Genomic DNA, 72,089 nt, shown 5'->3' on the forward strand with positions numbered 1-72,089 from the left:
TTGGCTGCATCTGTTGTGAGAAAGCAGAATCAACGAAGAGTACAGAGGATGGATAAATCCCCAGGACCTGATCAGGTGTACCCCATAACTCTGTGGGAAGCTAGAGAAGTGATTGCTGGGGCCTCTTGCTGAGATATCTGTGTCATCGATAGTGACAGGTGAGGTGCCGGAATGCTGGAGGTTGGCAAACGTTGTGCTAGTGTTTAAGAAGGGCGGTAAAGACAAGCCAGGGAACGAGAGACCAGTGAGTCTGACCTCGGTGGTGGGCAAGTTGTTGGACGGAATCCTGAGGGCCAGGATGTACATGTATTTGGCAAGGCAAGAACTGATTAGGGATTGTCCACATGGCTTCGTGCGTGGGAAATCATGTCCCTCAAAATTGTTTGAGATTTTTGAAGAAGTACCAAAGAAGATGCATGTGGGAAGACCAGTAGATGTGACTTATGGACTTCAGTGAGGCGTTCAACAACGTTCCCCATGGGAGACCCATTAGCAAGGTTAGGTCTCATAGAATACAAGGAGAAGTAGCCATTTGCATACAGAACTGGCTTATAGGTAGAAGACAGAGGGTGGTGGTGGAGGTATGTTTTTCCGACAGGAGGCCTGTGACAAGTCGAGTGCCACCAGGGTCAGTGTTGGGCCATCTACGTTTTGTAATTTACATAAATGATTTGGATGCGAGCATAAGAGGTACAATTAGTAAGTTTGCAGATGACAGCAAAATTTGAGGTGTAGTGGACAGCGGATAGGTTTGATTCAGATTACAGCAGCATCTGTACCAGATGGGCCAATGGGCTGAGAAGTGACACATGGAGTTTAATTCAGATAAATGTGAGGTGCTGCAAGTTTTTAGATTAGATTACTTCCAGTGTGGAAACAGGCCCTTCGGCCCAATAAGTCCACACCGACCTGCTGTAGCGCAACCCCCCTCGACCCATTCCCATTCATTTACCATGTCACTGAATACTACGGGCAATTTAGCATGGCCAATTCACCGAACCTGCACATTTTTGGACTGCGGGAGGAAACTCACGCAAACACGAAGAGAATGTGTAAAATCCACACAGTCAGTCGCCTGAGTTGGGAATTGAGCCTGGGTCTCTGGCGCTGTGAGGCAGCAGTGCTCGCCACCGTGCCCCTCACATGCAAAAGCAAATCTTAGCAGGACTTATACACTTAATGGTAAGGTCCGAGGAAGTGTTGCTGAACAATGAGACCTTGGAGTGCAGGTTCATAGCTCCCTTGAAACTGGAGTCGCAGGTAGATAGGATAGTGAAGAAGGCGTTTCATATGCTTTCTTTTATTGGTCAGAGTATTGATACAGGTGTTGGGAGGTCGTGTTGTGGCTGTACAGGACATTTTTTAGGACAAAGTTGGAATATTGTGTGCAATTCTGTTCTCCTTTCTATTGAAAAAAGATGTTGTCAAACTTGAAAGTATTCAGAAAAGATTTAAAAGTATGTTGCCAGGGTTGGAGGATCTGAGCTGCAGGGAGAGGTTGAACAGGCTGAGTTAGTTTTCCCTCGAGTGTCGGAGGCTGAGGGGTTACCTTATAGAGGTTTACTAAACTATGAGGGGCACGGATAGGATAAATAGGCAATGTCTTTTCCCTAGGGTCAGACAGCCCAGAACTAGAGTGCATAGTTTTAGGGTGAGAGGGGAATGATACAAAAGAGACCTACGTGACAACTTTTTTAAGCAGAGGGTGATACATGGATAGAATGAGCTGCCAGAGGATGTGGTGATGGCTGGTACAATTGCAACATTGAAGAGGCATTTGGATGTTTATGTGAATAGGAAGGGTTTGGAGAGAGATGTGCCGAGTATTGCCAGGTGGGACTAAATTGGGTTGGGATATCTCTTCGGCATGGATGGGTTGTACTGAAGGGTCTGTTTCCCTGCGGTGAATCTCTCTGTCTCTATGACTCTAATTGGGTCTGCGTGGGTTTCTTTAGACCTGGAGTATTCAGCAATGTGCCAGCTACTTGCATTTGGCAGGAGTAAATGCAGAGTAATAGGGTAAGGGAATGCCTCTGTATTGTTTACTCTTTGCTTATAATGTTTCGGGCATGTGTACGTTTGTTGCATGAGACAGTGGAAATGCAATGTAATGGCGTAGTATAAGGAGTTAATTTTTGGAGGATCACTATGGACCGAATGTGGAAAAGGCCTGTTTCCACACTGTAAGTATTCTATGATTGCTTCATAAGAAGGGTGATAGTTCCCTCTGAGCAGGGTCAGGCCATACTAAAGGGGAAGAGTGAACAGCCAGCGGCCGTAGTACAACTTGGTGACAACGACATAGGTAGGAAGAGTGACAGGACAACAAGGAAAATTCAGGGAGCTGCGTCTGAGTTTAAAAGTAGGTTCTCTGGTACTGTTGTATTGGGATTGCTCCACGTGCCACGTGGAAGTGCGACAAGGAAGAGGATGATTTTACTGTTGAATATGTGGCTTAACAGCTAGTTTGTCAGGAGCATTTCTGATTTTTGGATGATTCGAATCGCTTCCAGGGTGGTTGGGACCTGTAAAAAAAGTGAAAGTTTTCATGCTAAATGGAGGCCACATCATCTAGGAAGGGAAGATTGATTGTGCAACTCGGGTAGCATTAAACTGATGAGACAGGAATCTGGGAATGAAAACAGCTAGACAGAAAGTGAACAGAAATTAGATGTTAATGTGTTAAGCAGTCAAAGCCCATATAATGGTCAAGTTGAAAAATGGGACCTGAAATTTGGAGCAAATGAGAAACTCAATATTATCGGGTAATAATCTATAAGTATGGAGAGTGTGAACAGAGGAGTGCAAGTCAATATATCCTCTCTGAATAGTTTGTGCCAAAATATACGTCGTATTGGAATTTAATGAATGAGCTAACGGCAAAAAAAGAGACAAATAAACGTGGTCCAGTGAGGACTATTGAAACGTGATTACAGGAAGGTCATGACTTGGCAGGTAAATGTCCAAAGGGACTCAGTATTCAGACAAGAAGGAACAGTAGGTGGAGTTACTGTTTTGGTTAAGGATAATATCAAGGCTGCGTAAACAAATGAAATTCACACAAGCGATCAAAACCATGAATCAGTTTGGTTCGGGATAAGCACATGGAAAGAAACCTATTAGTGAAATAAATTTCGAAGCCCCGAGCACCCACCCCCGCAAATTACTTTCAAAGTGGGGAATAGCATAAAGGACGGAACAACGATGACAAGAGAGAAGGGCATAAGTTGAATTATGGGAAACTTCAACATGCATTTTTACAGGCTTAATCAAATTGGCAATGGTACCCTCATAGAACGATTCATAGAACTACAAGGATTTTATGTTTAGAGTAACATGTCTTGCTACCAACCAGAGGAGTTGCTTTAGTATTTTGAAGTGAGGAAGAAATAATAAATCATATTGTAGCACAGGATCGCCTTCGAAAAAGTGACCAGAGCATGCTTGAGTTTCGATTTCAGATTGAAAGAGTGAAGACAGAGTCACATGTGACAGGTTTCGTGTTGGGCAATAAAAATAGACAGAGTTGAGGGAGGACTTGGCGGAAGTGGACTTGGCAGAAACATTCAGGGTAGGATAGTTGAAGAACAGTGGCAAATGCTCAGGGTGATGTTAAACACCCGTCAATTGATGCATAATCTGGAGTGGAAGAGGAATATTGAAAAAGGTGAGAGGTCATTCATGTCTTAATAAGGAGGAAAATAATAACAGGAAGGCAGTGGCCTGGGATTATTACTGCTGGCCGTTAATCTAGAAATCCTGCTAATGTTCAGGGGAATCGGGTTAAAATGCTGCCACGGCAGTTAGTTGAATTCAAGTTCAATATAATTCTGGTATTAAGCGTTTAATGATGAAATTTATTCCACTGCTCACGTTGGCAAAACTCATCTGCTTCACTAACGAGCTTCAGGACGGAAGCCTCCATTTTGACATGGTCCTGTGACATGCGACTCCAAAGCAGAGCAATTTGTATGACTGATACTGTACTCTGGGCAATTGGGGATGGGCAATAAGTGCAGTCTAACCCAGCGACGCACCCATCCTATGAATGAAAAACAAAACATTTTAAATGTCAGTAAACAGTTACTAAAACAAAATCAAAATGTTTACTTAGAAAAACGGGCAGAAAACATAAGCTGATTTTAGTGAACACTTCTCCGAGTAGACAGAAACCAAAAGAACGGTGAAAGCAAATGTTGGCCTTCCAGAGGACAAAATGGCGAATTAATAATGTGAAAGTCAGAAATGGCAGAGGCATAATCAATACTTGCTGTTGTCACAGTGGAAGATAATTTCTTTCCAATATTTACAAAAAAAAACTGTGTCATGGAAAATTAACAAAATTGACATTGACTGCGAAATTTGACGGGAATTCACTTTGCTGAATTCTGCAGTGGAGACAACTTGGCTTTGCAGAACTTTGCAAACATTCAACCTGTCCTCGTGAGCACTTGAACTCAGAAAAGAAGCTAAGGGAAACCTAAAGACATAAGCAAATATATCCACGGCAAAGGAATGAGAAAACAAGGGGCTCGAATGTTTCCCTGCTCTTGTTCTTGAGCGTCTGATAGGAATAATATTAAAAGAGTATGTGAAATTTGTTCAGGGCCCTTACACAAGGCGTTTTTGCCAATTGCATTTTTCCCCTGCATGCAGAGATGAAAAATAAAGCTTTTTTTCTTTGAAATTGCTAGCGGTTGAGTCGATCAATTGAATTTCCACGACAGTAAGGTTTGGGGCTCGTCCGTGATCCCGCGATTGGGTGTGATTCTGCAGATTCCCAGGAGGCGCAGGTGCCAACGCCTTGAAGGTCTTTCATTTCAACCCGAGCGCTGCATTGGCCCCTTTGCGTGAGATGAGGGTCAATTCTAGTTCACTTTTACATTCAAAGGGAAATCTTATGCATTCACTTTGTCAAGGCTACTGTGCCCCCTCCACCATATCTAATGAGTCTCTACACAGGAGTCTGGAGACTTGTTCCAACCCCGGCGTCAACGCTTCTTCAATATGTAGACGATTGCATCATAGCAGCACTGACAGAAGAACAATGTGAGAAGGATACCATTGCGTTGCTCTGTCATCGAGAAAGGGAAGGACACAAAGCCAGTCTCACAAAGCTACATATTTTTGCAAAAACAGGTGAAGTTCCTATGTCAATTAGTATCTGAACAAGGGAAGGCCATTGGTCAAGATACAGTTCAAACAATCCAGCAAATTCCAAAGCCTCAGACGAAGAAACAATTGCTATCCTTTTTAGGCACGTGCTCCTATTGTAGAATGTTTCTCCCACAGTACGCAACCCTTGAGGCACCGCTAAGTGACATAGCCCATGGTAATGGGCTGCAGAACCAGAGCCCGTTGCAATGGGCCCCAGAGGCCGAGAGTGCCTTTGTTGAATTGAAAAAAGGTACTCCAATCTACACCTACACTGGGGATTCCGAATCCAAACAAGCCTTTTTTTTACAGACAGTAGATGAGAAGCGTGGCTGCATGACATCTGTGCTGTTGCAGGATCATGGGGGAAAGTTGAGGCCCGTCGCCTATGTTTTGGCGAAAGTAGACTCCGTAGTGGCAGAATTGTCTAAATGCCTGTGAGACGCGATGGCGCCTGAGAAGGCTGATGTACTTTCCAGGGATATAATCGGCTATTTTAAATTAACCCTAGTGGTCGCACATTCTGTACCCTTACTGATTTCCGATAAAAGTTCCGCACACATGTCGGCTGCACGTTGGCTCAGATACAATAATGCGTTATTGGAGATGCCTAACATTGCAATAAAGCGATGTAACATCCTTAATCCTGAGAGCGTTCTCCTGACCGAAGGAGACAGAGACCCATGGGATTGCATCTCTGTAAGAAATGAAACCTGCAGCCTCAGATCAGACTTGCAGTATTCGCCGATTCACAATCCAGATATGGAACTTTTGTGACTGGGGCAGCATTCCAGAGCAATGAAACGGGCCAGAATTGTATCGGGTATACTGACGTGACTGGCCACGAGGTAGTCAAAGGGTGGTCACTCCATTGTCATCTATCAGCGCAAGTGGCGGAGCTGATTTCCTTGACTAATGCATGCAAATTGGCCAAGGGAAAGACAGTGAATATTTACACAGACAGCAGATACGCATTCGGGTTTGCACCTGATTTTGGAACCCTGTGTAAACATAGGAGATTCTTGACCTCATCCAGAAAGCCCATCACACACCGTGGCATGATTTCTGAACTCCTGGAAGTGGTCCTACTGCGTAAATCAATCGTTGGGTGTAAATGTGAAGCCCACAAGAAAAATAACGATTATATTTCTCAAGGCAATGTGGGAGCAGACTCAGCGACAAGAATGGCAGCCCAGCAGCCACTAAGTGAACAGATTGACATGTGTATGACAAAGATTTGCACCTGAACAGCAGACGTAACGAGTTACAGCGAGGCCACGTGGGTGGACGAAAGCAAAATGCAGTGTGAGGGAAGTGGTATGGTGTGGCCTAATTTGTAAACACTTTTTAGCGCGATCGTTATTTCCATTCTATGTCAAACTGACAAACGGCTGTGTCCATGTGTTAAAACTGAGGATTATACCACATTATTTTGGCACACTGGTTACCGTAGGGATTTACACATCAGTCCCAGAAATATTGTGATCGAAGTGTTATCTGTACACGAATAACGTTGGGAGGGAAATACAGATTAGGAAGGCAGCACACCGCCAACACCAAAGACACTTTGATAATTCAAGATGGATCTTATCAAACTAAAACCCAGCGAAGAGAAAAGGTATTGTTGGTAATAGTTGAATCATTTTCCAAATCGGTGGAAGCGGTCCACACGTCTATGCAGGATGTCAAAGCAGTCGCCAAGTCTTTGGTAACTGAAATAAATCGGAGATGGGCAAACCTGAAAGGCTTTTTAGTGACTATGGGATACAATTTGTCAATAATGCCTTACAACAGGTCAGGAATTATTTAAGAATAAACCTGAGACAACACCGTGCCTATCATCAAACGAGCGGTGGTGCAGTGGAAAGAAAAAGTGCTCCAGTAAAAAGAAATGCCAAAGATGCTGAGGAACTAGGGGTGACATGGACAAAGGCAGTTCCGAATGTGCTCGCGTATATGAGACCTCGGTGGGGAGGAAGAACTAATCTTAGGCGTTTGTGCTTTTGTCTGGTAGGCCGCCCAACATAGGAATTGGCCCAAGATCTAACGTAAGAAAGACAACATACAACTGGGAGGATGAGAAATTGTGTTACTGTATAAAACACTCTACACTTTTGTCTCAAATACAGAAGCAAATTAAAGCAACACTACCCCAACCAGCAGAAGGAAAGCTGCATGACCTAGAAACTGGAGACTGAATAGTGCTGAAAGACTTCAGGAGGAAAAACTGAAAGGCGAAGGGGTGGCTGGGATCATTTCAAAATTTCTATGCAACACAGACAATTGTTAAGATCGTTGAGTTTTAGCTATCCGGCTCTGCATATATTTTATTTAATCTGGCACTTTATTTGTGTGTGTTTTCCTTGTTATCATAAAATGACCAAAAGGGGGAAAATGTAATAGAATATCAACAAAGTTGACATTTACGGTGACATCTGAAGGGGATTACGTTGCTGGATTTTATACTTTCCTGAACTTTGCAGAGAATTTGCTGAATTCTGCAGTAGAGACAGCTTGGCTTGCTGAACTTCGCAAACATTCAACATGTCCTTGCGAGCCGAAAAAAATCCGAAAAAAAGCTGAGGGAAACCAAAAAACAGTAAGACATTATTTCCACGGCAAGGAAATGAGAAAACAAGAAGCTCGAACGTTTCCCTGCTCTTGTCCTTGTGTGTGTGATAAGACTAATATAAGCAGGATATGTGAAATTTGTTCGGGGCCCTGACACAAGGGGTTCATGCCAAGTGTATTAGTTCCCTGAATGTTGAGGTTAAAAATAAAGCTTTTGGTTTGATGTTTCTAGCACTTCATTCAATTGGATTTAATTTTCACGACAATCTGCAAAGGATCTCGATGGAAGTACGATGACCAGGAAGAAATTACTAAATAAATGAAGGCCCTTGGGCCTGATAGTCTGTATTCAATGGTATGAAAGGAGGGAACAGCGGATATAGTGAATGAGTTATCGTTGATATATTCAAAAAAATCTCCTTGCATTCTTGAACGTGCCAAAATATTGGAAAATTATTAATATGACACTCTTAGGCCATACAGGAGATAAGAAGGATGTCTGAAAATATAGACCAGCGCAAGTTTCAATTCTGTAGTGGGGAAGTTGGTGCAGCCAATCGTATATGAGGAAATACCTCAACACTTTGAAATACAAAGATCAATTCACCAGTGCCAGTACGGTTCGTGATGGACATGTTGTTCTTGGACAAACCTGCTAGGGTTCTTTGAGAATGTAACCAGATCAGTAGATAACGGGGATCCAACAAATGCGGCACATCCAAACTTCAGATGCCATTTGAAAAGGTGCCATATAAAGGACTCATATCTGCCAGGGGGTTAAGGCGAGAGTATGGAATTGGACAATAGTTTGGCTGACTAAAAGAAAGCGCATATACAGAAACATAGTCATTCTCAGGAGAACCGAAACGAGTGAGGTGTTGCGAATTTCACCTGTCATACTTCAACTGTTTACAATCTATTCAAATGAACAGGAAGGAGAGACAGAGTCTGGCGACTAATCCACCGATGCTACTAAAATAGATGGCAAAATAGCTGTGATGTGGAGGTAAGGAGTCTACAGATGAATATTGTTGGACTTGGAGAATGGGACTACACCTGATAGCTCGTGTTTAATGAAGATAACCGAGAGTTTGATTTTCCTACTGCCACTCCAACTTGATTTGTTCATACACCCACTCCTAATTATTATGTTCTTTTCCCAACCAGATGAACTATCCCTGTTCATAACTCCTTATTTTAATTGCGCGGAGTAAATCAATCCAAAATATTACATTGAAACAGACAGTGCATAATTGACATATCCATTTCATAATAAAGCTCTGCATCATGAGCAAACGTTTGGGATGCAGTGTACATGTTAGAATATTTTTAAACCAGGTACATTTATAAATAAGCAAGATTTTCTATAGTTTACAGATTAATGGTGAGACCACTTTCACATGAAATGTCTGCCTCCTTCTTACTGTGCCTTTTCACCATGTCCATACGCCACATGCTGTTAAGCATCACCATCAGGTGCACCTCTAAAGCTTCTTTGCATAAAGTGAAAATCGGGGAAATCTCGCTTCTCTGTAAGTACTCTCCCATACTGGTACTTCTGAAAAGCAGCACCTCACATGTATCGGTACTAAATTTCATCGACTATCGATCTGGCGGCCTGAAAAATCCATTTATGTCCTCTTGTAACCTAACACTTATCTCATCATCGTGAACGACCCAGCTAATCTTTGGGTCATCCACATTACTTATCATTGTCCCCAAATTCCATCCCTCCCTTTCTCAACATCAATTATGAGGATCGCAAATAAGTCTTGATTTTCCTCCTGTTGTTTCAAATGTTATTCACAGTGGAAGAATGCCGAATTCCAGTCTCTTCTTTTTCCTTCCCAGGTTTAATTTAAAACGTGGTACAGTTGAGATCTTTTTTATGAGCGAGCTATAAGTTTTATTTTGGATTTGCAGCAGCTGAATTCTGCTTTAAAGCTGTGCCTCTCTGTATGTTTTATTCATAAAGTTTGTACATAATTAATATTGAACTAGGTTTTGGTGACTTTCCCTCCAACGCATGTGTATTACATGGACTGACATAATGTTCTTTGTAACATTCCCTGAAATAGTCAGAGCTGGAGGAATTTTTGGTCTGTTGAATGGACACAGACACAGAAATGTATTTGAAAAAGCTGGAGCGATTAGGATAAAGTTTCAATTCAATCTACGTTTCGGCCCACGACAGGAGGTCAAATCACATCATCAAGTCTACCTTGAACTGGGTAAAAAAAGAGCATGCGCCCACTGGTCTTCATATTGTAAGAAAACCGTTTCAAAACATATAGTTGGAACAATATGCATTTTACAGCTTCTCCTGGGATTGCAGACAAAGTTAAAGATTAATTTTTTTTGCAGTTATTGTCGTCATGGGTGTTTATTAATAAAACTTGTTTTCCCATTTGATTGCATCAACATTCGAAAACAAACAAAAAGAAAACAAAAAAATCGCGATTGTTTCTTTCAACAAACTCTTTTTTGAAAAAAACACATAAATTTTAAAGGAAGTCTGCGAGGAAACTAGAAACGTGTGCACTTGTTCGAAAATGTTTATTTTTTAAGACTGTAATGTCTTTTCTTCGAAAGACTAGGCAGTTGTTTAAAAAAAAAGAGTTGCGCCTTAATTTTGGAGAGTCCCATACAAGTTCAGCTCTGTTGAAGACATTGTTCTTCGAGGAATTTTTTATTGAGTTAATTAGCAAAATGCTTGATTTCATATATTTTTCATAAATTTGGTCTGTGTATATATAAAATGTGTGTCTGTGTGTGCGTGTGTGGTGTGTGTTTGTAAAGTATTCACTTTTACATTATTATCCGTAAATAATGACAAGTAACAAGTATACAAGGCATTATGAATAAGTTGCTTTTCTGCATAATGTTATGAATGTCATAAACGGTACAGAGAGCGATAGCTAGAATATTTAGAAAAGTTATTATTGAGCAAAATCAGTGAGACAGATGGGTGACGATCAGGAAAAGTAAATATATTATTCACAAGTCTCCAGCAGCTATGAATCGATCAAACAGATTGTTTTTGAACTGTTAATGGGGATAGTCTCTCCGAGGAATATGGAAGAACCGTCTCTTAGTAGGCACTTCGAAATGTTCTTCTGTTAAGCAGCGTTTGCCAAGATTTAGTAGAATTATTGCTATTGGGGATTCTGCTGTCATGGGCTTAAACAGGAGAGTCTGTGGCAGTGAGTATCAATTTTTGATGGTTTGTTGCTTTCCCGGTGCTAGGATTAAGAATGCCTTTAACCGTTCGAAGCATATTGCTAATGGTGAGATTGAGAAGTCAAACATTATTGTACTTATTGGAAAGAATGAGTTTTTGAGCGAAACGATTACAGCAGTACAAAGTGAATTTAAGACCTGAGGTAGAAGATTAAAACAGATAACCTTAAAAGTCGCAATTTCTGGTTTACTCGCAATTCTAAACTCAACTGATGAAGGAACAAAGGTTAAAGGAGGAAAATCAATGCTTGAAGTGATAATGTGTTATGTGACTGGAACAATAACTTCAAGACAGAGAGAGTAGAATATCATAGAATCCCTACTGAGTGAAAAGAGGCCTTTCGACCTAACAGGTTCACACAGACACTTTGGAGAGTCACCCATTTACCTCGTGTCCTACATTTACTCTTGAGTAATGCACCAACCAACACATTCCTGAACAAAATAAACAATTTAGCGTGGCAAAGTCAGCTAAAGTGTACATCTTTGGAGTGTGGCTGTATGGAGTCAGATATTACGAGGGAGTATATCTTTAAATTAAGGGGTAGTAGGTATAGGACTGAAGTTAGGGGTAGATTCTTTGCTCAGCGAGTCGTGAGTTCATGGAATGCCCTGCCAGTAACAGTGGTGGACTCTCCCTCTTTATGGGCATTTAAACGGGCATTGGATAGGCATATGGAGGAAAGTGGGCTAGTGTAGGTTAGATGGGCTTGGACTGGCGCAACATCGAGGGCTTAAGGGCCTGTACTGCGCTGTATTCTCCTATGTGCTATTTTCTATGAAACCGCGGTTCCCCGAAGAATCCCATGCAGACGTTTGGAGATTCTGCAAGCTCCACACAGACAGTCACCAGAGGCTAAAAGCGAAACCAGTTCCCGTTGCCGTTCGGCAGGAGTACTAACCACTCAGCCACGTTGCTCCCGCACTCAGATATGAAGAATGCATATTGATATTCATAATGGAAGTATTCTTAGCAGCAGTGAAATTGGAGGATGAATGAAAAAGTTTCTGAATGCGATGAGAGCATATCAATTCAAAAAAAAGACGAGAGAGTCAGAGTATATAATTATTCTCTAGAATCAACTTGTACTTTTTTTTAGAACATAAAACATAGAACAATACAGCACAGAACAGGCCCTTCGGCCCACGATGTTGTGCCGAACATCTATCCTAGATTAAGCACCCATCCATGTACCTATCCAATTGCCGCTTAAAGGTCACCAATGATTCTGACTCTACCACTCCCACGGGCAGCGCATTCCATGCCCCCACCACTCTCTGGGTAAAGAGCCCCCCCCGACATCTCCCCTATACCTTCCACCCTTCACCTTAAATTTATGTCCCCTTGTAACACTCTGTTCTACCCGGGGAAAATGTTTCTGACTGTCTACTCGATCTATTCCTCTGATCATCTTATAAACCTTTATCAAGTCACCCCTCATCCTTCGCCGTTCCAACGAGAAAAGGCCGAGAACTCTCAACCTATCCTCGTACGACCTATTCTCCATTCCAGGCAACATCCTGGTAAATCTTCTCTGCACCCTCTCCAAAGCTTCCACATCTTTCCCAAAGTGAGGCGATCAGAACTGCACACAGTACTCCAAATGTGGCCTAACCAAAGTCCTGTACAGCTGCAACATCACTTCATGACTCTTGGATTCAATCCCTCTGCTAATGAACGCTAATACACCATAGGCCTTCTTACAAGCTCTATCGACCTGAGTGGCAACTTTCAAAGATCTAGTACCCTATATCCGTCTGTCCCTCCACCTGACTAAGAACCGTACCGTTAACCCTGTATTCCGCATTCTTATTTGTTCTTCCAAAATGGACAACCTCACACTTGGCAGGGTTGAACTCCATCTGCTACTCCTCAGCCCAGCTCTGCATCATATCTAAGTCCCTTTGCAGCCGACAACAGCCCTCCTCACTGTCCACAACTACACCAATTTTCGTATCATCTGCAAATTTACTGACCCACCGTTCGACTCCCTCATCCAAGTCATTAATAAAAATTACAAGCAGCAGAGGACCCAGAACTGATCCCTGCGGAACTCCACTTGTAACTGGGCTCCAGGCTGAATATTTACCATCTACCACCACTCTCTGACTTCGACCGGTTAGCCAGTTTTCTATCCAATTGGCCAAATTTCCCTCTATCCCATGCCTCCTGACTTTCCGCATAAGCCTACCATGGGGAACCTTATCAAATGCTTTACTAAAATCCATGTACACTACATCCACTGCTCTACCCTCATCCACATGCTTGGTCACCTCCTCAAAGAATTCAATAAGACTTGTAAGGCAAGACCTCCCCATCACAAATCCGTGCTGGCTGTCCCTAATCAAGCAGTGTCCTTCCAGATACTCATAAATCCTATCCCTCAGTACCCTTTCCATTACTTTGCCTACCACAGAAGTAAAACTAACTGGCCTGTAATTCTCGGGGTTATCCCTATTCCCTTTTTTGAACAGGGGCACAACATTTGCTACTCTCCAGTCCCCCGGTACCACCCCCGTTGACAGTGAAGACGAAAAGATCATTGCCAACGGTACTGTAATTTCCTCTCTTGCTTCCCACATAATCCTAGGATATATCCCGTCAGGCCCGGGGGACTTGGCTGTCCTCAAGTTGTTCAAAATGTCCAACACATCTTCCTTCCTAACAAGTATCTCTTCTAGCTTACCAGTCCGTTTCACACTCTCCTCTTCAACAATACGGTCCCTCTCATTCGTAAATACTGAAGAAAAATACTCATTCAAGACCTCTCCTACCTCTTCCGACTCAATACACAATCTCCCACTACTGTCCTTGATCGGACCTACCCTCGTTCTCGTCATTCTCATGTTTCTCACATACGCATAAAATGCCTTGGGGTATCCTTGATCCTATCCGCCAAGGATTTTTCATGCCCTCTCTTAGCTCTCCTAATCCCTTTCTTCAGGTCCCTTCTGGCTATCCTGCATCCCTCCACTGCCCTGTCTGAACCATGTTTCCTCAACCTTATGTAAGCCTCCTTCTTCCTCTTTACTAGACATTCAACCTCCCTCGTCAACCAAGGCTCCATCACACGACCATTTCTTTCCTGCTTGATAGGTACATACATATCAAGGACACGTCGTATCTGCTCCTTGAAAAAGTTCCACATTTCCACCACATCCTTCCCTGACAGTCTATGCTCCCAACCTATGCTCCTCAAATCCTGTCTTACAGCATCGCAATTTCCCTTCCCCCAATTGTAGAATCTACCCTGCTGTGCGCACCTATCTCTCTCCATAACCAAGGTGATAGTCACAGAATTGTGGTTACCATCACCAAAATGTTCACCCACTAACAAGCCCATCACTTGTCCCGGTTCATTACCAAGTACCAAATCCAATATGGCCTCCACTCTGGTTGGACAATCTACATACTGAGTTAGAAAAGCTTCCTGGACACACTGCACAAACACCGCCCCATCCAATCGACTTGATCTAAAGAGCTTCCAATCAAATTTGGGAAGTTGAAGTCGCCCATGACTACGACCCTGTGGCTTCTGCACATTTCCAAAATCTGTTTCCCAATCTGTTTCTCCACATCTCTGCTGCTATTGGGGGGCCTATAGTAAACACCCAACAAGGTGACTGCACCTTTCCTATTTCTGACTTCAGCCCATACTACCTCCAAGGGCCGATCCCCCTCAAACTTCCTTTCTGCAGACGTTATACCATTTCTAATTAGCAATGCCACCCCCCTCCTATTTTACCACCCTCCCTAATCTTATTGAAACATCTGTAACCAGGAGCCTCCAACAACCATTCCTGTCCCTCATCTATCCACGTTTCCGTGATGCCCACAACATCGTAGTCCCAGGTACCGATCCACGCCTTAAGTTCACCCACCTTATTTCTGACACATTGATAGGGGTCTTAGAGGGAATCCTGATGCACTGGGGACATCTTTAAAAACATGAGATTTGGACACGATGGCTGTAGCAAAAATTTTGCAGAGATGTTTAAGAGTGGTAAGTCAAAGTTCCATGTATTAAGTGCACACAAAGGATAGAACAGAAGATGTGGATTGTTGGCCCATCGTTTTTGATGACGAAATAAATTATTGCTGTAATCAAGGGAGCCATTTCTGCAAAAGCATCCAGTGAAAATACATGGGGAAAAGTTACAAATAAGAAAGGAAAGAAAGGGATTGTACTACATGCACTCCAACAGAAGGAAAGGAATAGCGAAACAAATATGCAGGGAGATCTCAGTTAAATGGAAGATAATACGATTGGAATAATGGGGTTTGATGTGTGTGTTAATTTTCCAAACATTGACAGGGATTACCAAAACGTTAAAAGTTTTGGATGGTGAAGAATTTGTTCCGTGTCCATCAAAATTTTCTTTAGCAAATGCGAATGGTCTTACGAAAGAAGGATCAATTCTAGACATTCTTCTGAAAATAAGGCAGGGCGGGTCCCTGAAGTAGAATTGGGTGAACACTTTGGTTCTGGCGATATGAATTCCATTCGTTTCAAAATGGTATTGGACAAGAATTGGCTTTACATAGGTATGATGCTTTTATTTGAAATACCACATGTTTTGGCATGAAATAAGTTTGGTGTTGATTGTTAGCAGCCTGACAAGTGGATAGGATTCAACAGAGTGACAAGAGAGTTTAGAGGCATTATGTTCCTCTCAGAATGAAGCGTAAAGTTGGTTAGATTAAGGTACAATGGATGAAGACGTTAGTGAGTTTCAACTCAGCAACAAGACATGTATCGCAATTTCAGTATAAACAACTTGGTCTAATAGAATTTTTTAATCAAAATAAATAATGTGGGACTTTAGTGAGAAATTACGAAGCCAAAAACGGATATGAGATACCATTGGCAGAAAAGATTAAGGATAATCTAAAGGGACTTTACAACGACATTAAGAACAAGAGAGTAACTAAGAATAGGAAAAAACATCTTAAAAGTCAAGGAGGACATATTTGTGTTGAACACCAGAAGATGGAGAATTGTCTGCACTGGGATTTAATCTCGGTTCAACTCGATCTGGTATATGCCACCATATTAGTCACTTTGATCAAGGTCTTTTTTAAACATCAGAAAAGCTTCTTTACTGTCCACTCTACCAAAACTTTTGTTGTCATCCACAAACTGACTAACTATGCCTTTTATATTCTCATCCAATTCACTTATAGGAAATCAAAAGCAATGACAATTCCGAATCAATCTCAGTGGAACAATGCTGGTAATAGGCTTCCATTTCAAAAAGCAAATCTCCACCATGACTGTATGTCTCGTGCCATTGCGCCAAATAACAATGCTGGAGAGAAACTCAGCAATATTAGAGCATAGAAGAAAATAATTAAAATTTTGAGTCTGATCTGATTTTCACAAAATCTTCAGATGAGACTCGATATGTTAACTCTGTTTCTCTCTTCATATACTGCCTCATCTGTTGCATTCCTCCATGATTTTGGGCTTGCATTTCAGATTTGCATTATCTTTAATATTTTGCTTTTCTTGATGGGTCCAGGCTTTGAACCGAGCTTTATTTGGACGATATGCTCCATTCCTGGTGCCACTACTTGTGCTGGTGACTCTTGCATCACGCCAGACTCTGTTTCTTCTTTATGTTGCAAAAAAAAGACTTTTGCCAATATCCCTTAAATACACAAAGCTCAGGAAACTGATTTTGATTTAAACCATGTTTCCGATCCAGTGCCATTTTATAAAACAAAAATGAATAGATTATTAATTATGAGGTTTCTGTTCCCTTTATGAATAACTTGTCTCCTGAGGATCTCGTAGCGTTCAATACGTTTCTCAGAATAATTAAAAGAAAATGGTGGTTCCGCTGCCCATTGTCTCTGCAGCAGCTCGGAATGATCTCTGGCCCCACTGTTACTCACAGTCTCATCACATAGTGTGTTATATGTTTCTGTTTTAATTCTGGATATCCCGTGGAGTTGTAAACGAACTTATCAACCTGCATTACATATGATCAAACATTCTGTTCACTTTATCGTTCAGCATTCTGCCTCCCAAATGGTGTCTGCTGACTTGCTCTGCTATACATTTCATTCCATTGTCAGAAAGATGGATGGTTGAATATTCGTCACAGGGAGCTTTCACTGTCATCCCCTCGGGTCTATTCAGCCATGAAACACAGTGCTCTCTGTCTCCTATTCAACATCACATTCATTCCATCCCAGACTCGTTAATCCATGGGTTTTAATCAACATGGTTATTGTACTTTGTTATGGACAAGGGTGATCCCTCAAAACATTTTTCAACAAGTCGCCCAGACCTCATAATGTCACTGGGGTGGCATAGTGGTTCAGTGGTGAGTAGTGCTGCCTACAAGTACCAGATTAACAATTACCGCCACCCCAACCTCCCAGAAAGCTGTCTGTGTGGAGTTTGTATATTCTCCCCTTGCCACCATCGTTTGTTTTGGTTTCCTCCTGCAAGCCAAAAAAACCGGAGATAAGGTGAGTTGGCCATGCGAAATTGCCCATAGTCGTGACGGCTGCGTAGATGCGAGATTAGGTGCATTAGTCTGGATTAAATGTGGAGAAGAAAGGACATGTGTCTGCATGTGGTACTCCTCGGAGGTTCATAGTGGACTTGTTCGGCCGAATGGCCTGTGACTACACTGTGGGCGTTCTATTTCTTGAAGCTAAGTGTGTAGTGGTTATTCCCGGAGGGGATAAGCTGGTCAGACTGCTTAATTATCAACAAATATAACTATTTTCAAAATTACAGAATGAAACAGAACGATCCAAAAATAGAATACCCAAATAATGTATCCTATCCGAGGTCGACAGGCAATCCCGACTTAATGATGTTGTTCCAAAACATGTATGACAATCCCAAAAAGTAAATCACTTAGCACAAAGAGTGAAAATGACACAAGCATTATAGGTTACAAAGTCAGGAATGCAGAAAGTAGGGGATACCTTTCACTTTCAACTTTCACCCAGACTCAACTAACCCTAGCACTTAACTGATTTCTGCAGCTCGCGACCTGGCCACACCCCCTTGATTACATCATGTTATTTTAAAGACTGGAAAGCCCTTTACCTGAGTCATTTTCTGATAGGTAAATACACAACGGGACCCAATAAACCATTCAAACTTCAGACATTTTGGACCCTTGGATGATTTGGAATCCCTCTTAAAAAAATCGAGAACACCTCACCAGCTATCTGACACCTCCCCTTCAAAAAAAATTATTTCCATTGATGGTTTGTTTTTCAAAACCTGAAACAAGTTGATTAGTAGTCCAGTACTAACGTATATCGATTGACAATAGACATGCAAACATAAAAGTGTATAAGGATTTAGTCTGCTGCTCTTCCACTACCAAACCACCCAATTAGATTCCCTGTGGTATGAAACAAGCCCTTTGTCCTAACAAGTCCACACCGCCCCTCTGAAGAGTAAACCAATTAGACCCAATCGCCTACCCCATATTTACCCAGTTTATTTCCACATATCTCCCCAGCATCTCTCCACATATCTCCCCACATATCTCTCCTAAAGTAGTAATAACTACTTTAGGTAATTTCCATTTCACTTCAGACGGTAACTCAATAATTTACCCCTCACTAATGCACTTAACATTTTAGGCAATTTAGCATGGCTATTTCACCTGAGCAGCACATATTTGAATTGTGGGAGGAAACTACAGCACCCGGAGAAAACCCACGCAGACACGGGGAGAAAGTGCAAACTCCACACGGACATTCACCTGAGACGGGAATTGAACCAACTACCTGGTGCTGTGAGACAGCAGTGCTAGCCACTGAGCCACCATGTCTCATTGAAGTCTTAACAATGCATCAGCAAGCACGTTTTCAAGAACTTCCAAATCCACAACTTCCAAACTGAATGAATGCAGCAACAGGCTTCACCTGAACAGTCTGACATTTTTTAACTTAAGTTGCGCTACAAACTTCAATGGGTGATGACTAGTGCATAGAATGGTCAATTGAGTCATACCAACACCAAGATCGAAGACTCTTTCTCAAATGTGGAATATTTCTGCTGATGAACGTTCAAATTTTTGCGGAAATACCTATTAGGTTTTTCTATCTTTTCGTCCTTTTCCCACAGGAGGACAGCACCAGTACCACATCACTGGAATTGATAGCCACATTGAAAGACTTTGCGCAATCAGATGAAGCTGAGATCGAGACACTGGTTAACATAGTTTTCAGGATGTCAAATGCCTTCTAACAATCCACTGTCGAATGAAACTCCATACCGTTCTTGTGAAAATCATCAGTCGAGCAGACAAACTGCTAAAATTCGCAACAAACTTTCGATAAAATCCGTTCAATCCGAGGAAAATGAGTACGACTTTGTCGATGGCATGGGGAATTCCCCAATTACCTTTGTGTTCGGATCCAGAATAGCACCTGTCCGTCTCCAATACCATGGCCCAGGAACGTAACTTGGGTTTTGGCAAATTCATTTTCAGTTATGTTTATCATCAAGCGGTATTTTCAAAGCTGATCGAACACATCCAATAAACGTGGTAAATGTTCCGAAAATGAGCGTCTAAAAATTAGCAGGTCATCAATGTGTGCAACACAATTGGTTTAACTGGAAATGATATTACTGGTTAGTTTCTGAAATGTTACTTTAGCATTTTTCGTACCAACCGGTTAGTCTTTGAACTGATACGGTGCATTCTGCTTTGCAAAAGCCGAAATTGAGTTTGTTTTTCTTACGAAGACATGTACCAGGAGCTTCTGAGCAAGTCCAAATTCAACGTGTATGTTGTTTCACCTAGGTTTTCAACACAGTCTTCAAGAGCGGAATTGGATATGCATCGGTCTCTTCAGCTGCATTCACTTTGCGATAGAACACACATGATCGTTGGTAACATCTGATTTTGGCAACATCACTATTACCGAGCTCCAGTCACCCTAATTCATTTCGATTGCAGCGTCTTGGAGCATGTGCTCAATTTCCTTCTGAACCTGTACAAAGTTTACTGTGTCATGCCGATAAGAACATTGCTTAATCGGAGCAGCATCTCCTATATCTGCAACACGAATAATTCATTTATGCATTCGCCGTTTATTTCCACATCTCTCCCAATTTGATTGCAATATCTCTTTCAGGCCATTTCGATTTTACTGAAAAGGTAACTCAATGATTTATAACCATTTTTGGCAACTTCCCCATTGTCCAATTAAATTTGAGCAATGCCCAATTCGGTATCCCTTGAACTTGGTTCTTCCTTTTGTGTTGTATTTATTAACACCTTCCTTTCCTTTCCTGTCAAAATATCAATTGAGCATATTCCCATGACACACTCTGTGAGATTTCTTCACTTCGGGAGTTCATGTCAAGTAGTTGACCGCACTGAATTTCCTGTAAATTTGATAAGGTTCACTAAACATTACTTTGAAGGAGTCACCAATTACTGGAAGTAACACTGATACCTTATCCCCGATTGCAAAATTATATTTTCATTATTTCTTTCGCACTACCACCTTCATTGCATGCTGAGATTCTTTTGTATGTTTTCTCATCAACTCTCCAGATCGATTAGTCGCTCCCTAAAATTTGACTTAGTCCAAATGTGTCGTCACTGAATTCTGACTTACTGATTTCTCCTTAATGAATTTCAATTGCCTCATCACTTCATGGCGACAAATTAATTCGAAAAGAATGAATTTGGTCGATTGATTTGGTATATCTTTAATTGCAAAAAGCACAAATGGAATTGGCATATCGCAAGCATATGGTTATTATTGACATTAAGCCCTCAAAATGGTCTTTAATGTTTCATGCCTCCTTTCTCGCGGTTGCTGCGAGTCTGGATGTACGCAGTTGATTTTAATTGTTTCATTCTTGATCTGTTGATAAATTGCCTGGATAGTTTGGATGTGAAGTTTGAAACTTGTTCGTTCGTATCTACTGAAACAAAAGTGAATACTTCATCTACAATCAAATTAGCTGTGATATTGTGTCATGAGATGACCTCTGGAAAACTCGTCGATACATCCATTATTGTTAACGAATAGTGATTCCTATATTTTGTTTGAGATGGGGCTTATGCAATCAAGTTAGACTATTGTGAAAGGTTCCTCAAAATCAGGGATATTTATTAAAGGTGCAGTTTCATTACCGCCTGTGGTTTTCCAATTACCTGACGTGGATGACATGTCTGGCAAAATTCAACAATATCCTTGTCCTCTCCAGGCTAGTAGTAATGTCTTTGTATATTATTCTGTACTTTCCTCTCTCCCAAATGACCTCCAAGTGGTAGCGCAAGCGCCATCCACAACACCTCTCCTCTGAATCCACTGATAAAACTTTGTAATGAATTTCTATACATTTGTCATCTGTCTGGATATGTGATCGTCTCTATTTCCTAATTAAGGTATCTTTTTTTGAAAGGTAATGGCACTCACTGATACATTCAGATGCCTTTTCTTTTCAAGCCTTTTGGTACAACTGCGGTAAATTTTAAGTTTTCGTACTTCTGGGTGAACTCAATTAGTTTAGGTGAGCATAAAAATATTTGTTCCTGTTTTGTCTCAGTTGTCTGACTGGACAATGTCTTTGCTAATGCTGCTTCACCTTTTTCATCTGTACCCTGTCAACTCTCCTGTTTCAACTGGTGACGATGTGCTCGTGTCAACCCACAACCAGGAAAGATTGAAGGACAAGAACCCTGCATTCCTTCAATAGCCTACGTCTCCACCGGCCTTTTAAACACAGTAGGTAACTCACTTTACATATTTGATTGCTTTTTGTCTCAACGTTAACGGTAGATTTCTGACATAGTCAGTCAAGCGTATATATGTCTTCATCTTTCAGTATGACAGACTGCTAGGATCATGTGACCATTACAAGTGATACCGTTTCATCTGCTGTTCCTGGATTATGTGAATAAACCGTTCCTTTGCAGGTATGTTCACTGAGCAGATTCGGTACTTCCTTAAGTCAAACTCCGATTAGCTTGTGCACTCTGACGTGGCTCTTTAGCTACCACTGTGTTTTCTATTGTAATTACAACAAAAATCACAGATTTATCCTGTTTTCCTATATCTGGTGTTTTTCCCAGCCCACCAAAACTGTAATTCTATATGACATACTTTATTGCAATGAAAACAACACACCTTTGAACTTTATCATCCCCTTCAATGATTTTACCATTGTGGTAAGATTTCCTTATGATCATCACCGAGATCTGTCTTTCCCCTCCCACGTGAGGATTTCACCTTGCCCAAATTTCTATCCCTCACGGACTGAAATTTGTTCAGAAAAACAAAGGTGCTTTAGATATCATCCCATTATCTTCAATAACTTCATCTGTTAACATTACCGGCTTCACACTCGGTTCTTCCACATGAGTTCGCATTACTTCAGGCAGTGAATTTTTGAACTGTTCCAAAATATTCTTTTCAAAGAATATTGAACGTTTCCAGTATTTTTAAATCTCTTATCCATCAATGAAAATTACTTTGTTTTATATTTTCAACTTCGACATTGGTTTGAAAAAGATCCATCCTTGAATTCCTGAAACGTGACTGAAGGCTCCTGGTCAAATCTCATGTGCTTTTAAAATAGTTTTCTTCTCCTCTTCATATTCACTACCTCTGATATTGTTACGAATAACGCACCACTCTACCGACAAATTTTATTTGGATCAACAAAACCCACTTGGTCCCAGGACACTGCGTCGGTTTGTCGACTTTTTCAAATGAAAAAGGCTTCCAAACCATTTTCATCCAATTTTGCACCAGGCTATTAGATACCATGCGTTCTCTTTTTTACCCTGTTCCTCACTAGGCCTACATTTAGGCATCGTTTCCATCCTTTTAAGCTGACTTTCTTTTCCAAGTGTCCATTTCTGAAGCCCAAAGGTTGTCCCTTTTTCTTTTCTTCAGCGAAAGCAATTTGTTCTTTTCCTCTTTCCTCTGCTAAACTAATCGTTCCCTTTCTTTCTCTTCTGATATTAATCGTAATTCAAACTGTTACATTTCTGCTTCGACCTCTCGCTGCAGAATCTGCAAATGATGTTCAGCCAACTCTTCACATCCTTATGGGGTTTCCAGAAAATTTAAAATCTGCGCTACTGTTGCAATCATCTCATTTTTCCTCACGTTAGGAAGTATACTCAATTCCAGCTTTTCTACTAATTCCTGCAGCTTGATCTTATGTACATTTTTTGAAACCTCCAAGGTCACTTCTTCCACCTTGGAAAACACTCCTGTTGACTGAAAGAGCCATTGCTTACTGAAGTTCTGTTGACCCAAACAAATCAACACGCGAAATAATTTATCCTAACATTTGCCTCTCGCTGTGTAAACCTCACAAAGAACCTTTCATCTGGACCAGGTCCGACCACACAAAATACTGTTTAGCCCAGACAGTAACTTGCTGTTTGTTGAATGGATATGCACAATGAATATTCCCACAATGAATACGCGGGTCAGACTGCATACCTTTAAAGAAACAGATTTTTTTTTAAATTACGAAACGAAACACAACGAACTGAAAACTTTAACCCGAATAGCTTATGCTGTCCAAATCTGAAAAGCGACCCCAACTTAATGATGCTGTTCCAAAATATTTGCAACAATCCCAGTTGAATAAGCCCCTCATTGCAAAGAGTAAACATTTACACAAAGATCGTACAGATTATGAGTACAGAAGGAGAGAAAAGAGACCTGCACAAGGTAACAGCTGGCCACGGACCCTGCATTGTACCTAATTTAAAAATCATGCAACACCAGGTAATATTCCAAAATGTTTATTGGAAGCACGAGGTTTTGGAGTGCCGCTCCTTGATCAAGTGCCGTCAAGTCCAACTCCGGCACTGCCAAGTCATGTTGATTACAGAGGAACATCGATTATGCAATGGAGATGGGCGGGCAGTATTTCGTTTAGATAATTGATTATTTGTTGAATTGATTTCCTCTGGGTATCAGAGTTTTCAGTGAAGACTCCTCAACCTTCAGGGGACTATGCAAAGGCACGTTACGCTCGAAACCCCGCCACCGTCAGCTCCACACTAATTCTCCACCGACGCCCCAGCAATATACGATCCCACCTCGCCTGCCTGCCCGCCCAAAACCCCGTTCAACATCGAACCCTATCGGTCCCCAACCGCCCTCAACCCCACAGCCCCAATACCACTCCCCACCCCAGCAAAACGGCCATGCCCATCCAACGTCCGTACCTCGCCCTCGTCCAACTCTAGCCCTATCTGTCTCCTCCTTCCGGGTACCCTGACTGCACAGCAAAAGTAAGACTACTGCTGCCTTTAAGGATAAGTCTCCAAATAGCGTGCATGCGCGTCCACACACACACACACACACACAGACACACACACGCACAACTTTTTGAGAGGTTCCACCTATGCCCTTTCCAGGATTATATCAGAGAGATGACCTGGGGAAGGGGTGGGGTGGGGTTTCGGACTTACCCCTGTGCAGAACTCTAGGGAAATTATGGGGAGAGAGAGGGCGTGTGGTCAGTCATTGAGAGGCGGTAACTGGATTGTCCAGGATTGTTCTTGGTTCATTTCAGTGAGGTGAGTTCGTATTTAATAATTGTAACTGTAACAAAAGATTCGATCAGTGTGGAAATAGCTCTTTGACATAATGTTTCTACCGGGACATTGAGATTCCCTTCGGATAATTCGATATTCGTATAACTGATATTATGATAAATTGAGTTCCTCGTTCCTTTCCTGAAACAATTGAACGTCCTCTGCCCGAGGCATTATCTGTTATTTATAAACAAAATAGCCCCAATCGACCATTTACTCCTCAGGCAAGTGAGAACATTGGATTGTTTAGAAACACTCTGAAAAACATCAAGGACAACATGGCCTTGTAAAGGGACCAGTTTTGTGACAGAATGCCACGTTTGGCTTTGGATTGAAGTAAAAAAATGAACGTTTTACTTATTTGAAGCATATTGAGGTATTTGCGAGTTGATATAATACTGCTGAAGTGCATTGTGTGATAAAGGTGCAACATTGCTTTATTAGATCAATGAGAGGAATGTTCAAACAAATCTACACATTCTTTGTATGGTCAGGGCAAATACGCCCACTGGTTATTTATTGGATGACACATGTTGTGGACGAAGAGAGAGCAGAACAGCAACAACAACTTGGGGGGAGTTGCGGTGTGGAGAGCTTCAAGGGGTAACAGCATTGCAAACAGACAACACAGCAGTATCATCTCGCCTGGTAAAACAAAACATCCGTAACTTTGCCTCACTTCTGCCTTCGTTAGAGCAATGGATGTTTGGCGATCAGATTCATAGCCAGCGATGTCAGCAACCAATCCAGTCCACATATCATTGTGAACTGAAATAACCATACCGAAAAGAGTTAAGTGGAAGTCTTTGTTCAGTGGCTGTGATTGATGTCAGTCTCCATGGATCCTAACCTTGTCACTGGAGATTTTCCATTTTCTATTATTTAAGGACTTCTTGCCATGATTTATCCCATTATAGGAGAAGATGCAACACCTTCGACAATAACAGCGATCACCAGCTCCAGAAACATGGAAAGGAGAGATCAAAACATGAAAATAGATTGGAATGTTGCAACAACCGATCAGAACCTGAGAAAATTAGATTGGGATTTTACAACAATGGATCAGAATCTAAGAACACTAGCTCTGGATGTTACAACAATGCATTACAATCTGCCAACAATAGACTGGAATGAAACAACAATAGATCAGAAGCAGAGAACAGCAGACTGGAATGTTGCAACAATGGACAGGAGCTTATCCTCGGGTCTTTCATATTTTTCCTCGTCTCGGTCGGCATTAAATGATCGGATATTAGTTGCAGTGATGATTATACAGGCGGGCTACTATCCTTTCCTTGCTATTGTTGGTGTTCCAAGTAAGTATCTCAATCTCAATTCATTTATTAATATCATAAACCACGATTTACTTCATTGCTATTTCTGTTATGTACATGGGGCAAGACAGAAACTATTGTATTCAGTTTCAACTGCGATCGCCATTCATTACTGAAAGAACCGCCCACATCCCAGCCCCCACAAACATCTGAAAACAAGACTATTCACAATCCTGAAGTCCTAATCTTCAGTGAAGTGATTGTCTCCAGCACCCAACCTATCTACTAGCATGCGATAATATCCCCAGTCTTTAACTTGACGTCAGTGCTGATGCATAACAAACCATTAATTATCCCTTGGAAAAAAATAAGATTTGATGGTACCAGCTTGTTCTTGTCAATTTTGTTCTTGTCTCTAAAGTAAAATCACTATAGCGGCATTGTGTCAGTTTAGTAGGGTTGTTCGAAATGTGATTGAGAGGCAAATGTTACTTCACGGACAACACTGTTTCAAACCTATCACACACGATGTCCGAACATGAACTTACATGACCACATAGTCAGTGTTTCGCACCAGCCAGTTTCATTTCTATGCGATTTTGCAGTGATTGATATAACCAAGCGGCTGGGTTGGCGATTCCAAAGGGCAATTGAGACTCAATCACATTGTTGCTGTTCTTGAGTCACACATGACCGTGACCAGGTGAAGATTGTAGATTTCGTTCCATGATTTTTCCCCCTGGCAATGAACAATGGTTTCGTGCTTTCACTTTTTTTTAAATTCCTGATAATTGTATGAGTTGAATTTCAACTATCTGCTTTGGTGGGGTTCAAATTCAGGTTATGTGATTTTACCTGGGTCGCTGGATTAATATTCTGGAAATAATACCACTAGACCATTGTGTCCCCAGAATCTCCCACTATTCACAAAATCCAATAGCAATAGTAATGTTACTGTTGGCGTGTCTATACTTGAAGCATAGCGTTTCACAAGGCAAAGAAATAATTTCTCAAAACATACAACCTTTCTCATTTTGCATTTATTAGCTGGTGAGAAAATGGGAAGTGTTCTTCGTGAAAAAGAGCTGGGTGACATTGGTCGTAAGTCAAGAGCAAAAATCATATCGAGCAGCTATTAATCAGCACAATAACTTGCCTGCTGACTTTCATAGCAAAATACTTAAAGTACAGGAGTGCAAACGACGTCCTGCAATTGTTAAGTATTATTGAGACAGTGTAAAAACATTTCACCAGACTAAACCCTGCAGTGATCGTACCATGAGGAGAGTATGAAGGAAATTAGTATTTTATTTGGAACGCTACAAATACATAAAAGGTGATTGTATGAAAACTTGAGTGTTACAGACCAACATTCATTATTTACAAAACAAAACATAGATAGCGTCAATTATCACGTGATTTCCCACGACACATGATTTCCCATTTTCAAAAAAATATATCGTAAGGAAAGTCTTGGAAGGATAAGGGAAAGTTCGACGGAAATGGGGTTAGCATAGCTGGTCATTTTAGTCGGCATAGAACAGTTTCGGCTGAAGGGCCTGTCTTCGTGCTGTAAGACTCCATGTGACTCTATGATAGTTTATATACCACTTTGGAGTCCCCATGTTGTTTGACACGGAGTTGTTAATTCTGAATGATCTCCCACCGCGTCAATGAACTCTTGGTCTGTCACCCTGTACTGAAATTCATGTTGTTCACAAATCTGTCAGCAGCCAAACTGAAAGAGTTCGCCAAGCCCACGACGTTCTGTACTCCACAAAGAACACAAGTATCGGTTCTCGGAGTTGGATGATGCCTTCTTGAGTCTTGACAGAAGCCATACACTGTCGCCCCTCACCATCAGCAAACCACAATATTGTTAATGTAACACATGTACCTTCAGCAATGGAGCCAGGAGTAACATCATGGAACCATGTCTGTACAGTCTCTGCTTCATTGCTTTGAAATGTTACCGGATCAATTACATCATCCAATTTCTGTGTTAAAGACTGGAGGGGCTGAATGGCCACTTCTCTTCAGAGATTCGTGCCTTGAGGGTCTGATTGTCTTTCAGCTGTTCCCAGGCAAGAGGCCGAATGACGTTATTGGACTATCCAAGTCTCATGTTTACCAGTGTCATATGCTGACAGGGCTCTGTGCCTTCTTTGATCATCGTAGTCAACATTTAAGCTATGACCGTTCTTCAGTCCTGGGAATTTGGATAGGGGGACCTCCAACTAAAGAGGGAATGGGGTTAGTTGGGGTGAGAAGAGCAGCAGAATGATGAAGACGTGATACATTGACAAAGGTGTTGGTGCAACGAAGCTGGTCGATGGGAGGGATGAATCCACTTGGTACCTGGAAGATAGGGTTGTTAGGTGGAATGTAAGGAAAGAGGTGGAGCAGGAAAGAGAGTATGAACATGGCTAGGATGGCTGTTTCAAACTGGAAAAATGATTGTTGAGTAATCCGGGTTGTAGTTTACCGAGTTGGAAGATAAGGTGTGTTCCTCCTTTTTTGCGGGTTGACTCACGGTAACAAGAGAGGACGTCGAGGATGGCCATTTCGGAAATCGACTGTAAGGACATTGAAATTAGTGAGACTGGCAAGTAGGGTCAGCCCTGCCGGCCCAGTTGTGATGCTCAGCGAAATGTGCCCTTGTTTTAAGTTTTGTCACCCTGATCTGAAAAAGACCACATTGAGGGCATCTGAATTAGGTTCGGAGAGAGCCAAGTGAAAAGTTGTTTGACATAGGAGGACTGTTTGCGACCCTGGATGCATGTGAGAAAGTTGGTGTGCCAGCATCTTTTCCAATTGCAGGAGAAGTTACCTTGGAGCGGGATGGGAGGGATCAATGGGGAGCGCGGTAAGATCCAAACATTAGTGAAGGGAACTGTCCTTGTGGAATATGTGGCAGGGAGTGCTACCCAACCTTGTTTACTGCATCTGGTACTGCCGATGTCATCTTCTCTGCATCAGGGAAAACAAACATAAACTAAGGGAATGTATTGCTGATCATCTCACCTGGACATGTAAGGGCTGACTTGACTGCACAGTAATCATCTTTTCTCATTCTCCCTCCAAGTTCCGCTGCCATCCTTGCCCTCCTCCATTGCTATAACGAACCAACTCGCAAATTGGATGAACAACAACCACCTTCTGCCGAGGCAGCCACAGCCTAGGAGGATTCAATATTGAGTTATCGATTTTGAAATGACCTCTATTTTAATACCCCAACTGCCTGACCAGCCCCTCCCCTCCCTTCAATCCTCTGATCAACCCTTCCTCCAGCTACCAAACGGATTCATTCCCCCCATCGACCAATCCTCTGGTATCCTCTACCTTCGTTCACATATTTGCATCCCCCAGTCCGCCTCTTTATCTGCAACTCCCCTTATCCTTACTACCAGTCTTGAAGAAGGGTTATACGCAAGGCGTTGACTTCTCCACCTGCTGATGCTGCCTGGCATTTTGTGTTCTTTCTTTTTTCCTGTGTTTCGACTTTGGATTAGAACGATGTTAATAATTCTCTTCTGGTGTTGATTCAGAGAGTGAATTATTTGTGCCTCTTCTCATCCAACAGTTTCGATTGGTTTAATGGCTTTCTGATATTCATTTGAAACCAGCTTGAGATGCTGAATGAACTCACTTTTTTTCTGTCTAAGTGAGCAGTATCGATTATTACTGTTCAAGAATGTGACCAATACGGTCGCACACGAGCGTAAATGTTGTCCAGAGTTTGATACTTTAGCACGTGAGACGGTAACGGAATGTTCTGAACGCTATGTGGTATTTCCTGAATACCCACCCTTCTGATCGTATGAAGGAAAGAAATGATTTGGCGATGACGGTTTTGGACTGGGCTGTATAAAGTTAAAAATCACATGACATCAGGTTATAGTGGAACAGTTTTAAATGGAAGCACACTAGCTTTCGGAGCGTCGGTCCTTGCTGCCCCGAGAAATCTACACCGAGGATCAACCACAGAGATATCAAGAGACTGAGAGAATTGATCCCCACCAGCCACATTGTATTCTGAATGACCGACTTAGTATTGGCCTGATATCCCACAAATTTAAAATTGCTTAGGCTCCTACACACCTTGTTCAATCTAATCGTCCCACGGTATCAGGGACAGTCACTCTTCTGTTGTGTTCATATTTTTGTTCACGTAAATTAGCCAAATTATACATATGCGGCGTCTTTCCTTCTCCCAGAGTTTAGCAACATTGTGGAACTCTCTGTCCCAGATAGTTAGGGTAGATACTTCACTGAAATGTTTGGGGTGGAGGGAGGCTGTCAACCATTTTGACACAGCAAAGAGTTGAGAACGAGAACGAGATCGAATTGGACATTAATGAGAAAATATGGACCACAAAAGTTCTGACCTGCTGAAGGGAAACGCTGACTTCAGGCGCTAAACAGCCTCTTGTTATTCCAGTGTACCCATAACACAGTAACGTTTTGGCGTCTTCCATTTCCTGTGTTACTGACTTGAAGACTGAATGGACTCATCCTGTTTCTGTGTAACAGAATACTGGTGCTGCATGATCTACTCTGGGTCCAGCGTTCTTGACATCCTCCTGTAATTTTTGGTGCTGGAAAAACACAACAGGCCAGGCAGCATCCAAGGAGCAGGAGAAACGATGCCGGAAACGTTGATTCTCCTTCTCCTCGGATGCTGCCTGGCCTGCTGTGTTTTTCCAGCACCACGTTTTTCAACTCTGGTCTCCAACATCTGCAGTCCTTAATTTCTCCTCCTCCTGTTACTGTTTATCTTTCTTCTTCACTGAGCAAAATGGATAGCCTCATACTTTTCTTCGTTCAATTTCAACTCCCGAATGTTAGCCCGAATTGTCCAATTCCTTTTTCAAATTCCTTGCATCTTCATTGCAATTTCTCGTATGAAAATTTGATTGTAGCAAATTCCATCCCGCTCAACTGATTAATAGTATAAGTTGCAAATAGTTGAGACCTGAAGACTGAGCATTTTGGCGAAGAAAAAAATAGGCTTTTATTACATCTCATTGCATATTTTATTTGGCCAATTCTGTATCCAAGCTATTCAATTACTTTCAATCTGGATGTAAGTTTGCTCGCTGAACTGGAAGGTTCATTTTCAGATATTTTGTCAACATACTTGGTAATGTCATCAAAGAGCCTCTGGATGAAACACTGGCGGCATGGTCCACTTTATATTTACGTGTTTTGATTTTCTTGGGTTGGTGGTGTCATATCCTGTGGTGCCGCCGTTTTCTGTGTTGATGAACTTTCATTTTCCCTTTCACAGGGTTGTAAATGAGATCCAAGTCAATGTCTTTGTTGATAGAGTTCTGTTTGGAATGCCACGCCTCGAGTTACTCTCCTGCGTGTCTCTGTTTGGCTTGATCTTGAGTGGATGTGTTGCCCTAGTCGAAGTGGTCTCGTCTCTATGTAAGGATATTTCTGACAGTGGGTCATGTATTTTTTTTGGCTTGTGGGTGTGGGCATTCAGATGGCTCGTGTTCTGCCTGTTTGCCCAAAGTTGTGTTTGTTATAGTTCTTGCAAGGTGTTTTGTAAATTACATTAATTTTGCTTGTTGTCAGTATAGAGTTTTCTTCGTTCATAAGCAGCTGTTTTAGTGTGCTGATGGGATTGTGTGCTACCATGCTGCCAAGAGTTCTGAGTAGTGTAGCAGACATTTCCGAGATGTCTTTGGTGTAGAGGAGGTTGGCTCTTGTTTCTGGACGTGTTTTGTTTGCTTCTTGGGGTTTATTGCTCGGAAATCGGTGGACTGTGGTCATTGCATTCATTTTTTAATACACTGTATAGATGATTTTCATCTGTTCTGTGTCGTTCCTCTATGCTGCAGTATAGGGCGGTTCACTGAAACAACTTTCTAATGCAGCTTCTTTTGTGCGTATTGGGGTGTTTACTTCTCTCGGTGAGTAATTGTTCTGTACGTGTTGTCTTCCTGTAGACACTGGTTTGAAGCTTCCCATTGGCTGATTGTCCTCCTGCGACATCTAGGAATGGGAGATTGTTGTTGTTATCCTTCTCTTGATAGAATTTAGAGAAGAACAAGAAACTGCCATTTTTTGATGGCGCTGTAGAGCAATCATTCACTCGGGAAACATATATCCCGAACTTCAACATGAGCTACAAATCTACTCAAAACTTACTTCTAACCATATGCGATCTTCTTTTCCGGCTTTCCCTTTTATTCCCACCTTATTCAGCGCCTTCTGGAAGGCCAAATATTACATCTCTCTGATTCCCATTATCCAGCTTGCTCGTCACATCTGTGAAGAGCTCGAGCAAATAATTGAAACATGATTCAACCTTTGTAATATCATAATGATTCATTCATAGTGTGGCTTCATTTTGAAAATGCTCTGTTCTTAATTCCTGAAAATAGATTGCAACAATATTATTTATGTTCCACAGTTTTCTCAATAAGTTATTTTCCATTGCGAAGGTGATATTTCTATATTCTTACTTCTCTATTTTCTATTTGTCCCACTCCAATCCTGCATAATTTGCACAATGCATAAAGTGGTCTGTTCAGATTACTGTTGAAGAGACATGAGTGGATGGGTAGACTCATTCTTTTCCATGTATACGAGCTGATGCATTTCTGGTGTTCCAACGTTATCATCTCAGTGGCCTGACCGACCTCCTCCCGTCGTTGTTGCTTGTGGGCTTATGGAATATTCCTGTTCCTATGTAAAAGTTTGTGGGGTTGCAAAGCAGCCTCCGGGTGTTCCGCTTTCCTCCCACAATCCAAAGATGTGCAGGTCACTTGAATCGGCAATTCAAATTGCACATAGTGTTAGATGCACTACTCAGGTGTAAATGTTGGATTGGGGAATGCGTCTGAATGCGTTACTCTTCGGAGGGTGGGCGTGGACTGTGGGGAATTTAATCTAATCATTGTACTTCTCTAACCCACCAGCATAACGGTAGATCAGTTGAAAGTGAAATGCCACTTGAGAAGAACAGATAAGATGCAGCGAGGTGAACTCACAACAGGAAAAAACAAGTCTCCGGAATTTCTCATGGCAATCTACCGTTTATCATTCCACAGCCCATGTCACTCAGAGTCCGCAGGAATTGGTGAGGTGGAGCTTAGAAACAGCAAGGAGAATCAAACATTGATGTGAGTTATATATCCACATGAAAGCTGCAGGAGAAATGTTAGGCATGCTATAAATCAGGAAATTACACATTAAAGTTTGTGGGCGTTGCAGTTATAATTCAAGTTGCAGGATATATTCTAGTAACATTTAAATGGAACGAAACTAAAGCATTACTAAAATGGGGAAAATGGATTTCATGAACATGCCTGAGATGATTTGCTTTAGTAGTATTTTGAACACCAAGGCATATATCAAGCTCTTTTGGAATTGTTGTTTTATGATCAGACGAAGTATTTTAAAACTGTGCTGTAAAGCATCTTTTGAAATAGTGATCATAATGCATTGATATTTTTAAAATAATGTTTGTGTACAAGACGGTATTTTTAAAATTATGTTTATAAATAGTCATTGGACAGGCAAATGGTCGAAAATGTAATAGTGCAGATTACATGGCAATCAGATTGGTTCCACAGATCGGTGCAACATCGAGGGCCGAAGGACCTGATAAGCACGGTAATGTTCTATATTCTAAACCTGAAGATGTGAGGGCACCTTGGCTTCAGCGAAGTTCTCTGGCATGGCAGGCTTCTTGCAGGACCAGAGTTTGGGTCGACTGGCAGTTTAAGGACATGAATGACAGTTTAAGGACATGAATGGAGACCTCATTGAAATAAATAAAACCATGTTAGTTTGAGACAGATCGCAAGCATGGAAATTAATTCCCGGGCTGGGAGGTGCAAAAATAGAGGACACACTGTTTAAGAATGGCGTGGACCCTTCCTGTTAAGTAAAGCGAACACCCAGGAATGCTCCTGTCGCTTCGTATTCGGTTAAATATGAGTGACAGAAAACTCCCAAATTCCAATATTTAAAGAAAATGCTGTTGACTTATTCATGACCTCATAAAGTGAACGTTAAACAATAACTATTAACAACTCTAAGCTCTCTTTTCTCTTAGTTGCTGTTTGCACGCCTCCACCTCTTTAACAATATACCGTTCCAATAAAAACTTAATAAAATTCGATCATTTTAATCTCAAAACCATGCAGCGACTGTCACCTTTGGTATCAATCTTCTCCTTTCTGAGGTTTTCCCTGGGTCGTCTTCCTTCTTTTTACTACGGATATGCTTCCTATGAAAAGGTAACTTTTATATCGAGTGTTTCAATATCTTGGGTCTTTCTATCTCTCGTTGACAGATTCTCTGTCTGATTTTCAAAATTCCGGCTTTTTTTTCTGCAAAAGCTGATCCTTGCGTTGGTTCGATGTTGGCAAATCAATAAGTTCAATTGATTGGGTATTAGAAACATCGTGCATAATTTAATCTGATTGATTAAATTCGAAATGTTGTCAAACCAGCAATCAACTCAGATATTCATTTCACAGCCAAACATTGCATGTTTTCAATTTCCTGTAAATTCTAAGACTGCTCTTGTCAGCTCTTAGTTCAGAATAGCATTCAATCGCACTTAAATTTAGATTGGACACCTTCATCAGCCTAACAACTCTTATGCCACTCTGCATTGAGATGAGAAAAAAATCATACACTCAGAGACTGGGGTTCCTGGGGATTTTCTCACATATATGGCTGTGGTTTTCTCATAAATGAACATAAATAAGTAGTTTTGACACAAAAGAGAGAGAGCTGTATTATGATTTGGGGATAACGGATCAGACATCATTACATTGAATGAAATAGCAGAATTGATGGATCGAAGGGACGGCTGCTGTTCCTACCTTTCTTTTCTGATTGACCATCTCATTTAGGGATCCGTGATACTTACCTTGTGGGGGGAAAATGAGTTGAGTAAATTTTCAACAAATGTTAGAAAGTGCGAGGCCCAATATGTTGTATGGGCTACTCTTTTCCCGATGTTTCTGTGAAGTCAGTGGGAAACATCTGTAAGTGTATTCACAAGCTTTCGGGTATTAGGAAGGAGGTCTTGCTGAGTCGATATGACTGTGTTTGTGGTTCCCTTCACTGGTACTGGGGCTGGTGCCATATATTTCTGCAAGTTTATCCTGTGAGCCCTCGGAGCAGTTTGATACAATTGAGGGTTTTTCTTGGCCTTTTCACAGCCCATTGATGTGTTTATCACATTCCATGTGCTGGAGTCAGTTTTTGGTCAGACCAGGAAAGTACGGGAGATTAGCTTCCTGACGGAACTTTGGTCAAGCAATTTGTTGTTTTCAATAGATGTTGAATTCAACGTCACAATTACTGACACCAATTATCAGATATCATTATTTTATTAGTTGTTTTTATTTTCCACCAGCTGTCAGAGCATAATCCTGATCTGGAGTAGTAATGCCGTAATATTTTCACAAAACACCGTCTCCACATGGGAACCTATCCGAACCCACACTGAACAGTTTATTTCTGTTCTTCTTGAGAGCACTATCAAAAATGACTTCGACTAATTTAGCTATCGTTATGGGACGAAGGGGATGGTAATTGGTAACTTTGTAATTATTGTCCTCTTATATTCTGCACATATTTGAGTAATTTTGAACATTCCATGGAGAAGTTAGAGTTGGAGCTGGAACTTAACAACTTCCCCAAGGTCACACCTTGTTGTGTTGCATTAGCTTTCAGTCCTATTTCTAAATGGTGTCAGGGCCCATTGCCTTTGTCATATTTATTGTGTTCAGCTCTTGCTTGATGACAAGTGCAGCTAATGTGAATTGTTCAAAACAGGAACCTGTGTTTCTCTGGGCATCATGATGGGTAATGTGGATCTTAGGCCGAACACTTACGACTGAGGAATGTGCAAATACTACATCGTTGTCTCTTACTCTGATGTGAAGCACTGTTCCATTATTCAGAATGAGAATATTTGTGAAGCCATCTCCTCCAGTTGGATGTTTAATCATCTAAAACCACGTCTTACTGAATGTGACGAGATAGTTTGTCTGTTGATATTTGGATCATTTCTCCCTCTCCATCAGTTATTATTTCTGCTGTTTGTAGTGTAAGCAGACAGATTTTGTAGCCTTAATGGAAATTTGGTACACATGGTTCTGACCATGGCATGTTAACCCACACTTCTCACGGAATAATTGATCGAATTTATGGTAGGCGCAGACGGGGGGAGGGGCGGGGTGGGGGTTGGTTAATCCCGGCAAAATGTTACAGATTGTGCTTGAAAATAATTCTGCTTCGGCTGCTGCTGTAGTTTTAGCACCACACCAATGTAAGCACTGATTAATTCAAGAAAGCTGAGAGAGCTGGGTCATTGACTGTATTGGCAGAGGATACAATATGCAAGCAGGAACTTCCTTCCAACTCGTCCGTACTCACCAAATTGCCAAAACTAAATTAATCCCATTTTTGTGCCTTTGGTCCCTACCCCTCCAACCTCTTCGTATTCACGTACCCATCCAATCCTCTTTTAAATGTTGCAATTGTGCTCACCTCTAACACCAATTCTGACAACTCGTTACGTGTGCAAAGCACGCTCTCGGAGAATCATCAGCCTCTGAAATCCTTTTGAATCTCTTACCTTCCACGTTAAACTTATGCCTTCTCATGTTGGGCACTCACATCCAGAAGAATATACCTTAGCGATTCACCCCATCCATGCCCCTCGTGATTGCATTAACCTCTACAATGTCACCCTTCAGACACCTACGTAAAAGGAACAAAATTCCAATGCCATCATTCTATTTCAAAACCAACGGTCTCTGTCACGCCAATTTTAATACCACGTTCATTCCGGGCGGCACTGTAGTTCAGTGGCTAGCACTGCAGTCTCACAGAACCAGGGATGCACGTTTAATTCCAGCCACAAATAATTGTCTGGGTGGAGTTTGCACGTTCTCCCCATGTCTGCGTGTATTTGCTCCGGTTATCTCCCACCGTCCAAAAGTGTGCAGGTTTAGTGATTTGGTCATGCTGTTAGGTGCATTAATCAGAGGGAGATGGGTCTGTGTGGGTCACACCTCGGAGGGTCGCTGAGGGTTTGTTGGGCCGAAGGGCCTGTTTCCACACTGTAGTATATGAAATCTAATCCAATCTAGTCCAATTATAACATATTTTCTAGAGCAGGGCGACAAGAATTGCACTCATTATGTGACTTTACCATTCTGTTGTACAGCCACAAACGTATTCACAAATCCTACACTGAATGCTTTGTATGATAACGGGAGTTAAACAACAGCCTGTTACTATTGGAGTGAAGGACAATTCTGGCAGGAGTAGGGAAAAGGACAAAACAGGGTACATTGAGGCTTTTGCAGGAGTTGTCAGATATCAGCAGCGGGAATCAAGTGAATCCTTCGACGACTATTCAGGAGTCAAGAATACACATGTCAGGAAAATTAGGAGGGCAAAAGGATGGCATGATGTAGTGTTGGCTAATAAGTTTAAGGAGACTCGAAAGGAATTCTACAAAGTTATTAAGAGCAAAAGAAAAGTGAGGGAGAAACCTGGGTAGGGTGGGAGGGTGGATACTTTTGTACCTAAGGTTGTGTCACATGTGGCGACTTGTTAACTTTTCACTGTCCTATGTATTTTCATGTGACAATAAACACAACAAACCTAATTCATCTCCTGTGGTTCCAGACAAAGATGACTATTTGAACTTTAAGGGACCCCATTTTCTCCCTCACTGTTATTTTGCCCTTAATAACCTTGTAGAATCCCTTTCGAGTCTCCTTAAACTTATTAGCCAACACAACATCATGCCATCCTTTTGCCCTCCTAATTTTCCTGACATTTTAATTCATGACTCCTGAATAGTCGTCGAAGTATTCACTTGATTCCCGCTGCTCATATCTGACAACTCCTGCCAAAGCCTCAATGTACACTGTTATGTCCTTTTCGCTACTCCTGCCATAGTTGTCCTTCCCTCCAACAGTAACAGGCTGTTATTTAACTCTCGTTATCATGCATTTAAAATGTTCCCACGTGCCATATGTCCCTCCACATGTCAACAGCTTCCCCCAGTCATTTTTTGAAAATTCCTGTGTAATACCATCACGATTGGCCTTGCCCCTGTTCATGATTTCAAATTTTGGATAGGCTGATACTTTTCCTGAACAACTTCAAGCTAATAGAGTTATGGTCACCGGTCGCACATTACTCTCACTCTAACAGCTCAGTTATTTACCCTGCCGTATAACCCAAGAGGAAGTGAAGCTGAGGCCTATGTCCGACCAGCTATGAACTTATTTAATGGCAAGGCAACATTGAGGGGTGAATGACTGCATAAACCTGTCGGTTTATTGTTGTGCATCAGTCTTTCTCTATGTTTTTCTGTGTGTCTTTACTGTATTAATGTGTGATCTGCGTCTACATCCCTGATTGGTTGATTTCTTTGCTTTTGAATGCAACATTGACATGAGGCTCAAAATGTCTCTCCTCATTCTCAAACACTCTCTGCCTGTCCCCCCCCTCTTGTGTTTAAAATGCTGTATTACCCATTTTTCTGGCTGTCCTGCACCAGTATACCAGCTCGGTTAGGAAAAGGCATCAAGGACAGGCACACTCTCAGATTTGAACTGAATTGGCTTTACTGTCGCGTGCACTCAAGTGCGTTCAGTGAAAAACGTGCAATGTCCACACTTATGCCACGATGAAGGATGGTGTAGGTTACAGAGAGACATAAATAAGCTGCAGAGCTGGGCTGAGAGGTGGCAAATGGAGTTCAATGCGGACAATTCCCCGAGACTTCATAAAATCGACAATCCCCGGAACATTTTGTCAACAACATTCCACTTAACATTCTTTAACCGACGCTCCCCAGACATTCTAAAACCGACAATCTCCAGAACGTTCTTTCACTGAGATTCTCTGTAACATTCCACAACTGCTATTCCCTGTAACATTCTGAAACCAATATTCACTGGAAAATTCTATAATTAACATTCCTCGGAACATTCGGTCCCTGACATTTCCCAGAACATTCAACTCTCAACATTCCCCACAACATTCAAGAATCAATGTTCCCTGCGACATTCTGTACCCAACCTTCCCTAGAGCACTGCATGAAAGGCATCCCGCAGAACATACTGTGAGTGACGTTGTCCAGAATGTTCCATAACTGACATTACCTGGAACATCCTATCCATTTCACCTGTTTATGAACGGACAATCGAAAGTGAATTGAACAGAAGATAAGAGCACAAGGGAACAGATCACGCCGCAGGGAGAACGAGAATCTGTTTCAATGTCGTCTCAGGCAGGTAAACAGGTGAATACGTTTACCCTGCATTTATATTTCCTCACTATAGAAGATCGCCAATAATGTATACTAGAGGATATAAATGTCTAACCTCCGTTTGTGTTCAAGGAAGTGGAATTGAAGCCTTCAGCATGGCAAGATTTGCACTCTCCATGTTTGGAACTGGAAAGAAGTGACTTGTGTCTGCTCTCAAGTGATTGGGAATGTTCTAGAAACCATCTGATTTGATGGATGGATGTCTGTGGGTTTTGCGGGGGAGGATGTTGTGTGGATTTTGACACATTTCGGTCATTAATTCAGTCCCTCCCATTTGCTATTTCAAATCCAATTATTTCAGCATATCTTCGAATGCAGTGACACATTTGAAAATCTCGTTCTATTTTCGATCAAACTGGTCACTTTGCCTCCACACTGATATATAATGTGTTTGTTTTCCTTCCTCACAGTTAACCTAGTGACGATCTACGTCCTGCTTTATAAAGATTGTGGATTGTCTCCATGTGTTACACGGTACCTGGGGGCCATGGCAGTGGCGGATCTACTGGTCATTATCATCGATCTGATATTGAGACACATTCCCATTGTTTATAACGATCACTTTTATTTCTTGGAGTCCATCCCTGTGTGTAATATACACGCAGTCCTGCTTTATGCAGCCACTGACTGTTCTGTCTGGTTCACCGTCACATTCACTTTTGATCGATTTGTGGCCATTTGTTGCCAGAAACTGAAAAGTAAATATTGCAATGAGAAAACCGCGGCTGTGGTTCTGGGAGCAGTGGCGTTGCTGAGCTGTTTAAAAAACATTTTCTGGTATTTTATGTTCTCTGCTCGCTATTGGCTGAAGAACTTCCCCTGGTTTTGTAAGGTTACACGCGATATTTATTACTCCCGTTTCTGGATCACAATCGAGTTCCTCCACCACACTATCACACCGGCTATTGCATTTCTCCTGATTCTGCTGCTCAATGCTTTCACCGTTAGACACATTTTAGTGACCAGCAGAGCCCGCAGGAGACTCCGCGATCACACCAATGGGGACCCTCAGACTGACACAGAAATGAGAAATCGAAAAAATACCATCATTTTACTGTTTCTGATCTCGGTGAATTTCATTCTGTTATGGTCAACGTTAATGGTGTACTCTTTATGGAACAGGATGTTTTGGATTGTGGATACCCCTGTGTTTCTACATTGGTATATGCAGCACTTGGGCTTCATGCTGCAGCTCCTCAGTTGTTGCACAAACACTGCGATTTATGCTGTGACGCAGAATAATTTCAGGCAGCAGCTGAGGACTGTGCTGAAATATCCCTTCACCCAAATTCATCAATCAATCACGTTACCTCATTCATCAATCCATCCTTGATTTTCTTATATCAGTTCAAAGCTTCAGCAATGAAGCCGCCTGTTGGTGTTGTACCTGACTGAGGGTACCGAGGGTTTGCCCAACCTCAACTCATAGGTGAAACAAGGTAACATTTCAACGTTTCTCTCAACACAAATTCCAGAGTGAAAAGATAACATCCAAACGATTGCCTTGTCACTTCAATTTGAAAACAATAAAAATGACCATTAAAACGTTCCAAGCAGCGGAGTGAATGACATTGATGTTTGTGTGTTGAAGAAGCTGAGCTGGGGAGAGACAAGGGTGGAGGATGGGGTCGTAATCAGAAATAGGTTTCAAGTCACCATGTCCTCGCTTTCACCAATATGTCCCCGATTCCTATCGAGAATTCGTCTCACCCATCTCCACGCAAACTCATCCATGTCTCTGTCTTTCACTCCCGTCCCTCACTATTCTTCTTGCCACTCCCCCTCTCTTGCGCGGCCTCCCCGTTACTTATCCCGCATTTCGTTTTCCTCATTTTTCTCCCTCTCTTTCTTCACACTATGTCTTGAGAGGAGATAAATCAATGTTGTGGGTATAGAGGTAGTGGGTGGAGAGAGTTGAACTGGAGGAAAAGAGAGTATGGGGAGAGACAGAGGGAGAGAGAGTAGAGAGAGACAGAGGTAAGGGGAGAAAGATATATAGTGCAGGGGTGTTTGAAAGACAGTGATGCGGAGTGGAAGGAGGAGACAGATAGAGTGTGGGGGAAGAGACCGAGAGTAGCAGGGAACATTCAGTTGGACTGGGGAAAAGTGAGAGTGGACGTTAAACACAGTGGGAGTATTGTAGAGAGAGAGGGAGGGTATGTGGTAGAGCGAGAGCGCTGGGTAGGAGTCGAGAGAATGGGCGCGGGACAGAGAGCGAGGGAGAGTGAGAGACAGGGGGTAGAAAGAGATTAAGGGGTGAAGAGAGATGGGGGAGCGAGAGTGTGGGGGGCGAGTGTGTGAGAGCACGATTGTCGGGAGTTAGAGGGATAGCGCAACAGAGAGAAAAAGAGAGAGGGGGAAAGAAAGAGAGGTGTGAGAGAGAGTTGCACGGTTGGCGAGAGGGAGTAGTGGGTTGAGAGACACAGAAAGAGAGGGAGAGAGAAGGAGTTTGAGTGTGATTGATTGTAGAGAGAGATTTGGAGTGAGGGGAAGAGAGAGAATCGGAATGGCGGAGAGTGAGAGCCAGTGAGAGACTGACTCGCAGGATGGAGAGAGAGAGGACGAGTGGAAGGGACAGAGAAATAGAGTGGGAGTGGAGAAAAAGACAGAGAGATTGGGGGGAGAGAGATTAGGGGAGAGATAGAGAGGCAGAGAGTATCACTGAGAATACAGACAGGGCGAGAGCTGGTGAGAGAGAATTGGAAAGGGGAGAGAGAAATTGAGAGTGAGGGCGAGAGAGAGAGGTAGGGATTGAGAGAGAAAGACGGGGATTGACAAAGTGAGGGAGAGACTGGGAGGGGAAGAGAGAGAATTGGAGATGGGGAGAGGAGGAGGGTGAGAGTTGGAGGGGCTTGAGAGAGAGATTGGGAGGGGGAGAGAGAGCGAAAGGAGAGGAGACAGGGTGGGAGACAGAAGGAGAGACAGATGGGTGAGTCAATTGGGCAAAGAGATAACGTGAATAGGCGAATGAGATTGGGAAGGGGTGAGAGAAGGAGGAATGAGGTCGTGACGGAGACAGTGTGTGGGTAGTCTCATTGAGTTAGAGAGAGAGTCCGATGGGGAGATGGCGAGACAGAGAGCGAGGGGTAAAGGGAGAAGAGGGAAGGAGTCGAAGAGAGACAGAGTCTTGAGGTCGTGGGCACTGAAAGAGAGTGAACGGTGTGTGAGAAAAAGTGAGACGTGGAGAGACAGGTTTTGATGGGGGGAGAGAGGGTGGGAGAGGCTGAGCAGGTTGGAGATAGAGAAAGAGTCTGGGGTTAAGAGAGACTGAGAGAGAATGGGAGGGGCGGGGAGAGTCAATGAGGAGCGCGAGAGAGCTGGAACTGATGACACAGAGAGTGTGGAAGGAACGAGAGACAGATGTTGGGATGAGAGAGAGAGTGCCAGGAGGAGAGAGAGTGCGAGGTTATTGAGAGATAGTGGGAGGTCGTGGGAAGAAAGAGACCGTGTGGAAGTGATGAGGATTCCGAGAAAGCTTTCTGGCTTACTCTCAATTCAAAACTCAACTGTGGAAGGAACAAAACGTGTCAGAAGAAAAATCAATAGCTGAAGAGCTGGTGTGTTATTCAAGAATTTAGGAATTTGAGATACTGGAATATCCCAAATAGAACTTTCCAAAAGGGATTGGTCTAATCCAAACTGGCAAGAGAACACTATCTTAACAGGGAAAGAGAATAGAATATCATAGAATCGCTAACGTGTGGAAACAGGCACCTTGACCCAATGTATCCACACACACCGTTCGGAGAATAACTGCCCAGAACCATTTCCCTCTTGTCCTATATTTATTCCTGACTAATGCACCTGACCTACATAGTCCTCAGCGCTATTGGCAACTTTGCATGGCAAAGTCAACTAAACTGCACACCATCTGACTGTGGGAGGAAACCGGAGCACCCGGAATAAATCCATGCAAATGTGAGGAGAATGTGCCATCTCCAGACAGACAGTCACTGGTGCTGAGAAGCGAATCCGGATCCCTGGCGTTAATTTTCAGAGATTCGGAGTGAAATATTGGGCCGAACTGGCTGGTCAGGCCACCTACTCTTACACAGAAAGAACGCATTTTTAAAATTATGGAATGTAACAGAATGAACCGTAAAGACAATACTTAAACAAAGTAAGATATCTGAAATCGACAGGCCATTCCTTCTTAATGATACAGTTCCAAAACACTTGCATTAATCACAAAAAATAAATCGCTTAGCACAAAGTATAAAAATGAAACAAAAAACATGTATGTTACGAAGTCCGATGGGTAGAAGGAGGAGAGAGCATTCATTATCAACTGTCAACCTGACTTAGCTAACTCCCGAACTTTACTGACCTGCGGAGCTCGAGAGATGGCCACGCCCACATGATGACACCAGTTTTTTCATAAAAACTTGAAAGCCTTCTTAATCATGCATTAACTGAAAAATTAAACAAAAACGGACCACAATAAATTTTCCAACTTCAGACATTTTGGAACCATTTATCGTTTGGAATCACTCTTAAAAAGGTCGATGACACTTCACCAGCTTTGTGATTCCTCCACTTAAAAAAAACGAACGATGAATTTCCAAAGATGGCTTCATTTCTCAATTCCCCCAAAGTGTTAATTAGTACTCCAGAACTCACAAATATTTGCTGACTATAAGCATGAAATTACTTACAACTATATCCGCCTTCAGGCTGCTTTTCTCCCACCAGCAAACACTCTCAATCGCTGATTGAAGTCTCGACAAATGCATCGGAATCACGTTTTCACGACCTTCTTCATGCACAATTTTAAACTAAAATGGATGTAACAGCAGTCTCCATCTAAACAGTCTGGCATTTTGTCCTAAAATTACTCCACAAACTTTAATGCATTGTAACTGGTGTATATGTTTGTCTCAGATGTGTTGCTGGTAATATAAACATTGAAATCTAGTAATGCTAACAAGAAGCTCGAAGTCTCTTTAACACATGTCGGCTCTTTCTACTGATGAACGTTCAACCTTCTGGGAAAATACCCAATAGTTTTTTTTTGCTATCTTCTCATTGTCTTCCTGTAGGAGCACAGCACCGACACGGACATCACTGGAATCGATTGCCATCTTGAAAGGCTTTGAGTCTTCAGGAATGGCTAACACTGGAACAGTCAGTTACCCTGTTTTTGGCTTGTCAAATACCTTCTGTCAATCCACAATCCAATGAAACTTCTTGCCTTTCTTTAGCAATTCAGTGAGTGGAGCAGCTGAACTGATAAAATTCGGCACCAACTTTCGATAAAACCCACTTCATCCGGTTTTTGTTTTTTTCTTTTCGTTGATGCCATGGGAAATTTCCCAATTATCTTTCGTTTCACAACGCATGGTGCCACTTTTTCGTGTCCAATAACATGACCCTGGAACGTGACTAGCGCTATTGCAATTTCAGTTTTATCTAGGTGTCTGAACAAGGCGGCCTTCCAAAGTCAACCAAACAAATCCGACAGATGTTGTAAATGTTCCTGAAATGATTGATTAAATATCAACAGATCATCAATGTACACCACACAGTTGGGTGAGCCAAGAATGATATTATTGGTTAGTCTCTGAAACGTGGCTGGAACCTTTTTCGTATCAATTTATTAGACTTTAACTAATGCAGTACATTCAGCGTTACGTTTTCTTTGCTTTTCTGACAAAGACACCAGTCAGTAGCCTCTGAGATAGTCCAAATTAAACAAGGTAATTTGCTTGTCCCAGATTTTCAATGCAGTCTTCCAAGCACGAAATTGTACATGCATCAGTCTTTGTAAATTTGACTTTGTGATAGTCCAAACAGAACCGTTGGGTAACTGCTGGGTTTGGAACCATTACATTGGGTGAGCTCCAGTCACTGCAACTCACTTTGATTATATCGTCTTGGAGCATATGCTCAATCTCCTTCTGAACCTGTATCCACAGTAGACGGTTATGCCTCTAAGAATGTGTTTAATCGGAATAGTATCTCCAATAACTGCAACAAGAGCAATTAGTTTATTACATCCCATTTTATTTCCAAATATCATCCCATGTGATGGTAAAAAAAACTCTTTCAGGTCATTTCGATTTTTCTCAGGAGGGTAACACAATTCCAATATTTGAGCTTCGTGATTGTCCAGTTTAATATGAGAAATTCACAATTCAGAACGGTCTGAACTTGGTTATTCCTTCTATATTTATTAACACCTTCTCCTCTTTCTTTCCTTTCCCATCAAAATGCCTTGCGAGCACATTCACTTTACACATTCTATGAAATTTATTCCTGTCTGGAATCCTGGTCAAGTAGTTCACCTCACTGGATTTTCTGTCCATTTGATAAGGTCCACTAAACCTTGCGTTTAAGGTATCACATATTACTGTAAGTATAACGAATAGTGTAGTCGCGTTAGCAAAATTGCATTTACATTAGTTCTTGTCCACTTCGTCTTTCGTTTCATGTTGAGCTTCTTTTAAATGCTGTCTGGCCAACTCCCCGCTCTATTTAATTCTGTTTAACTCCCCAGCTCTGTTCCCTAAAATTTGAAAGACAGTTCAAATGTGTGGTCTCTGAATTCTGCCTTATTAATTTCTCCTTACTCCATTTTATCCCTCCTCTCATTTCCTGCCAACAATCTAATTGAAAGCAACTGAATTTGGACAATTCATTTGGTATATATCTAATCGCAAAAAGCACGAACGGAATTTGCATATCTCTATCACATAGATAGTCTTGAATTTAAGCCCTCAGCATGTTATGTAATGGTGGAGACTCCTTTATGGCGCTCGCTGTGATTCTGGATGTACGCAGTTGATTTGAACTGGTTCATTCTTAAACAGTCAAAACTTCCCCCAATAGTTTGGATTTCGTTCGTATCTCGTGAAAACAAAATGAGTAATTCCTCTCCAATCATTTTAGCTGTGGTATTGCGTAATGCGAAGACCTATGGAAATCTCGTCGATGCATCCATTATTGTTAACAAATGATGATGCCCACGTTTTGTTTAGCGGTAGGGGCCCGACATAATCAATTAAGACTCTTGTAGAAGGTTGCAAAAATGTGGGATATGTTTTGAATATATTGTTTTTATTTTTGTCCGTTTCATTTTTTTCCCAATTACCTGACATTGATGACACATCAGGAAAAATTCAACTATATCCTTGTGCACTTCAGGCGACTAATAATGTCTTTGTACATAATTTTTGGTTTTCCTCACACCTAAATGAACTCTAAGTTGTAGTGCACGCCTCGTGTTACACCTCCCTTCTGAACCTCACTGGCAAAACAGTTTACTGATTTTTTTGTCCATTTCTCAGATGCCTGAATATGAGATAGTTTCCATTATCTCATCAAGACATCATTTTTAATTGGCACTCACGGATACATTCAGATTCCTATTTCTTATACATCTTTTGACAATACTGCTTTAAATTTTAAATTTTCATATTTCTGCCGTAACTCAATTAGTTGAAGTGAGCAAAAAAATGTTAGCGTTATCAGCAATTTGCTCCTTTTTTTCCCTAAACTTTCTGAATGAACAATGTCTCTGTTAATACCGCTTCAGCTTCCTTATCTGTACTTCTGAACTTGCCTGTTTCAACTGGTGACTGTGTGACCGCGTCACCCCACGATCAGGAAAGGTTGCAGGGCAAGTGTCCTGCGTTCCTTCAGTAGCCAGCGTCTCCACTGGCTTTTCAACCACAGTTGGCAGCACTCTGAACAGTGTATCATGTGTATCAAAAACAATGATACATTTTGTTCTTGTAGTATGTCCAATCTTTTCTGCACTCTCTAATCTCACTTTGCATAATTGATTGTCTTTTGTTTCAACGTTACCAGTATATTTCTGGCAATAGTCCTTCAGGAGTACATACTGCTCATCTTTCAACATGACAAACTGTTACAATCCTGTGTTCCTGGATAGTGCAACCATTGTATGGCTACTCTTGGCCTATAACGAATAAACCTTACCTTTGCAGGCATATTTTCTAAGCGGATCTCTTATTTCCTCCTCAATCAACCTCCGATGAGCTTATACACTCTGATGTGGCTTTCTAGCCTCCACTGTGCTTTCTGTTACCACTTCCACAATACTCACAGGCTTATCCTATCTTCCTTGATCTGGCATTTTTCCCAGCCCACCAACATTGTGATTCCATGTGACCCATTCTATTGCAACGAAAATACTTTTTAACTTCTTTATCCGCTCCATGGGCGTTGAATGCTGTGCTAAGAATCCCCTTTGATCACAACCAACTTCTGCCTTTCGTTTTCCACGTGAGGATTTCGCTTTCCCCCTTTTTAAAAATCCCTCATAGACTGAAATAGACTCTGGAAACCAAATCGTGTTTTATACTCCAACTCATAATCAAAGTTACTTCAGCTGTTAACCTTACCATTTTCAGTCACTCTTCTTTTACCAGAGTTCGCACAACTTCAGGCAGTGAATTTTTTAACAGTTGCAAAATAATTATCTCGAAGAGCACTTTAAGTTTGCTCTATTTTTAAAGTTATTATTCATCTATCAATAATACTTATGATCCATTAAAATACAGTATAGGTTTGACCAGGACCCCTCCTTAGATTACTGAAATGTTGTCTGACGTCTTCTGGTCAAAGCTCATGTACTCTTAAAATAACTTTCTTCACCTACTCATACTCCCTCGATACTACCTCTAATAGTGTTGCGAATAACGCACCACAATACCTACAAATTTTGTTTGCATTAACAAAATCCACATGGTCACTGGCCACTGCGTTTGTTTATCCACTATTTCAAATAAAATGGAAAAGGTGTCCACATCCATCTCATCAAATTTAAGTAAGATATGAATGTATTTAAACAGATTCTCTCAGTAAATTTAGAACCATGGGTTTGAGCATTCTAATTCTCTTCCTCAAGAAGCCTTCATTCAGCTTTCGTCTACATCCTTTTAAGGTTAGTTTCTTTTATAAGTGTCCATTTCTGAAGCTCAAACGTTCTCTCTTTTCCTTTTTCTTCTGCTAAGGCCATTCGTTCTTTTCCTATTCCCTCTGCTAAAGTAATCGTTTTTTTTTTCTCTTAATCGAAACTCGAACTGTTTAATTTCTGTTTCTAACTCTACTTTCTCAATCTGCAACTGATATTTAGCCATCACTAAGATCCTGACTGGGTTTCCAGCAAGTTTCAATACTGAGCTACTGCTGAAATCATCCCAACTTTGCTAACGCTATGAGGTCGGCCCAAATGCAGCTTTTTTACTAATTCCTGCGGCTTTAACTTACGAGCACTTTGTAAATATCCAAGGGTATCCGGTCACACAAAGAGCCTTCTACCACCCCACTCTGCCTTCTACCATTCAGGGAATAGAAGACACTAACATTTTGGATGCAACTTGTTAATTTCACCTGAACCATGTGATTTTACTTTCTTGGAAAAGTTCCCGTTTGTGTCATTTTCAAAGACTTTGCTAAAAAACTTATAAACGACATCCTTGAAATAACAAAAAAGACAATAAAATTGATTAGGTGTGACTTCGGTCTCATCATGTCATGCTGATGATCCCTGGTCAAACATTTCCTCTCCAAATGGATACTGACTTTCTCTCCATGTTTTCATCACTGGCTTCACTAACACTGATCTTTTACTCACTGGTCTATAGTTTCCTGGCTTAAATCCGCCACCTTCCCTGCAAACTGGAACTACATTTCTGTTCTTCAGTCCTCTGGCAAATTCCCTGAGGCAAGAGTGAACTTAATTATTTGGACCACTGTCTCTCCTCCGTTTTCTCCCACAATATCCTGAGATGCAACTCATCTGAACAAAGCTACTCGATCAATTTTCCAACAGCCAAAACCATCAATCTCTGCTTGCATCTTATGTCAATCAGCTCAATAACTTCACAGCTAATCTTCTCGAATTCTGTACCTGCATCCGCCTTCTCCCAAGTAAAGCAGATGTGACGTTCTCTTTTTGAAATCTATCAGCATCCTCGAATTCATTAACAGTTTGCCCCCTTTAATTCTACTGGATCCTAATTGTTCCCCAGTTATTCAGTGTCACTTGCTGTTCTTGTGGAATACTTTAGGATTTTCTTAACCTTGCCTGCCTACACTTCTCCATGCCACTGTGTTAGTTTCAATGTGATCACCTCTAATTTTTGGATCAGGAGACAATGCAGGCTGAGTTTCCTGCCTGTCCAGAATATATTGGAAAACAAATTTGATTCCCCATTGTAATCAATATGCGTATCACAACATCTTCCTAAATTCTGGCATGACATTTATTGTTTCGTCAAATGTATCAACGCTTAAATCATCTATGCTTCCAAATGCTATTTCACCATTGATTTGAATGAATTTATTCTTTATTTATAATTGCCACAGTCATACCGTATTTCTGTGAGACTTTCTGGATCTTCCGACTTGAAGATAGGCGCAATGTAACTGTTTAGTTTCCCCGGAATATCTCTGTTCCCTAAAATAGATTATCCTGTCCGCAAATGCACTATTCCGCAACTGACATTAAATTTTCCTTTCAAATATCAGTAGAAGATTTTTGGAAGTCTTTATGGTTCTAGTTACTGTAAAATTTTGTTTATTTTTTGATTTCCTCATTAGATTCTTTGTTCTCCTTTCCTGGGTCCAACATTTCTTTGCATCCATGGGTTCCCACAATTTAGTCATTTCAATCAGCTTTTTCATTTGATCTAATGTCTAATATATTGTTAACCATTATTGAACCACCTTTCCATTTTGTTGTTGTCATCATGCAGGGAGAAATGTATGCTGTATACCTTGCCATGTTTCCATAAATAACACACATTGTCTGTCTTGTAAAACATCGTTTTCATGTACTTTTCTAATTTACTGAAGCCAACTTGCTGTCACATCTCCATGATTCAGGTTTAGAACATAAAACATTGCTGCGCTGTACAGTCCCTTCGGCGTTTGATGTTGCGCAGACCTTTGGAACAATTCTGAATCCCATGTAACCTACACTATTCCATTTTTGTCCATATGCCTATTCTGGTACTATTTATAAACATAATTACAAAAGCGTTCTTGTACTCAAACATTATTTTAAAAGCAACAATTCATTATGATCAAGATTCCCAAAAGCTCCTTCAGAGCAAAGCTTTCATTTCGTTCTTCTGATCACAAAACTCCAATTCCAAAAGAGCTTGATATAAAGCTTGGTGGTCAACATACGGATAAAGCAATCCATCTCATACATGCTCATGAAATCCATTTCCCCCTACTAGCATTGTTTTAACTTAATTTCATTTCGATGTAACCAGAATTTGTCCTGTGACTTTAATTATCACTACACCACACACAAACGTTTGTGTCTAATTTCCTTTTTATTACATGCCCAACACCTGTACTGCATATTTCACTTTGATATATAAACCCCATCAATGTTTGCTGCTTCTCAGCTCCACTTTACCAAATTCTGTGGAATGTGATTGACAAGGGCTGTGGAGATATAAACAGAAGATTGAGATGAGAAAATCGGCGAGACTTATTTTGACCTGTTGTGAGTTCACCCTGCTACATCTTGTCTGTTCTTGTCAAATGGCAGTTTGACATTTTCAGCAGATGTCCCTTTATGTTAATTATGCGACAAATTCCACACAGTGTGGAAACAGGCCCTCTGGGCCGAACAAATCCACACCGACCCTCCGAAAAGTAACCCACCAGACGCATTTTCCTATCTGTTGACCCCGGATTTCAGCTCTGAAAACTATGCACAATTTAACATGGCTAATTAAACATTTCGGGCTTTGCACATTATTAGATTGCGGGAGGAAACCGCAGCACGCGGATGTAACCCTCAAAGACATGGAGAGATTGTACAATCTCCAGAGAGACAGTTGTCCGAGGTGGGAATCTAACCCATGCCCTTGGCACAGTGAAGCAGCAGTGCTCACCACTGAGCTACCTTGCCGCACAGACCTTGCAACAATGCTGTGCATTCTTCCAGGCAGCTGAGACTGAGCTCATCTGGGCTGGAAACTGAAAACAGGCTGGCAAAGTATTGCTGCTGCTGCTGCTCAGGATCTTCGTGAGGTCACGTCTGGAGCAGTGTGTACCGATTCAGTCTCCGCACTGAAGAAAGAATATTGTTACATTCGAAGCTCAGTTGGCTCTTTCAACTAACTGCTGCAATGAAGGTCTGAGTTTATAAGGAAAGTATGGTCAGATTGAAATGCAGTTGCAAAAGGACACGAGTCAGCTCCTTGGGTCTATAACATTGGGACCAGAGTCGGCCAAATAGCACCAGTATCCTATTACACAGTAATAGGATAAGTCATTTCAAATTGCTCAAGTCTGCAACACAGGAACTTGAAGATATCACATAGTGACTGGAGTTGGTTACACTGGAATAAAGGGAAGATATGCAACCGCATTGAGCATGCGGTCCCATAATTGGAGATGAATGCAAACTGTCGAAGACTTCTTTCGGGAAACGAGGAAGAAGTTCACCACACCTGTCGGGTTTAAGGTAACAGAAGACCAATCACGCCCTTGGCATGCCTCAGGGATGCAGGAGACGACCATTCAGTATCTCCAGCCAGTTATGGAGGAATATGAGGCTGTCTTTTTAACCCCTCAAACTGTAACATGGATGCAGAAAGATTCCAAATGCCTCCAGGCCAATTATGCATCAACAGAAGGAAGACAGTCAGGCCCCTGAGACCATACTGTGGGAACACCAGAGAGACTTCAGTCCACGATCTTGTACACTTGGAAGAGAATAAGCCATGCATGCCACGTAAACATCAGTCAGAGCACGTCACTTCATGCAATGTGCCAATGATACAGGATTGGAGGGGAAGAAATATAATATTGAGAAGTAAGAATGTAGAAGTATCACATTCATGATGGAATACATCGTGAGAAAACTATTTGAATTCTATTGATGTTGTTCAAATATTTCAAACATAATGTAATTACAGAATAGTTGCAAAACGAAACAACAATCAATCAGAATCAATGTGATTCCGCAAAGGTTGAATTGCGTTTCAAATATTTGCTCGAGCTCTTCAAAGATGTCACAAGCAAGCTGGATAATTGGATCCGACAGTTGGAATATTTGGCCTTCGAGAAGGCATTGAATCAGTTGGACACAGAAGGTTATTGTGCAAAATAATATTGATTAAAAGGTAGTTTTGAGAAGATGTGTAAGTCATGTTGAGGTTTTGGATGTGGTTTGGCTCATTGAGTTGGACGGTTTGTTTTCAGACGTTTCGTGACCATACTGGGAAACATAATTCTTGAGAGTCTGGATGAAGCACTGGTGGCATGGTGCGCTATCTATTTATGTGTTTAGGTTTCCAAGAGGTGAAGTCATGATTCCATGTGGTGATGTCATTTAATGTGGCGATGTCATTCCCTGTTCTTTTTCTCGGGGCAGTAAATGGCATCCATGTCAATCTGTTTGTTCATAGAATTCCGGTTGGAATGCCGTCCTTCGCGGAATTTTTGTGTGTGTTTTTATTTGGCTTGCCAGAAGATGGATATGCTGTCCCAGTCGAAGTGGTGTCCTTTCTCATCTGTATGTAAGCGAACTAATGAGAGTAGGTCACGTCTGTTCGTGGACAATTGATTTTCATGTGGTCGGATGGCTAGCTTTCTGCCTGTTTGTCGAATACAGTTTTTGTTACAGTTTTTGCAAGGTATTTCGTAAATGACATTACTGTTGCTTGTTGTCTGAATAGGGTCTGAATACACTGAATTATAAATACTAAATTTTCTAAATTCACGAGGGTGGAGGAAAACATCAACAAACTGTCATTTCAAGATGTCGCAGTAGCCAAGGTGGAAATTTCAAAACAGCGTCCACTGCAGCAGACAGATGGAACTGACAACCGGATGCGGCAGATACAAACCACTATAAATGCCAGAGGAAACATCACAGAAGCGCTTCACAGGAGGCTCCCAAGCACTGAGGATGTCACCGAGACAGGGGACGAAATGTCTGCAACACAAATTCCAAGCTCGGCGAAGAGAACCGCAATATCTATCAGAGGACAAGCCAAGTAGATGCATGCGTGAGAATTCTGAGAAAGGCGGCATTCCAACCGAAATCTAAGAACAAACGCAATGTTCTCCAAAAAAAAGATGAGGAAGTGGCATCACCACAGGAAAAATGTCATTCCGGGAAATGACATCACCAACCGATTGAAACCTAAATGCACAAATAGAAATCAGACCATGCACCTGTGCTTCATCCGGATTCTCACTGATGATGTTACCCAGTATGGTCACGAAACTTCTGAAAATAAACCTTCAGATCAGCGAGCAAACCGAGACCCAAGTTAGAAATTATTTATTAGCTTGATACAGACTTTGAGAACCAACAATTTGCAGTGAGATGAAATGAAGTAGTCATTTTCTTTTTGCCAAAATGCAATGTTTAGGGTGCCATAGGGCAGTGTGCTCAGATGTGAACTATTTGCAAACTATACTGCCACTCATTTGATGGGGGTAGAATATGTGATCTTCAAATGACAGTAACTCAGGTGAGAAATTACAATGAAGATGGAAGAAATTTGAAACTGGATGTAGATAAATTCATCCAATGTTTTGCAGGCGAAACTGAACGAAGAAAAGCATTAGACTATCGATTTTGGTCAGTGAAATAGAAAGGCAATTTATTAATCATATGGATAGAGTCTTCGGGATGCTTATCTGCACAGGGATCTCGGTGAATCTCGTACATATCACAGAAAATTCAGGTGGAGACAGAGCCGATAATAAGGAAGGCAAATGCAGTTTCAACATCTATTTCGAAAGGACCAACAGGTAAAGGAAGAGAATTGCTGCTGTCAGTTCGCAAAACATTAGTGTGACTGGAATTATAGCACCTTGCACAGTTTTGGTCCATACTGGATGTAAATGCATTGGAGGCGTTTCAGAAGAGGTTCACCAGACTGACTCCAGAGATGACGATGTTGGCTTATCACCATAAATTCAGCAGTTCCAAACGATACTGTCAAGAGTTTAGAATATTGAGAGAAGATCTCATTGAGGTCTGGAAAATGCTAAAAGTGATTGAAAATGTAAACGTGGTGTGGAGTGTATATTTCCTCATGTGGACCAATCTAGAACAAGAGATCATAATTTTAGGATGAGGCAGAACAAATTTAAAAGAGGAGTAAAGGGAAATTACTTATTTCAATGGTTGTGAATCTCTTTACTTCTCTGGGAATGCTGGGATATGAGTAAAGGAAGGATTATGGACAGAGAGCAGGACAGTGAAACTGAGGCCGAGATGATATCAGCCATGGTTGTATAAAAATGTGGAACAGACCCAACGTGCTGAATTGCGAACTTATTTTCCTTGTAGTTATTCAGCCTTTCGAATGTGCTGCACGGGAATGTGGAGGTCTAGTTATAAAACAAGAAGCAAATCGTGGGAATTAATCGGTTTTAATCAGTTTGACATAACGCAACCAGTGGAGAGACACATTGACCACTACTTGGTCCCCATGTGTTCGCCATTTGTATCAATTACCTGGAGCAGTGGAACACATTTACTGTCATTAACTTTGGTGATGGGACGAAGACAAGCAGGAAATTAAATTGTAAAGATAAGGTGGGGAGTCCACAATTGAATACTGACAGGTAAAGTCAGTGGATAATAGATTCACTGAAGAAATATGACTTGGTATATGATGTACCATTTTGCATCAGGAAGTATGGCAATACTTAAATTGAGAGAAACAGGAGTATTTCAGACATCGGAGATTTTGCTATATCGCCCTGGTGGTCTGCTTCATGATGTTTGCAGCGGTCACTTTACTGTCAGTACACTCCAGATATATTGATATGGTTGCCTGATGGTGGGGAGTGATGTGGAGGAAGGTGTTTTTTAAGTTGTGTTTCAAGCCGACGGCCTTTATCTGAGATGTCATCTATTTTTTCTATGAGGAGGCCCGAAGACAACGGGAATGGCCGACTGCGTCTGAATGGAGAGGATGTGACTGCTGCCAGGACAGTACATATGTACCAAAATGATGTACTTTGCATGGTCACCTCGCAATATTTTTGTATTGAGAGTTCCTTTAGTTCTCTACATCTCCACCTTGACATGGGGACCCCGCAGAGCCAAATACACCAGCGGTAATGACGTGATACTGTGAAAGCAAGTTTATAACCTGCTGCTCCATGCTGAGGGAGACCACAATGTATTCTCCTGTAATGGAAAATTAACAAATTTCACATTTACTGTTAAATCTAAAAATAATATTTTTCTAAATTCCATACTGTGCTAAGCTTGGTAAACAATAGCTTGCTGAATTCCGCTGCCAGCTTGTCTTTGTTTGAACTTTGTGAAAATTCAATTTGACCTTTCAACAGTCGGATTTAGCTAAAGCTGAAGAACAGTTTTGTCAACGACTGGGGATGAGAGAATACCAACTTGGGTTTTCCCAGTCTTTGCCATTGAGAGTCTGATACGAATGGTATATGAAGAGTTTTTGGATTATGCTCAGTACCCCTTATATTGAGACATCTTGTTGAATATTTTAGGTAAATTCTGCAGATTTTAAATAAAGCTATTTTCTTTTCTCTTGCTACCAGTTGAGTCGAGTCGAATTAATTTCCACGACAGTAAACTTGGGGGCTCGTCTCAGTACCGCGAGACTGGGTGGAATTCTGAAGATTCACAGGAAGCGCAGGGGCCAGCGCATTGAACGTCTTTCACTTCATCATGAGCGCTGACTTGGCCCCTTTGCGGAAGAGGACTGGGAATCTGTCGATCAACCCCGCGCCACGGTCCGAATCAAATACGATCATGGTAAGTGTCGTGGCTTAAGTATTCCTACATAGAGACTCATTCTAAGAGAATAAATGAATCAGAAAAAGGGTTCAGTTGTCTCTCGTGCGTTATTTGAGCAAAACACAAGGGAAAGGTTTGCCGACTCGAGAGTGCCTGCAAGACAGAGAGATTAAAGGTTGTTTCAGACTTGGAACCAGCACTACCCTCATTGGAAATGTGAAAGACGGACCGGGTACGTGGTTTCTTGGTTTACAAAAACCAAGGTATTGAGGCAGACACGCCCAATGTGAGAGAGGAATCCCGAGGTAAGAAAGCAAGTCAAAGGGAAAAGATAACGTTACCGAGAGAGTGAGAGAGCTTAACACTTTTCCAGTTACGCTAAAAATTGGTTCCAGCAAGAGCAAACAAAAAGAGGGTCCACAGAGGACTTGCAATGCCCAACCAAAAATAGAATGCGTGCTAAATAATTGCGGCCCAGAGTCTGTAAAGCAGTTTGAATTGTGGATCAAGGAATGCGGTTTCCTGGAGAGAGGAAGTTTTAGTTAAAGGCAGTTGGAAATATTGAGGTCGAGGTTGGAAGAGAGAGCGAAGGATAAACGGAAGGGAAAATAGAACCTGTGAATTAGTGTGAATAAAACATGTGGAAAGCTGTGGCGGATATCAGGGAAATTAAGCCTCAAGTAAAGGATAGATCAAAACACATTTTACATGTACAAACACGAGCGCACAGGCAGATGCGCGTGGAAAACAAACTAATGAATCTGTGCAAAGACTTGAGTCTGTATCAGATCCTGACCTTGGTGACTGCCCTCCGAGACCCACAGACCCCTATTTAATCCACCTTGCGAAGGTTCCACGTCAGTGGCCGCCGCCTCAGGGTGTGCTGAATCCTCGATAGCAAGCCATACCCGCAAACAATTGAAGAAAAAAGCACAGAAAAACCACAGCCACTGCAAGATGATCCCCACTCCCCACTGCGACGCATGATGAGTCAGACGGTGAGCGTACTTGCGTACATTCTTCAAATCAGGTACTCCTGCAAGCCCTAATGGTTGAAGTTCCAGTTCCGGAAGTGTATCCAGTGTTGGTCCACGGCGATGGACCATGAATGATCTGGAATGTGCCAATGGGAAGTTGCTTAACCCACGCATGGTTGGAGGTAATAAGTTCGCCGAAGAAGTGACCTATCTATGCACTTTCTCAAAGAACTCAGTAAGATTTGTGAGGCATGACCGGCACCACACAAAGACATGCTGACTGCCGTTAATCTCACTGTGCTTTGCCAAATAGTCATAAATCTTATTCCTCAGAACTCTGTTCAAAACCTCGCTAACAACCGGTGTAAGACTGACTGGTCTGTAATTGCTAGGGATTTCCCGATTCCCCTTCTTGAAAAGAGGAACAACATTCCCCTTCCTCCAATCCTCTGGTACGAATCCTGTCGAGAGTGAGGAAGCAAATATCTCCTCAAAGAAAAAATAGGTGACGTCTCAGATAAAGGCCGTCAGCTTCAAACACAGCTAAAAACATTTGTCCTTGCAAATCACGTTTAGTTCTTACCACTGCTCCATACTTTCGAGTCACATTTTCGTTGTCTTTCACTTAATTTCGTGGGCATTTTAATCCTTTTACATGGGGATTGTGCAGTTCCTTGATGCAACACTCGCTACCTGATGGCCATGGCAGCAGCAGATCTAATGGTCATTATTGCAGAGGTCATACTGAGATGTATAAAATATAATTTTCGTCCATCTTCATTTCTGCACCTCGCTATTGAATGTGATTCATCCTTGTCAAGACGCATGCCAGTATAGATTATTCTGTCTGATTCACCGTCAAATTTTCATTCGGTTTATGTCCTGCCATTTTTTCCAAGAGCTAAGAATTACATATTGCACCTATAAAACTTCTGTTGTGGTTTTCGCAATAACCCACATTTTTCTCTGATTAAAAAAGTTCCTTTATATTTGTGATTTCTGCCTTATACAAGAATCAACAATGCCACTTTTCCTTTGTGAGACTAAGTCAAATTATTACGCTGAGCCTGCATCTGTTGGTTTTAAATAATTTTGATACAGCTTTTTCACCATTGTTAACATTCACTTTAATCTTGTTGCTTAATAGTCTGATGGTCAGACAAATTTTAGTGTCCAGTCGAGTCCACGAGGGACAAAGGTCAACAGAAAAAAGACAATCCCAGGGATTCCGAAATGGAGAGCAGAATGAAGTCTATGGTATTGCACTTCACAATATCCAGTTGTTTTGTTCAACTCTGTTTCGCATATATTTTGAAATTCCTGTGCTGTAACATTTCAGGAATAGATCACAGACATTACACAGATTCTTTATTTGTATTTCAACAAGTTGGTTTCACACTGCGCAGTATGAGATGCTATAGAAGCACATTTATTTATGTAGCAACTCAGTCGAAGTTCAGTGATCCTTGTCTCCTGTCCTACTCATCCATTACTCACTCGAGTGGCAGCTACTCCTTCGCCCTCTTGCAGAAATCCCTTCTTTGTGTCGATTCTGAAGATATTCTGAGAACTTTAAACTTTTAAAACACAGGTTAGATATTCTTTTGCTATGAGCAAACTGTTATGCTTGCTTCCTAATCTGATCTGGCACAAATTGACTCTCTTTCATTTGGGCTTATGCACGAAACGTCGAATTTCCTATTCCTTGGATGCTGCCTAACCTGCTGTGCTTTAACCAGCAACACATTTTCAACTCTCTTTCATTTTTGCAGACATTGGGCATTGTAACCAGTTAGCATCAGTGTTTGCCCATTAACAATGTACGGTAGCAATCTGCTGCAAAGGCAGTAATAGTAACTTTGTCCTTCAATCCCCATTCTTCTCCATAAATGTCAATATATTTGAGAGCAATATTTTAAACATTTTCCACACCAATTCATAAACTGCCTCAACGGCATTTGGGTGTATATAAGAACTATGAACAAAAGTACGCAATTCAGCTCCTGTAACCTTCTCTGCTGTTTGATACACTTAGAGATAATATAAATTTTATTTCCTTCCCTCTCCCCATAGCCCTTCAAACGATTATTAAATTGAGTCAATGTCCTTGCATCGACTGCATTCTGTACCAGTGAATTCCTCAAATTCAAAATCCTATGAGTGAATTAATTTCTCATTATTTCTGCTATAATTCTGTTATATCTTGCCCCCAAAAAACTTTTGACCATCATTCTAGAATCCCTGTCAGTCAGAACAAATCTTCTCTGTGTCAACTTTGTCAATCCCCTTTAACATCTTGCATGGCAGCAAGTCTTAATTAACTGACATTTATGGATCCAGAAAGTGTGCCGTTTACTCAAATATTCTGGACAATCGAAAAGACATGTAATCGCTGTTTGCAATATTCAAAGCATCAATTACACTCGAAAAGTCAATTTAGAAACACCGATACGACTCCTAATTGCAACATAAAAAATCTACAGTGCGTTATGGAAATGGAAAGCAGAGAGTGTGTTTGTGTGTGTGTGTGTTTGTGTGTGTGTGTGTGTGTGTGTGTGTTTCATTTGCAGCATAAGAAGTCGAGGATTATGGTAAATCCTGTTATTCTATATAGTGTTAATTTATAAATGGTGTGGTTTGATGAGGTGCTACATGAAACTAATATTGCTGTACCTCAGTTAGATCTTCTATCATTTTTTTCTCATTGTCAGAGCGTGTTCATTTAAATAGCTTCATGTGACAAACCTTACATCTGGAATCAACAAAATGAAACTCGTCTGACTGTCTCAAATAGAACTGCATCTATCCTTAAGTAAGGGGACCAAAACTGTGTGAAGTACCCAAGGGGCAGTTTCGCAAACATTAATGAAAAAAAACTGTCCAATATATGTAGCTGATTCAACCCTTTACACAATATAACATATCACCAGAAAGCCAGATGTTGATGGTTTTGAGGTCTTAAATTGGCACTTTCGTTAAACTTTTGTTTGTTTATTAGTTTTCATACCAATGGTTTTAATTAGCTTCATAATGATTGCGATCAAAGTACTCTTTGTAATGCACTCACCACATTGAACTGAATGACCATGAAATTCTTTTACCACGCTACTAATTCACGATAAAAACTTCATGTTCAAAAGTTCTGGGGTATTTCAAAATGCGATAGCACACTGAAAGCTCACATTCTGATAGAACAGATTCATATGTATGTATTTTAAGAACAACATTTACTGCAACTTTTGTCCCTTGAATTCTCGGTTAAGTTGAATGGTTTTATAAATGGCGAAGGCATTAACAATTTGTTTGAAATAAAACCACAGTTCTGCTACTCCTAAACAAGCGGAAGACACGTAAATTCAACTCTTCTTCTCCTTTTGTATGTGCCTGTGTGTATATTCAAAGTTTGTGAGAAGATTTGTAGCTCGTTGTTGTGGTTCTGTTCGCCGAGCTGGGAGTTTTTGTTTTCTAGGTGACATCCTCAGTGCTTGGGAGCCTCCTGTGAAGCGCTTCTGTGCTGATTCCTCCGTCATTTATACAGGTTGGAATCTGCCGCTTCTGGTTGTCAGTTGCTGTCCGGTGCAGTGGCCTGTATATAGGGTCTAGGTCGATGTGTCTGTTGATAGAATTTGTGGATGAGTGCCATGCCTCTAGGAATTCACTGGCTGTTCTCTGTTTGGCTTGCCTTATAATAGTGCTGTTGTCCCAATCGAATCCAATGTGTGTATATGTATGTACGTGTGTGTGTGTGTGTGTGTGTGTGTGTGTGTGTGTGTGTGTGTGTGTGTGTGTGTGTGTGTGTGTGTGTGTGTGTGTGTGTGTGTCAGTGCCTTTGTGTGCATACTTATGTTTCTGCCTCTAAATATCTCTCTTGCTGTCTGCATACGTGTGCATACATACCGGTAAGTGTACAAGTCTAAGAGTGTTTCTGTCTCTGTCACTGTATGTGTCTATCTCTGTCGAATTGCCTTTGTATGTTTGTAGCTGTGCGTGCATGAACTAGTGTATCTGAGTGCGTGTATTAGTGTGTATTACTGCCTGTGTGCATTTTCGCCTGTGTTTCTGTACAGTGTGCTCTCTGCTGATTTTGGGTTGAATCCAATGAATTGAGGTGAGCCCCGCACACCATTTCTCTGTCTGTGTCGCTGTTGTGTTTAGTGTGACACAATGCTGATCGTAATGTTGACGTTTGACTATATATGTGTGTTTCAATGTGTTTGCATCTGCGATTCTATTTTTAGCACCAATGGGACTAACTGGATGGAAGGTTAAAAAGTGATTAATCAAAGGCTCAGAAAAGCTCACTGTGTCTGTCTGTCTCTCTCTCTCTCTCCTTGTTTATAAATTTGAATAATGCCACTGTCTATTGGCCTCACTACGTCAGTACACAAGTGGCAGATTCTTTTTTTGGAGTACGTATCTCAGGTTGTATAGTTGCTTCGTTTTACAAACAATGTCTTTGGAGACTCAGAGCCGTTTTGCCGATTGATGTTTATCCTGAGCTATGAGCAGGAGACAAAATGTGAGGAGAGTGAGAGGGACAATGGGAGTAAGGGCTGGAGGAATGGAGGGAGAGGCAATAGGGGAGATAGATTGCATCTGCCTAGGTTAGGTCGATATGGAAAATCTAGACAGAGTGACTTCATCCCTAGTTCTGAGTTCGTCGCTGATGCCCTCCCCTTTCTTGAGGACCAGGAATTGGGATTGAGTCTGCCTGTCTCTAGCTCAGTTTCTTCAACAAATAGGCAAACAACAATATAGTTTGTTCTACTTTTGGCACAATTTCTTATGCATAAATTGAAGTTACAGATACAGTAAGTGCATTTATGCCTCACCTGATTGGCCCCAGAGTTGACAGGAACATTGGAATGTGTCCCTGTAACACCCTGGGGGAGAAGGTTGGATAAATAAACACTACCTTCAGTTATTTAACATATCTGCAGGCTCCTTCATAGTTGAATCATTGATTTGGAAAGATAAAATCCCGGATGGATTTATTAGTGTCTTGTTTGCATGATGAATTTTGGTAAAGGGGTATTTTAGCACTTTCTTCATCTGTTGTCTGAACTTAGTCTGGGTCACAGCATAAATGGCAGTGTTCGTACAGCAACTGAGGAGTTGCAGCATGAAGCCCAATTCCTGCACAAACCAATCCAGAGACACAGATTTATACCCAAAATCGTACATTCTGCCCCATATGGAATAGACCATTAACGTTCCCCATAACAGGATGAAATTGGTCGAGATCACAAATAATAGAATGATAGATTTCTTTCGATTTCTCATTTCTATATCACACTGAACATCCCCGTTATTGTGAGCCTGGAGTCTCCTTCGGGCTCTGCTGGCCACTAAAATGTGTCTGACAGTGAAAATGTTGAGCACCAAAATCAGGAAAAATGGGAGAGTCGGGTTCAGAATGTGGTGGAGGAACTCGATTGTGACCCAGAAAGGAGAGTACCGAACATTCTCTGTTACATCACAAAACCAGGGGCGGTTGACCAGCCAATTCCACTGCGTGAACATAAAATACCAGAAAATGTTCTTTAAACAGCTCAGCACAGTCACTGTTCCCAGAACCACAGCCGCTGTTTTCTCACTGCAGTAATTAGTTTTCAGCTTCTGGCAACAAATGGCCACAAACCGGTCAAAGGTGAAACTGACGGTGAACCAAACAGAACAGTCAGTAGCTGCAAAAAGCAGAACGGCATGGATATTACAGACTGGGATGTACAACAAGAAATAAAACTGTTCCCAATAAACAATAGGAATGTGTCTCAATATCAGGTCGAGGATAATGATCAGTAGATCTGCCACTGCCATGGCCCCCAGGTAACGTCTGACACATGGAGACAATCGGCAATCTTTATAAAGCAGGACGTAAATCGTCACTCCATTAACTGTGAGGAATGAAAACAAACAAATTATACATCAGCCTGGAAGCAACGGTACCAGTTTGATTGAGGACTCAGTGACTTTTTCAAATGTGTCACTGCATTCAGAGATTTATTGAAATAATTGAAACTGACTTAACACATATAAAGTTTTGAATTACTCACAAAAACGTGATAGAAAACATGAAAGCACTCCCTACCCAAACACAGAGACATACATCCCTAAGAACAGATGGTTTTTAGAACATTCCCACCCAGTCACTCACTCGAGAGTAGACACAGGTCACTTCTCTACAATTGCTAATGTGGAGTGTGAAAACATTGCCAACCCGAATAACTCTCTCCCACTTCCTTGAACATAAAATGAGTTTGTAAATTTCTGTCGTTTAGTGTCAACTGTGGTCGATCATCAATCGTGACGAAATGTAAGTGCAATGACAACACATTAACTGCCTGAAGGGACTTCAAAGCGCATATCTATTCCGTCTGGATTTTATCTGTTATTTAATTAACTGAGGTCCTGCTGTTCACAGATAATGTCAGTTATAAAAAGTTCCAGGGAATTTTGGTTCCATAACGTTCCAGGGAATGCCAGGTGTAGATGGCTACGGATAATGTCAGATATAGAATGTTTTGGGGAAATTGTTATTATACAATGTTCAGAGGAAAAACGGTCACAGAATGCTCAGGAGACTGTCCGTTGCAGAATGTTCTTGAGAACGTCAGTTAGAAAATGTTTCATTGTGCCAAAATGTCGATCATTTCATGCCATGGAAAAAAATCGGTAATAAAATGTTCCAGGGAATATCTATTATGGAACTTTTTGGGGAATTTCGTTTATAGAATATTCTGTAGAATGTCAGTTATGGAATGTTAGAGTCATAAAGATCTATATCACCGTTAAGCTTGTTTGTGATTAATTCAGCCTCATGATGGAAATCGGTTTCCAGTATCAATTTAACTGTCAGTTTGTACACAAAAACAAGAATATGCAGCCAATACCACATATGGCGGAAGAAGCTCTGTCACATTCATGTCATTCCTTACTTTCGTTTTTTCGTAACACTCGCAGCTCTAAAATGTTCTGGATATGTCGTTAGCAATATCGACGACTCTGTGCCCACGTCTATCTACAGCCATTAAATGACATCAACTTACCTCAATGTATGCATTGAAAATCTCAATCTCAATTGAGAATACAGCACACATTCAGATAGAGCGCTTATCATTCAGGTTTTAAGCCATCATACCTTTCTCCAATGTCACATTTATTCTGTATTTTGATTGTTCAAAGTACAGTCTTCTCTCAAAATACTCACAGAATAAGACATCATGGTTAATGTTTCATGAAATCCCATCACCATCACTTGATGGATTCTAACTCACCGACAGGCCGACCCACCAGTGACATCGTAGTATAAAGTCTGGAAAGCACAAACCCTAGAATTCCCTGACATTGCGGCCGGGCATGGTGGCTCAGTGTTTCAATTCCCATCTCGGTCATATGTCGATGTGGAGTTTGCACATTCTCCCTGAGTCTGCATGGGTTTCCTCTGGGTGCTCCGGTTTTTTCCCACAGTCCAATGATCTTCGGGTTAGGCAAATTGGCCATGCTAAATTGCCCTGAGTGTTAGGTGCATTAGTCAATGGTGAACGTCGGGGAATTGGCCTGGGTGGGTTGCTCTTCAGAGGGTCGATTTGGACTTGTTGGGCTGAAGGGCCTGTTTCCACACTGCAGGGAATCTAATCTAACCTTGATTCAGGAGCCCAAGAAATTTCATCATTACAAACTAACATTAGTCAAATAAATCACCTGATGATGGACATCTGCCACCCTCCACACAACGCCTCGGTGATAATTTGGTTCTCCTTCATGTTGGAAACAGAAAGAATGAAGTACTGATGGTGGCAAGGATACAGAATATATTCTGGTTTTGATACGTCAATGTCTATCACCAACCGTTTATCCAAAGGCCCACATTTGAGCAGGGAGAAGCCTCAAACACATACCAGCCAGTCAAATGTGAAGTGATGAGTGAAATAACATTCTCAACAAACTACTTGTCATAGATGTATCTGTCCCTAAACATGTCTGTAGGAACACCCTGGAAACAAAGCCGTTGCAAATAAAGTCACAAGCCTCATGTCGAACAAACCTCACACTGTATTATCTACTCCTGGTCAAGAAAGGAAATACAGAAATCCCAGGGAATTACAGCGCAGTCATTCTTACTTCTGACGTACACAACATAGAGGAATGGATTCTGAAAGTTAGGAATTAAGACTATTTGGAACAAAAAACAGAATTTGATTAAAGATAATCAACATGGCTTTCTGATGCATAAGTCATGCCTCACGAGTCTTATTGATTAATTTGAAGATGTGCCAATACAAGTTGACTAAGGTTGAGGAGTGAACTTGGTACATACGGATTTCAGTAGGTTTTTGATAAGAATAATCATTCTAGGTTTATTCAGAAAGTTAGGAGGTGTGGGATAAATGAAACAAGACAGCGAGTGGTAATGGATGGGAAGTCTTCCGTCTGCAGGTCAATGACCAGTGATGTCCCACAGTCATCTGTTCTTCGGCCTCTGATATTTGTAGTTTCTACAAACGACTTGGATGAAGAAGCGTAAGGATGGGTTGGTCAGCTTGCTGATGGCAAAAAGGTAAGTGGTGTTGTAGATAATGTGGAGGGTTGTTGGACGCTACTACAAGACATTAACACGATGCAGATCTGGGCTGAGAAATGGCAAATGGAGTTCAACCGGGATAAATGAGAAGTAATTGTTTTTGGAAGATCGAATTTGAATGCTGAAAACAGCATGAAAGACGGGATTCCTGGCATGTGAAAGAACAGCAGGAGCTTGCAGTCCACATACATAAATCCCTCAAAGTTGCCACCAACGTTTATCGGCTTGGTAAGAAGACGATTGGCGTTGTGGAGTTCATCAATTGGGTGATTGAGTTTATGAGCCGCGATATATTGCTGCAGCTCGACAAAACTCTGGTTAGAACACATTTGGAATATTGCACCCAATTCTGGTGGTCTTATTATAGGAAGGATACAAATGCTTTCAGGAGGTGTAGAGGAGATTGACCAGGATGTGGCCTGTATTAGAGGGCTTCTTTTATGAAGAGAGGCTGAGTGAGCTAGGGCTTTTCACACTGGAGACAAGAAGGAAGAGAGGTGACTTGATCGAGATGCACAAGGTAATGAGAGATAAAGATAGAGTAGATAGCCAGAATTTTTTGCCCAGGGCTGAAATTGCTGTCACGACCGCTCATAGTTTTAAGATGATTGGAGAATGGTACAGGGAGATGTCAGATGTAGGTTCTTTATGCAGAAAATGGTGGGTACGAGGAATGCACTGTCAGTGGCGATATCAGAGTCAGACAAATTAGAGACATTTAAGCGACTGATGGACAAGCAAATGGCCGGCAGTAAATCGAGAGCTGTATAGATTAGATTGATCTTAAATTAAAATAAATGCTCGGCACAGTTTAAAAACAAGGGGTAGGCCACTTAGAACAGAATTGAGGAGAAACGTATTCACCCAAAGAGTGGTGGGTGTATTGAATGCTCTGCCCCAGAAGGCTGTGGAGGCCAAGTCTCTGGATATTTTCAAGAAAGAGATGGATATCGCTCCTACGGATAGTGGAATCAAGGGTTATGGGGATAAGACAGGAACAGGATACTGATTGAGGATGATCAGCCATGATCATAATGAATGGTGGCGCTGGCTTGAAGGGCAGAATATCCTACTCCTGTACCTATTGTCTATTGTCTATTTTCTGCTCTGGATTTGCACATTCCCTCCACTTGTCTCAATCACCTTGGATCATTTTACATCCTAATTGACACTCCAAACCAACATCGTTCCCTGCTCTCAGCAGACTTGGAAATATAGCAGTGGATTTACATAACCAAATGTTTGTTGTGTGTTGTGCATAGCAAGGTCCAAGCACCCACCCCTGTGAGATATCATGAGCCTACCACTTCAAAAAAAGTCCTTTATTCCAATGCTCCCAGCCCAAGATGTTGGCGGTCTAGTGACCCTGTGCTGGAGCTTATCCACTCTATTTGCTTTTCTTTATCTCCCATGTCTTTAATTTTGTTCACATACTTAGCTGGCCCTCAGCTTTCTCAGTACTTCGACGATAGCGGGTGCCTAACAACGGAATCTAAAGTGGTTTTGAACTGGGTCCAGGGAAGTGGACCTTGAGCCAGGTACAGGGAATTGTCTCAAGCTGGGCTTTGAGCTGGACGCACCTAACCAACCTCAAGCCGGCCCAATGTGGATCTCAGATGGACCAGCCAACAACCTCGAGCCAGGCTCAGGGTGCGGACCACAGGAGGCAGAGGACGCAGACCTCGATTGGCCCAGCATAGAGGAGAGAAAGTCATTACATGCTTTTCAGGAGCAAAGGCAAAACCTGGAATCAGTGTCTGATTGATTGACAGAGGCAATTTAAATGAGACAGGAGCGGCAACAAAAGCTATCACCTGAAGATCAGCAACTTTATTGTTGTTTTGGTGCAACGCTGGTAGTTGCAGATAATCGCTGGCAGAAGGGAATGACGACAACATCAGTGAGCAGGATGAAGTGGTAACAGAAACAACTCTGACATGGGTGGGTCAAGTAAAGAGGTGAAGAGGTGGTGGTGGAGAAGTGGCTGTCCAGCGGAAAAGAAGGCGCCTCATGACCAGTAACTTGAAGGTAATTGTTTCCAGTGTCGATAGGAATGAAGTGGAGCTTGAAAGATGGCAGTGCACGCATCGACAAAGTGAACAATGTGACCCAAGATGGGCTCTCTTCAAATCAAATCTTTTTTTTTATTTCCTTCTTCTTAAATTATTTAAAGTGTTGCCATTACATGACATTTAATTACAAATTTACAGAAAAACGCACGTGACAATAAAATTAAAACTAAAAGCAAAAATTCAGCTCACTGTTTCCTGTCAGCTCTCCCTTAATAAAATCATACCTATACTGGATTCAATCCCATAAGATTTGATTTTGCACACTGAGCTTGGCAATATATCAAAAAAGGTTGTCTGAAAAGCTAAATGCATGACTTCTTCATCATGTAGCCAGCAGTCGGTTTTTCAAACATAATTCCCTTTCATAAATCTATACTGAATTTGTCTGCGTCCATTACTTTAAATAGTTTTCCCAAAACATCTTATTTGCTAAATTAATTCCATTCCTTTTGTCGCACCAGACTTAGGATTCCTGATGTTGTTGGGAAAATTTTGCTTAGTTTGTTTTGTTTTGTTTTCTTCTGTGAAGAAAGAACTGACAACGTTGCTTCATCGTTCCGCCACCACCCTGTTCTCCATTCACTGCTTTCAGACTGTAAGTAAGCTGCTGTTGTTTTCTCTGACATTTCTCACTGGAATATTTTTAGAAGCTATTACAGTTCAACATTATACCTCGTGTTCATGTACTCTTCAGAAAACCATCAATTCGTGTCCTAAGATGCTCAATGATTTGTTTTCCACAAGTACAGAGGCACTAAATTTTAGTCAAAACCCAGGATGATCTGCATCAGTCCAATTTCCGACATGTGGCCCACAGCTGTGAATGTAATGAGATTTCAAGTTCTCATCCGAGTTGTGAGGTTACCCGTGACAACTATCCGCTCAAGAAGTGCATTCCAGACCCTTTCACCTCATTGAATATAAAACAACCCAAATCCCATTTAATCCCCAAACCCTTCGCTGGAAATGTACGGTCCCTTTTTCTTGTTCCATTGGCTAGAAGGAACAGCTGTTCTTTGCCCAATTGTCTATGCCCCTCATAATCTTATACTTTAAAGTTAAATCCATCCAAATCTTCTCTGCTCCACAGCAAAGAACTTGAGCCAACCAGCCTCTCATAATAGCTGCTATGATTTGCAGTAGAATTCAGTACATCCTGGAGAATTCCACTGCACCTATTCCAGCGTCATGCCATCCTTACTGTAATGTGACAACAAAATCTGTCCCAGTCGACCCAGTGTCACAGCCTGCAGCTGCCCCAGCGAAATTTTGTCTGCATACCTTGATTCCCATTCGTTTCCCCGGCCCCACAACACCTGAGCTTCACCATGGACATCCGGTCCCTGTATACAAGTACCCAACATGATGAAGGACGCCAAGCCCTCCGTTTCTTCCTGTCGCATCAACACAACCAGCATCCTTCCACTGACACTGTCTTTTGACTGACTGATGTGGTCCTAACACTCCACAATGTCTTCTTCCAAACCTCCCACTTCCTCCAGTAAAAGGGGCACCCTCAAGGGCCTGCCTTATCATCGGGTACGTGGGACACTCCATCTTCAGCAGCTACACTTTCCCACATGTTGCGCCGCTACATCGATGACTCTATTGGCGCTCCCTTGTACTCCCACGAGAATTCTGAACTGTTCATCAACTTCAGAAACACATTCCATCCCGACCTCAACTTGACCTGGACAACCTACGATATTTCCCTCAAATTCCTGTACGTCTCAATCTCTATTTATGGCGACTGATTCAAGACGGAAAGCCACAACAAGCTGGACTACACTTCCTCCTGTAATAACGCTACCCCTTATTCCCAATTCCACGGACTTCGCTGCATCTGCTCCAAGAAGACCAATTAAACCGTAGAATATCCTAGATTATCTACTTCTTCAAAGAAAGCAACTTCCGCTCTAAAGTTGCCGGAAATCCCTTGCAGCACATCGCCCCCACTTCCCCTACCTTCACTCTTGAACCCCCAACCGTCCAATCGCCCTGACCCTCAGCCACCAGATACATTTTATCATCAACAGCCATCGCCTCCCTCATAAACAGACCCTGCCACCGGAGATGTGTTTCTCTCCCAAACTCTATGTGCATTTCGCTGTGATCATTCCTTCTGCGACTTCCTTGTCAGGTACACAGCCCGGTCTCTCCGTTACTAATATCGCCTGCCACAAAAACCTGCACCACCAACTCCCCCCTCCATTCCGTCAAAGGCCCGAAAGCATCCTTCCACGTCCAATGGAAATTTATCTGTACTTCACACACGTCATCTACTGTATTCATTGCATGATGTGGTCTCGTCTACAATCGGGACATAGGACGTGAACTTTGGATAGTTTCAGAGATATTCCCTGGCACACCCAAAACAGCCAGCCACACCGCTCTGTGGCTGAAACGGTAACTTCCCCTACCATGTTACCAGGGATATGCATATCCTGGGCCTCCTCCATCGACAAATCCTAACCATTCGACACCTGGAGGAAGAACCCCTCATCTTCCACCTTGGGACACGCCAACAACACGTGAACAGTGTGCCTTGAACCAGTTTCACCATTTACCCTCCCCCCAACCTAATCTCAGACCAATCCTTCCAACTTAGCACTGCTCCCTTGTCCTACTTGTCCACCTTCCTTCCCACGTCTCTGCTCTACCCTCCTCTCTGACCTATCACTTTCACCCTTCCTGCACCTACCTAACGCATTCCGAGATACCTTCCCCCAGCATCATCCCCTCCCAGACCCCATGCTTCACAATCTTCATTCCTGATGAAAAGATTATGCCCGAACCATCGAACCTCATACTCCTCTGATGCTGCCTGACCGACTATGACCTCCTACCTTCAACAAAATATGCGCACTGTACTCCATCTGTACCCTAAGCAACGCATTTTAAAGCTCTCATAATCTATGGCTAAATGGTTACAAGCTTTGCTTACATATTAGTTACTTTCCTAACTCGCACGTTAATCAGTCCTGTCACATCCAGTGATCTGTGAATAAACACCTTCTGAGTTTCTGAGAGTGCTGCCATTCATTGAATGCTTGATTATTTGTTCCTTCTTCTGAATTGCATCACTTCATATTTATTAGGCTTAAATTCTGTTTGCAATTGACCTGTACATCTGACCATTCTATCTCTCCCTTCTTGTAACATACGACTATCCTCCTCACTGCCAATCACACGACCCCTCTTCATGTTAAATGGAAACTTATTTATAACTCTCCATCACACCCCTCCACTTTCATATCTACTTGTCACATACGAATACTACAAATAATAAGGGACACAACACAGCTCCCTGCCGTACAACAACCTGTGGTCTCCTGTCACACGAACAGCTTACGAACACAACCCTCTGTCTCATGACACTAAGGCAACTTTGAATGAAACTTTACAAGTTACACTTGATAATATAAGATTGTATTTTCTTTGTCAGTTTCATATGTGAGTCTTCTCGAAACATATAAAGAACTTCCTCGATTTACTTTTAAAATTCATGAGGCATGACTACCTTCTCCACTGATGTGATACTCATTGTGCTAATACTTACCAGACCCATCTCCATTGTCCATCCTGTAAACTGGAACCACATGAACTATTTTCCAACATTTTGGCACCTTCCCTGTGGCCACAAACTTCTTGGGATAATTATTGTTTTATTGTCACTTGTACTGCAGAACACAAGTACAGTATTATGGTGATTTTATTTCCTTTATATTATCGTTTCCTTTTAATGGCGCTATCTTTGGTAAAAAAAAATACTCGAGAACAGATCTTACGAATTAAAAAAAAGAATCCTGTTGTTATATAAAACTGGATCAAAGGAAAATGATAGAATTTCTTACCGCATCTGCGAAAGATTCAAAAATTATTACAGTGCAGGAACAAAATTGCAAACAGCAGCAGCTCAGCACATGGCGCCAGGCCTAAGTCCAACAACTGTGATGCATTGCGCCAGATTCCTGTCTGCTATACCGGTACAAATTGAAGTCAGAGCCCTTCCTCTCTTGTCTTCCATAACATTCTGTGATACAACCCATTGGAACGTGAGGATTTGACCGATTTTAAAACATCCAAATCCATCAGTCCACGTTCACAGTTTGTATCAATCTGCTTAAGAGCTTCGCAGTTCACCTTCACAAAATCAGTACTTTCATCCACCTTATTCCAAGTACAACAAATGCAAGGCACTCACGTAGCAATCTACTAATGATCCCCAGCTTCACGCACAGCTTGCACTCTTTAGTTTCTAATTGGCCCTCAGCGTTCTGGTAATTTTATACATCCGGAATATATGTAGACTGTCATGGAATTCTTCCTAATATTGCCTGACAGCAAAGGGCCATGCCTTTGCGGTAGTCAATCCTCTCTCTCTGAATTTTCTAAGTGTGGTTGTGATCATGTCATTCTTTGAAACGCAGGAGAACAGATACATTTTGCGTCACCACACGATCTTGCCATTTATACATCTGCTGCTGTCAGTATATTCTTTCTTAGGTTGGGGCATCATAACTGTACACGCAATACTCGAGGGAAAGTCTCAGCAACATTCTCTGCAA

This window comes from Hemiscyllium ocellatum, unplaced genomic scaffold, assembly GCF_020745735.1.
Source record: "Hemiscyllium ocellatum isolate sHemOce1 unplaced genomic scaffold, sHemOce1.pat.X.cur. R4, whole genome shotgun sequence".
Taxonomy (NCBI): domain Eukaryota; kingdom Metazoa; phylum Chordata; class Chondrichthyes; order Orectolobiformes; family Hemiscylliidae; genus Hemiscyllium; species Hemiscyllium ocellatum.